Source organism: Silurus aristotelis (assembly GCF_946808225.1).
Source record: "Silurus aristotelis genome assembly, chromosome: 19".
Classification (NCBI taxonomy): Eukaryota; Metazoa; Chordata; class Actinopteri; order Siluriformes; family Siluridae; genus Silurus; species Silurus aristotelis.
This window is the reverse complement of record NC_139592.1, coordinates 20,927,868-20,988,815: the sequence shown is the minus strand read 5'-3', so window position 1 is coordinate 20,988,815 and position 60,948 is coordinate 20,927,868. Positions and strand designations below refer to the sequence as shown.

The following is a 60,948-nucleotide window of genomic DNA, read 5'->3' as shown; positions in this document are numbered from 1 at the left end:
ATTGTGTTATTTTCTTTAACTATATGAGTCCCTGTAAATGAGCTTTTGTTTCAAAAATCTTGAAAAAACCTGATGGTGTCTCACACACACACCTGTTATAACTTTCATGCTACTAGAAATGTTTACAGATCCCCACTACATTGGCAAAAGTATTAGGACACCCAACTATCCCAGCTATATGTGCTTCCTCCCCCAACTGTTATTCTGAAGCTGAACTCGCACGATTGTCTCTCCAGGCCTCCTCATCTCACCTATGTCACTACCTGACTTTACCAACAGGCTGAATGAATCTCCACAAGCACACACCAAAATGTAGTGGAACATCTCCCCAGAAGAGTAAAGAAAGAGCAAATTGGGACTGAAATGTGGAACGCGATGCTCAGACAACACTTAGTACTTCTGAGCAGGTGTCTGCAAACTTTTGGTAGTACAGAGTAGGTCCACGATTTGCATGCAAGTTTGCGATCCGAGCGGTAGATCGATCTTTTACGCAGCTAGCATTCGGAACATTGAGCACTCTGTGTGTAATGTTGAATGAACCAAAACAACAAAAATAAATAAATTATGCATTAATATTTATTGAAGGAAATTTGGTCTCCTTGGTTTAAAAAAAAAAAAAAAAAAAAAAGTGTACAAAAATTGATAAATCCATACATAGTACATGAGCATGAACATTTAAAAGACTACAGAGAAATTTCCACAAAGTCTTCAGAGCCTCTGAAGTTCCTACAGGTGCACGACTGCCAAGACGCTAAGGCTCAGAAACCATTCATGTTGCTTTTGGAATAAAAAAATAACTAAATGACTTGAACTACTTTTTATCCTTGTACTTGTTTTATGGGTTTCTGTAGAGTATGAAATAATTACGGAGGTGCAGAGAAAACTCGCAAGCAGAAGAAGAGTGGAAAAGTTGAACAGTGGTTAATAATACAGCTGTTTTTACCTTCTGCATTTCTAATAGTTCACCAGTGTTCCATGAGTTCACAGTAAGTTGGAGGAAGCGCTAAAGGAAGCGGACGAGTCTTTGTTTTTGTCCCCCGTCATCGATTTGGCTTTTTGCGTTGGAGAAAAGGGGAAGAGGGATTTTTGTTTTTGACATGGAACAAGATCCGGACCTCTTCTAACTAACGTTATAAAAAAAGATGCTATAAAATCGAGAGACATTTAAAAAAAAAAAAAAAAAAAAAACAGACACCGGACATAGATAAAAAGTACCATTTAAAAATAGAACCTTGTGCCACTTTCCCATGTGGAATCTGGATTCACCCCCAGGATTAAAAACCTCAGAGAAAAGGAAAACCATTGGACGAGTCTTCGGAAGTCGGTGGAATGAAAACAGACTTGCGTTTCGTTTCACTCGTTTATTATTATTCGGATCAGTCATCGCTTTCGCCCTCGTCGTCTTCGTAATAACGGTTCTTCCTGATCACGTCCTCGACCGACTCGTCCTGCTCTTCCTCGCCGTCCCAAAATCCGACATCCTGGGAGTGTTTCTGCTCGAACCCGGAGTTGGATTCACCCTCGCTAATAGGGGAGGAAGGAGGCGTGTCCTCCAGGGACGTGCTCTTGCACGTAACCGGCGGTGGCTCGTCTTCTTCAGGCTGATCTTTCTCTTCGGTGACTCCATCACCTTGTACTTCCACTTCCTTTTCTTCTTCCCGTTCAGCCGCTTCGCTTATTTCCTCCTTTTCGATTGGCTGAGTGGGGTGTATCAGAGCAGGTTGATTGACAGCTGAGGCAGGGCTGCTGGCTGAAAACGGGCGACTGCGCTCTTTAAGCGAGGAGCTCCTGCGGATGTCGGAGAGCTCTGCTGGTTTTGTACAAACTGGGCTTGAGTCGCCCTCTGGTGGCCATTTCGGGCGAATGGGACACACTGCGGCCTCCTCAGCCAGCACACCAGACTGACACATAGCTTCCTCAGTGTCTGTTCTCGGAGGCCAGGAGATCTTCAGCCGTCTTGTTTCCAATGGCTTCTCGGTTCTCTCGGACGCATCCTGAGCTTGTGTCTCCAGCGACGCAGCGAGGACGTTCACTTTAACCAGAGGACACTCCTCCATCATAGGGCTGCTGGTGCTTTCCGGGGGATCCTCCTTGTCCCCCTGGTCGTCTGCGTTCTCCTCTCCTCGGGGGTCCCACAGCTCCTTGTGGGGTCGGTGTCCGAAACCTTCGTCGTAATTCCCTTTGGCCTTGAAGAGCTGGGAGAAGTGCGGCTTGCAGTAGACGTTGTTGTGGAGAGAGGCGTAGTTTACGAGGCTGAACGGCGAGGAGGAGAAAATGAGAAAATGATGCAAACGTTAAGGATTGAATTAGAACTACGTTTCTGAAACTCGTTGTACCTCAGCTTTGTGTTGCAGTGAGTGCAGCGGAAGCAGGAGTTGTGATAAGTCTGCTGGTTGGCGACCAGTCGCTCCAGGGGGTACACAGTCTTCGTGCACATCACACAACTCTCACGTGGAGGCAAACTGAACTTCTAAAACACACACACACACACACACACACACACACACACACACAATTAGATTTAAGTATTAAATAAAAGGTTTCTAGACATGGGCAAACTCAGTGGTTGCCTATAGAGCACAAACAGATGGGGGGGCACCAGTGACAGTATCAGTAGTCTAGAAACGCCCTGGTGACGGTGATACAGTATGGGTTATACAGTAACCCAAAAACCTGTCATTTTTGGGTTGTTTTAATTCGTTTTGGATAGTAGTAAGTCTACTGTAGCTTCTGCTGCTATAGATTGAGGATTCCTTTACGAATTCGCCATTAAGATTTATATCTATATAAAAAAAATTAACTGCAGACATTCCAAAATATTGTAAAAAAAAAAAAAAAAAAAAAAAAAAAAAAAAAAAAAAAAAAAAAAACACCTTACCTTAATGGTTTTGTTCGGCCCGTGCTCAGAAACAGGAGTCGTCGAACTGGAGTCTGAAGAAAGAGGAAAATCTATATGAAGCAACATTTGACACACTAAAATATTATATGAGTAACTATAAATGGATAAAATGTACATTTAAATAAAACGTGTTGTGGAGGGATATAGTAGGTAGTGTGTGGTGGCTTACCGCTGTTATCTGTGGCTGGAGATTTCCTGCTGTCAGGCTCAGGGCTGAAGGTCTGCACAACACATTAATAAAGAATGAAGAAAGCAAAATAGTGCCCTCTACAGGCAAAAAAACAATCCATCATCCCCATCATGATCATCAATATAAGTAGTACGTACCATATCCAGCGGGACCGGAGGGACGTTTTCCTTCTGCTTCCCGCTAAAAACACGTGCCTCCATGTCCGATTCGCTCTGGCGCTAAGTGGAGGAAGGGGGGGAAAAAAAAAAAGGTCACAAAGCTGCTTGAACATGGCAGAATGAAGCAGAGCAACATCCTGACCACACTTCAGCACAGGAAGTGTCCTGAACTAATGCTTATGGAAAGGATAAAGCAGGACACTCACACAAGGGGACGAGGACATGTCTAGTTTAGACAGTGCGGCCTGATAGAGGGCCATTCTCTCCCTGAGGGGCGTGGTCTCCACCATTGTCTCAAACGCTCCTGAAACCGAAAAAGAGAAGGAGTAAGGGGCTGTGCAGGACGCAAGGTCAGATGAGGAAAAGGAAACAGACATTTCCACAGCAAATGAGATCGAGATCACTTGGAGTCAGGAATCGGCGCTTTCCTTTTGCTCTGTCGGTTCTGACCCACGTAAAACAAAACAATCGCTTCTACGGAGACCTTTGCGCTCTCTCTTTATTTACCTTTGTTTTCGAATTCCATTTTGTCAGAGCCGCTTCCTGATGTTTGCGCCGACTCTCCAGAAGCCTGCACAAACAAAACACAAGATTAGAGAACGATCCGATTCTCAGCTTTATAAAAGGCCGGCGCTTGGACCGCGTTAGAGAGCTTCAAAATATAGAAGAGGAAAAGATCGTCAGGTTGAAGACACTAGATGGACGAAATTTGGTGGACACCTCACTATAAGATTGGCATGTCCTGCTTTTTCGAATATCCCATTCCACATTTACTTTCCATTTGCTCCTTTAATAATCTCCACTCTACTGGGAAGATGTTCCACTAGATTATGGGCTCATTCAGCCAAGTAATGAAGTCAGGTGCTGATGTAGGTGGGGTGAGGCCTGGGGTTCAGATTTCACATTTATCCCAAAGGTGTTCAACAGCTTAATGAGCTGTATATAATATAATATAATATATAATATAATATAATATAATATAATATAATATAATACAGTGATCAGGTATAACATTATGAGCGGTGAAGTGAAGAACACTGATCATCTCTTCATAGATATTATTGGGCAGCAAGTGAACATTTTGTTCTCAAAGTTGATGTAAAAGCAGAAAAAAAAAAAAAGTGCCTGTGCCATTCTGCCCGCCTTTAATAATCCACTAATGAGCTCAGGATAACGGATGCACTGGCAGACACCACCGTCTAGTCGCTCTAAACACACTGTCCAAAAAAAACCCAGTCTGCCCCTACACCTGGACCTGTTGTGAGAGAACCAGACATCACACAGCTGCTCAAACCCTGTGGGATTAGTCTGAGTGTAGAACAGCAGGAGCACATCTACTGTCCAAGTTCAACACCAGATTCTTCTCATAAACAAAGCACATGACGGGCCGTGGGTCATCATGAGGGCTGTGATGTTTGGTTAAGAGACACGGACGATCAGTCAATCGCACTTTTCCACTACAGATGGACAGCAGACTTGTACATGTTGCTCTGTGGTGCACGTGGGTGAAGAACTTCAGCCACTGCATCAACAGTAATACAATCTATATTCTAATAAATGAATATTTATTAGATAAATAAATTAGATAAAATACACTTTAAAAAATTGCACACTTCTCCATAAAATCTAAACTAACTAAAAAAACTTTTCATATATTTAATGTATAATTTAATATGAATTTATTTTTCAAGCCTGTATATTATACATTTAAACACATTCGTAGGATTTTTCTTTTTGAACATTTATATATTTTTTTTCTTTATAGCATGTCTTTTCAATGTTTTTATATTTATATATATAAATATAAAATCTATAAATAAACCATATTTTTACATTTATATAACTTCAACAGTAGTAATGTATATTCTAACAGGTGAATATTTATTAGATCAATTATCAGTTTAGTTTTTTTTTTTTTGCTTTTCAAAATTGCACAAACTTTTCCATTAAATGATAAAAATCTATATATTATTAATATTAGGAATATTATAATATTATTATATTTAAATACGTCAAAAGGTCCCCTGGTGGTCTAGTGGTTAAGATGCAGCGCTCCCACCGCTGCGACCCGGGTTCGATTCCTGGTCAGGGAACCATCCCCAGCCACTCTTAGTGCCGGTCCCAAACCCGGATAAATTGGGGAGGGTTGCGTTAGGAAGGGCATCCAGCGTAAAACGTGCCAAATCAAACGTGCGGAGGATCCGCTGTGGCGACCCCTAACGGGAGAAGCCGAAAAGGCTTTTTTTTTTGGATTATATTTAAATACATCAATGACCATGCATTTCTTTATTCATGTCGTATATTATACATGTAGACATTTGTAGGATTCTTTTATTTTTAAACATTTATATATAAAGTTGTTTACAGTGCGTCTTAATTGTTTTAAATATTTATATTAAAATATATAAAGTATATTTATACATTTGATATTTACGCATTTGGTAGAAATGCACCTTTTCCTGCTTTATAGCCTTAAAAAACATTATAATTAATTAAGAAAATAAAAAAAAAATCTAAACCAAATGTACACTTATACTATTGGCTGTTTAAAAAAAAAAAAAAAAAAATACAAAAAAGTACTATATCTTAAGCAACAGCACATTTACGATTTTCCTTTTCAGTTCATTCCAGAGGCAACATTCATTCATTCATTCATTCAGTATAAAGGAAATAAATGGGGGAGTGTTGAAAGTAGACTGTAGTGATATTCACTCACCTGACAAGCAAAAGAAGCAAAGCGGTTTCTACCCAGACTTCTACCAGAACCTGTTAGAAAACCCAGCCGTCCCAAGTAAGTCCTGGAGACTTGTGTCTTGTGTCTTACCTACAAAAAGAGGCCTCGGTCTGATTCCTGTTTGTGCGACAGAGCTGTGTGTGTGTGTAACTGACTTGTGTTTTAAACCCAGATTAGAGCTGGCCTGGGTTTTGTTGGCAGGAGTAAGCGGAGAGGAGGAGGAAGGGAAGGAGGATGAAGGGGAGGGCTGAGCAGCTGGTGAAGCTTACAGAGAAAGGGGGGTTTTCGAATCGGTCCTGTTCCTCAGCAGAGAAGCTGCGAGGTGGGAGACTCCAGACTGGGCTTGTGACACCGGGAGAGCAGGAGGCAAGCGAAGCACAAAGAGCACGAACTGAGCGGGGGATCGGAGAAGACAAAAAAGCTCTTACACTAATCCAACGTACAAAAGAAAAGAGCCTGAAGACCTGGGACAGGCCTGAAATTGCTGTTTAAAAAAAGTAAAAAAAAATTAATTAACGAGCCATGAATGCCTTCTGTTTTCTAATGTCAGTATATGAAAATTTTTTATTTTATCTCATGTTTCATCAATAAAAAACCCATTTCCCATCTCCGAAGCTTTCCGCTTTCCTTACACGCTTTCTGTTTGGTCTTCTCAAGTGCTATATTAACAACAACAAAAAAATATTGCTGTGTTAAAATAAACCATGAATTAATACCCCTCACACCCCATTTCCCAGCCCCCACCCCATTCACCACACCCAAGAGTCGAGCAGCAACATATGGCTGAAATTGAATCTGATGCGAAACCCCTTGTTGACCGCCTTCGCTTTCGGCAGCACAGAATTCCTTTTGCAGCGTAATACAGTGTAAAAAGATGACGGTCGGATCTGTTCAAAGGATTCAGCAACACTACGTCTAGGCTCATCAAAACAGATTCGAGATTATCCTACCAAAAGTGGAGCAGAGAAAGACCCGGAAAAACTAGTTTTCTACTCTATATACACACACACTATACGCAAAACATGGAGGTGCATGAAATGTTCCCTTCAATTTAGCTACGAAACCTGTTCCAGCATGACAGTGCCCATGTGCACACACAACCAGCTCCGTGAACATATGCTTTACATGGGCTGGAGTGGAAGATCTCACGTTATAGAACTCCGAACTCAAACCTATTGAACACCTTTGGGATGAATTGAATGAATTTGCTAAAACCCTTATGGCTGAATCAGCACAAATCTTCAGAAAATCTAGAGGAACATCATCTCATCATGAGTATCAGTCAAAGAAGCAAAGCCCATCATTATTCGAACCCTCTGTACTCCAGGGGCGCTGTATCATGGCTGACTGTGCACTCTGACCCCAGCTTCCTAAAATCACTGGGATGTATGCGAAGAAAGTATTTCAATGTACTGTAATATTTCTTTTTTTTTTCCTCTCTGATCTGATGGGTTTTCTCGGTCCACTAAGCATCACAAATACTAAATGATCTAAACACGACAAATTCAGGGTTTCTCAAATACCCACATAATAAATGTATTTTTTTCAGCTTATAATGTGCTGCTAAATGCACATATGGAATGGAAAATTTTGGGCTAAAGGTCTTCACTCAAGCACAACAGAACAATCTGTCCTCAGAACCTCGCTACTGAGAGCAAAATAAAAACTTCAATCTCTGTGCCTCCCACATGATCCGATCCTCCCTCAAGCTAGCACACAAAAAAAAAACCAAATGCCAGGCTTTGATAAGACTCGAGTGAGCGTGTTGTGCTGATAGGATTCCTGATCCCATGACAGAACCCCAGGGAGCAACACTCAGAACCCGAGTCTTCAGTCATGTGACCTCCAGGCTGCATCATAAGTCTGGAAAAGCGGTGTGTTCTTTCAGAGCAGCCATATGGGGAGGATCAAAACTCCTGACCTAATGGTAACTTACACAACAATAATACATAATATGGACAAAAGTATTGGGGCTCTGGCTCATAAACTTTTCCCTTGAATTGAACTAGAAGACACCAATACCTTTAACCACCTTTGGGATGAATGTTAATGCTGACTGCACCCCAGGACTCCACACCTTCCATCAATACCTGACCTAACTAACAACCTTGTGGAAAAAAAGGTCCATAAATTCTAATCTGAAATCTGATTATTCTTAGAGAATATGGGGATTAATTGTGGAACAAGATGTTTAAAAAAACAAACAAACAAAAAAAACACTACTATACGAATCTCACGCTTAAGTGTCCACAAACTTTTGTCCATATAGCGTGTATGCTAACGTGGAAACGGATCTCACGGTGTTCCTTTATTTATACTTCTAGTTTCCTTATTTGATGATTCGATTCCAAAGAGTTGCATGTTTCTCTTATCTCTTCATTCCACCCCCCCCCCCCCCCACACAGGCCAAAAACCCCTGTAGAAGAGACACAAAGCTTTATTGTCTCAGAGTTATGACTCATGTAAACTCCAGAAAAAGGGAAGACTGCACATAAAAGTTTATTTCTGTTTTCCCCCCAATGCCAGTCTGTTCTATATTCTTCGCTCCGGATAAAAGCGTCTCAGGTTAATTTAAGCCTCGAAGACCTGCTGGAGTTCAGGGATGTAACTGGATCCTGGAATGAACAGATAACGTTTCCTAATCACATCTGCATTCTATTCGAAATAAATCATTGTGCTTCAGCATTTTAGTTTTCTAAACAACATTCCTGTTGTTTTTCTCCTTTTCTTCTTTCTTTTTTTCCCCCCAGTCTATATTTCTGTTCTATATTTGCCATGAACAGCCAATAACAGCATTTTACTGCACACTGTACTGTGTATGGTTGTGTATGTAGTTAAAGAAATGTAAATGAGATAAATATCAATTCATTTTTTCCCCCCTAAATTCTTTCCTTCCTTCCTTACTACCCTTTGCCTTCCTTTCTTTCCTTTATTTTTTTTTCCTTTCCTTCTTTCCTATTTCTTTTCTCTTTTCTTTTCTCACTTTCATTTTTTTATTTTCTTTCTTACTTTTCTTTCTTTCTCCCCCCCCCCCCATTTTATTTACCCTCATTTTCTTTCTCTTACTTTTTTAAATTTTCTTCCTTAGTTTATTTCTTCTCTTTTGTTTCCTTTTTTTCCCCTTTTCTTTCCTTTCCTTTCCTTCCTTCCTTTCTTTTCGCCTTCCTTATTTAATTTTTTATTTATTTTTCTTTTCTACCTTTTACAATTTTCTCCCATTGCATTTTTTATTTTCCTACTTTCTTTTTGCCTTTATCACTTTTCTTTCGCCTTCTCTTCCTTTCTATTTTCCTCTCATTTTCCTTTTCTTACTTTTTTCATTTGCTTCCTTACCGTTTTATTTTCTTCCTTTCTCTTTTTACTTCCCTTCCTTTATTTTCTATTTGCTTTCATTTCTTATTGCATTGCTTTCATTCTTATTTATTTCCTCTTGTTTCTCCTTTTCTTTTTCTTTATTTTCTTCCTTTTTATCTCTCACTTTCCTATTCATTTTCTTCCTTTCTTTTTTACTTTCTTCCTTCAGTTCTTTTTTATTTTTTTTCCTTAGGCTTGTTTTTAAAAAAATGTTCCTTTCTGACATTTTCATTTCTCCCTTCTACTCTTCCTTACCTTCCTTTCTGTGAGCGAGTGATAAGATACGAAGTCTGAAAGATAAATAACTGTATAAAAACAATATCCTTCGTAAACCCCACAGTGGGCTCAGATTAGGCATGCAGACTGTTTATGTTATGAAACAGCTGGAAGAACATCGCAGGTTGGTACAAAATGCTCGCCTCTGTTTTGACTTCATGAGAACACAGAGGACATCTTGTATCTGGTAAACTGTATTCATTCGAGTGATTCGTTTCACTATAAATTGAATTCACTTCTGACTGGGTTTTTCCACTGGGTTTAGACGCCACCATGTTAGCAAGAAGAACCGTGTGAGGAGGAATTATAACAGCTGTTCTTCATATTTCCAACTGTAAGAGATGTAATACTATAAAGTCAAAAAATGAGTGGGACAAATGGCTTTTTCATCCACATATGGTTCTTCCTCAGATTGTTACCACAAACTTGGGTGTACACAATTGTATATGAACTTGAACTAGTAGACCCAAACCTGATCCAGCATGATGATGCCCCTGTGCACAACACAAACTCCATAAAGATATGCTTTACATGAGTTGACATGGAAGATCTCACTCCAGGCCTCCTCAACCTGATAAATTAGTATGTTACTTGACTTCAAAATGTAGTGGAACATCTTTCCTGAAGAGTGGACGTTACAATAAGCACAAATTAAGACTCGATGTGGAATGTTCAAAAAGCACATACGAAATTTTGGTTAGGTGTCTACAAACTTTTGTTATATTGTAGCTGAGAAACCGCTGAAATTTCCACGTGTTTTTTCTTTTTTTTTTGTTTTTTTGGTTCTACAGAATTCCAAAATCTGATTTGGAGCACCAAACTGAAACCGATAGAGATACAGATCCAGGCATTTCGTTCCACCCGTAAACATTGTTTTACTGATAGAATCTGAGCAGTGTTGAAGCACGTCCACGTTCACATACTTGTGTTCTTAAAGGCGAGGTTCTGCTGGTGTTTCTCTCACTGGCCCGAGGCACTCACCTTGCCCTCGAACACCGTTTTGAGGCTGCTGAGAGGCACGTTGGGTTTGTCCACGTCCTCTACGTCCCTCTGCGGCGTCTTCTCCATCGCGGACCCCTTCAGATCAGAGAAGGCAGATCTTGGTGGAGTGGATGCTGAGGGGGTGTGTGGACTTTGGTCAGAAGAGATCGGTTGTTCGGTTTCCCAGCGCTTTTTCAGTGCGCTCAGGGAGCCGGGGTGCACGGTGACGCCTTCGACTGCCTGGGGGGGGGGGTCAAAAAAAAAAAAAACAATCATGAGAGTTTGATCAGATTGTTCAGACAATCTAAACAACACTTATGTTCGGTCAATGTGGAAAACATTCAAAAAAATCATGCAAAAACATCAGATTTTTTTTTTCCCTCTAAACGTAAAGTCAAACAAAAAGCCTGAAAGAAAGCAGATGTTGCTCAGGAACTCTCCTTTCTTCAGTCAGTAGTACGTAAAAGAAAAAACTACACAATAATTTATAACAAGAACGCATAATGAGCTGGTGTCACAATGACAGCGAATTCTTTTCCATTTGTTACAAAAGAATGTCAGAAAAGGGTAAAAAACCTGGTGAGTTTTAGAAACAGCTCCCTCAGACCATGTAGGTGGAAGTGAAAGAAGCTGTTCCAGATGGGAAGTGTTAGGAAATCCCAGCATGAAGGAGGGATTCGGCCCCCCTTCTAACGACGGGAGAGAAGAGCCAGTGAAAAATGTTGAGGAGGCGAAAGGGAGAAGCCTAAAAGCAAAACGAGGGAGGAGGAAAAAAAAAAAAGTGGGCGTTGTGTAAAAGCAGAGAAAGAATCAGAAAACAGAAAATGGTTTGAAGGTCCTCCTCAGAAAAGCAGCTACATGACAACGAAGAAAAATGCCAAGCATGCATGTGTTCCCCTTATCTTACAATCTTTAAATTCCAATTACTTTCTTTACAAAAAAAAAACTCCAGCAGACTTTTCAGAAATTAAGAGAATCCTACAAGTCGATCATTTAAAGAATGAAACACTGATACATGCTGTTAGAGAAGTAATCAGTTATATGGTGGCGTGTGGTAAGACTGCGCTTCTGTTTCCATCCAAAGATTCATTCACTAGTGGTCCCAAACCTCCCGGGCCTGATGCCTCGGTCACATGTCTTACCTCCATCCACTACCTTCTTAAAGGGGCTGCTCCGGCCGCTAACACATAATACAATACCGCTAAATTAAAACCCCCAAGCGAGCAAAATGAACAAAAAAAAACACAGTGGACTCACGTTTATTATTATATTTGGAAAATACCAGTCATTATGCCGGTCATATCATTTTATTTTGTTGTATTTATTCACCACACCTCAAAGGCCGGTCCGTGAAAATATTGTCTGACATTAAACCGTTCCGTAGCGCAAAATAGTTTGGGGACCGCTGCACTAGAACACCATTGTCCTAAAGGTTGTTTTTCACCACACTGCTACAGACACTGGAGACTCCTTTCCATAAACATTAAATACATACAATTAATCTGCTTCAGACTGACAGGAAGAGCCGGCATCGAAGGATCAAAATGCGACGTTGCTCTGAGCGCTTGGTCACCACAAGCCAGTTTTCTCTGTGGTAACTTGGACACCTCCTGCTTAACACCCAAAAAGCCAGGAAAATCGTGAGGCCCAAATCAAAAACAAGCAGGCTTTTGCCCTTCTGCCCCTTCCATAAGTACATTAATATCAAAGTGACAAAACTAAATTTATACCCTAATGAGGCAAAACTAAAGCTTGTCTTGCAAACCAAACACTCCCTTCTAAAGACTTTATGGTGGAAAACATACTGTTTCAGCCACACTGACACTGGAGACTCCTTCTAGAAATGTCTCCTCACACACCAACAAACACTTTGCTCAATAACATCCTTGTTTCAATTGGTTTACTTTTCATATGTGGGGTCCCTACAGAAATCCTACTATAAAAAATAAATGCATTAGAATGAGCACATCAATATAAACCTGTGCTTCGGGTTCAAACCTGAATTAAAGTCTGATATCCAACTGGGCTGTGCTTGAATTCTTGCCTCAGGTGACCATCCTAAGCCCTTTTAGACTAATCTTTTAGTTGTAATGAGATGTAACATTGTACAGAAATAAACACTGGACGTTAGTCAGTCAGTCAGTTTGCAATTCTCATCAGCTTCAACACCATCTTCTCAAAAAAGACAAACAGCAGCTCTTTAACGTCATTAACTGCGTTTCCTCTCTGCCGGACCTCTAGCTGTGTTTACTGGCCTGACAGGCTGAACCCGGGCTCACATAATGACCAGAGCTGACACTGTGTGAACCTACAGGTTAATAAACACGGATTAATGTGTCTGGCACACTGACTGCAGTGAGCAGGAAATCAGCATGTGGTCCATGTGTCTTTGCCTACCGCCGTCTCTGTATATATGGGGATATGCTTGTGGTGTCTCTGCATTGTCAAATGCAGAATATTGAACTGCTTTATGATTTTAATTTAAAAAAATTCAAAAAGCAGCTTTTAATAAACAATACAGAACAATTAAATCGAAAAACAACGTCTCTCTGTCCATCTGTTCTGTGTGCCTTTATCTGTGTCAGTCATGTAGATATAAATGCAGTATATCTGACCATGTCTCTTTCTCTTAACTTATCTCCGTCTGCCTTGGTATCCGCCTTACTGTATGTGTATCCGTCAATGTCTGTCTCTATGTCTATCAGTCTGCCTCTATCTCCATCTGTATGCCTGAATGTATTCACCGACTTATCCACACTAAACATAAAAGGAAGAAAAAAAAAAGAAAAAGATAATAGCTTACTTTCTTCTTGTCAATGTTGATCTCTTCGGCTGCTTTCTGGTACCTGCACAGAGGTGATCAGTTCAAATCAGTGAAATAATCAGAATGAAGCCTTAATTAAAACAAAAACATCCATGCGTTTCACATGCTCTTTCCATCATTCCTACATAATTATTTAATAGGAAAATCGGTTTTGATGTATAAATATATTGGGGGAGTGGTGGCTCCAGCGAGTTAAGGCGCTGGGTTGCCGATTGGAAGGTCTGGGGTTCAAACCCCGGTATCGCCAAGCTGCCACTCTTGGGCCCTTGAGCAAGGCCCTTAACCCTCTATGCTACGGGGGTCCCTTACGAGGGAAATATCAAGGTCCGTGACGTGGGGCCACCTTCCCGTGGGCTCACCACCTGCAGGAGGGACCGTTAGGGACGGTGCTGTGAGGATTGGGCAGCAGTCGAAGGCGGGGGCCTGCTTAGACTGCTGCCCGCGCGACCCGAATTACGGATAAGCGGGAAAAAATGAATGAATGAATAAATAAATGTATAAATATGGCCGTTACGAGCCCCAAGCATAGGTAAAAGTAGTTTTTTTTAAATGCACAATGGAATATCTGGCTTTTAATCAAAGTGCTTACAAAACACAAACAGGTCTGTTTTCACACTTGTTGTAATGAGTCTCCTAGTTCAAGTGAAGTGAAGATTTACTGTTTTTTTTTTTATTATTATTATTATTATTATTATTATTATTATTATTTACAATTGTTTTAATAGTTTATTTGGTCCAACACTACGTTCAGATCTTGTGCTTATAATGAGAGTTCCAGCTTCTGTAACCACACATCTCTGATTTGGGGTCGTGTGAGGAGTGAGGACTGAAAGTCACTCATCAGCAGCTGGAAGAGAAAAAGGAAAAAAGAGATGGTGCAGGAAAAACCCTTAGCTTGGATGCTCCTGTAATCGCAGGATGTGGCGCATGGAAAACAAATCCTACATCAGTGTAGAAGACACTTGGATGTGCTGCTGTAGAATAAGAATGCAGTAAGACGCAGAACTGCTCCAAACATGACTGGTTTACTCCATTAGCATGTTCTCAAGTGTTTTATCCTCTTATAAGAGGTTCGCTAACAAATACAATATTTTAAAGGACGTATTTTGAATTCTAATTATAGGTCCGTTTAATGTTGTGGAACATCTGGGCAGCCCGTGTCCTGTTGTCCTGCCAATTTACAGTTTTAAATGAAATGATATTGTAAGTTTGTTCTAGGATGTATTCTAGTATTTTCTTTGAAGTAGTGAGTAGAAAAGCATTTTTAAGTGTATTGCAGTCTATTAATATGTATTTTATGGACATGAAGTGATATTCTAACCAACATAACCCCTAGTCTGGAACAGATCTGGACGTCTAAGAGAACAAACAGCATTGATGTAAGTAAAAGGGGGAAAAAAAGTTTGCGATAAAGCGCGAGCGGATAAAATACGTACTTTGAGAATCGCTCCGCAATGGCGGTGTTTTTCCCCCGTGTTCCGACGATGGAGAGCTCTTTCGCAGTGACGCGGAGAGACTGGGAGGCCCACTGCCTTCTGTTGAACGAGCTGACTGCCATCTCTGCTGCCTCAGTCTGGACTGAAAAACAAACGCACACAAACTTATTTCAGAACAATTACACTGTTCTTAACAAATGTTATATAACCCTTAAGCAACATTAAGTCATTCCAGGAAATGGCAGTCAAAAAGAACACTTTGAGGCTCTCAGGCTCCCTCAGACAGGAAGTGAGCGTCGTCATTAGGAGTCATATCCAATCCACCTGTCGCTCACCTGAGCTTTTAATACACGTGCTCTCACACGTTCTGAGCTTCTACCTAGTAAGGACAGTCAACGCTTCATCACAAACCTCACACTGCATCACTGCACAAACACGAAATCAGATCGAGTGCAGACTTGTACGGACACAAAACACACACAGGTGATTATCGTTGTAAATCAACCCTGTCTGAAAGATCTCGATGATGTAACGTGCAGAAGGCCAGGAAAAAAGAAATCGAATTATTGCTTGAAAAAAATTAAATTCAGATTATGTGCTTTGAAAACCCAAACACAAAATTGTGCGACGATGTTTTTTTTTTCTTTGTAACCTTCCCAAGGCTAACTTCCTGCAAATATTATGTTGTGTGAAGAACTAGTTCAGTGAACACATGGCCGTTTGGAGAAAGGTGTCTAAGTTTGCTAGGCACGAGTGCGTTTCCCTCATTTATTAAAAGTCCTTCTTTGTAAAACAACTACAAGTGATGTTGAACAACTATATGTCTTAAAAAAAACAAACAGGAAAAATCAACTGAAATTGTGACCGATACAGGAGTTACAGGAGTTTCCAGAACTAGAGAGCTAGAATCTGAAAGGGGATCCAGTGGACCAAGCAACCAAAAAACTATTTGAAACCATGGTGTCCTTTTACATTACAGTTTATGAAGCAAGATAAAATGAAGTACTTTCAATCATCCTTGTAAATGTACTGATAATATTCATATCTATAAAAACAAAATATCAGTACTTTGGTCATTCCTCCCATTTTAAATTTCCAGCCAGACCCCGAGCTATACTGGTACCGAGTCACTCAAACTAAATCTCCGCCCTCCTTAAGGTCCAGAATTCCCTGATAATGCAGATTTATCACTTTAGGTGTGTAACTCTGACTGATCCAAAGCAAGCCCTGACATATGTGATTCACATCGCCGACTCTGACCTCATGACTACATCCATCAATCAAAGACATGGTGAGTCAAAGTTCCAAGTTTTTGTAAGCTCTCACCCAGGAACCCGCCCCCTCCTTTCCCCAAACCACCCCCACTTTCACTGCTCTTCAACAGAGATAAAGGGCAGAAATTCCATTTAAAATCCTTAGATAAAGTGAAATTCGTCCTGAGAACAAAGAGCAGGAGCATGACCAAGGTAGTCCAAGTCAATTAAATGTAACACCTTAAAATACAAATATGATCAGATTAGGTCCTTTTTTTTTTTTTTTTTTTTAACAACCTGTTCCACATTCAGTCCCCATTAATATTATAAAAACCTTCACTCTTCTTGAAAGATGTTCCTCTAGAGTTTGGAGAGTTAACATGTGGAGATTTGTGCTCATTTCAACCACAAGGGTGTTGGTAAAGTCAGGTACTGATGTAGGTGAGAAGGTGAGGAGGTCTGGGGTGCAGTCAGTGTTCCAGTTCATCCCAAAGGTGTTTAACAGGGTTGGGGTCAGAGCTCTATAGCAGGAGATCTTCCACTCTAACCCATGTAAAGCATATCTTCATGAAACTGGCTTTGAAGGTATAATTTGCATATGGTTGCAACATCTAATGCTCCCACTACAAAGATGTCTTAGAATTGTGCCTTTGTGGTAACAGTTTGGAGAACCACAGACAGCTGAAAAAGTCCCAATAATTTTGTCCATATAGAGTATATCAGAAGACAATAGAAGAACGACAGGCTCAAAAAAAGATCACATGACTGTCACATGGAGAGTACAGAAGTGAAAAAAAGTGCACTTTTAGATTCATGATTCCATATTTCAAGACTTCCAAACAAAGATCCACACAAAGATAATGAATAAATTGTTTTACACTTGGAAAAAAGGTTTCATTTACAATATTTCGAGTGGGAGGAATAATCTGTGGAAAAATAACGAGTTGGTTCACAGGATATGATTCAGCCCTTTCACCATTCCAAATCCATTCCCACAAACCACTGGCAGGTCAGAGGCCAGAGTCTCTAAACCATCCAGTTAAACCCGGGGGTTTTCCCCCAGAGGAAACGTCCCCTTAAACGCTTAAACAGGACGACTCAACAACTTGTACTTGTTTCGTGGAAGGAAATGGAACACAATGAACCCGAGAGCAAAACTTTCACCTTGGATGGATGGGTGATGAAACGTTTCTCGAGTAATACGACAAGTTCGGTCTCGTTGACCTCAGCCTTACCTCAGCGCTGCAGCATGCTAAAACAGGCCCCTCCTGATCTCCCTGAGGTCTTTTTTTTTATTTCTCTATTCCAATTCTAAAGCGAGACAGCTGCGATGGACATATTCAACACGACAAACCCTTACAACCTTTTGTCTGTCCTGTAATATTCACTGTTACAAGATTTAATCAGGATTGAGAAGAAAATTGAATAGAAATAAATACATGGCTTCCATCTGATTCATTGTTTATATGCACAACCTTCAGCAGCTTTTAGATTTTTTTTTTAAAGAAAACATGCATCCTTAGATGTCTTAAGAGACAAAAGTTCACCATGAGCATAGAAACAAGTTGATGCCATGTCAAAATCAAAACTAAGCAATAAAAAAAATATATATAAAAAATTCATTCCTATCAGAACATTCAAGGTACCTACACAAAGCTTCTAGACAAATGAATCTCAAGTTACCTTTATTGCAAAACAAGGATTTTTTTTTTCCTAAAGAAAGAAAGTAATTACCTACGATGAGGAAGGAGACTGTGTGGCCGAGTTAATCCTCGTCAAAATTTGATAAAGTCTGAAGCTTTCAGATTGTTTCAGCTGTTACTGCCTTCCTAGGGAGTGTGCTTGCTCTCTCTGAACTCTGCAGGCTCTTTAAGTTTGTGTGTGTGTGTGTGTGTGTGTGTGTGTGTGTGTGTGTGGGAGGGTGAGCACTTTTGTCTCCTCTTAGCCAATGAGTACACAGCCCCCTTCTTCCACCTAGCAGGTAAATCCCAGACATTCAGAGCACAAATCATTGCCCCATTTGCCGTGACTCAGTCACTCTGGGAATATTCACAGACAATTCCAGGAAGTCTCCACCCATTTCCAAATGAGGTCATCTATCCGAGCCCAATCTGATATCACAGTTCTAGAGTAACTGACTGGAAACAATCAGCCATCCAACAGAAATCTTGATTGTGATTGGTCCGAAGTGGTCTTTTTGTTTTCAGCTTGAAGAGCAATTCCATATCCTGCAAGGCAAAGTCTTATATCAATGCCCTCGTTTTAATATGTTTAAGATGTTACCTGTTTCTGTAGTGCGCAAAAACTAGTGTCTAAACAACAAGCAGATTAAAGAAGTGTTGTTCATCTGACAAATAAAAATAAGAGGACTGTCGTTTATTTTATGGAACGGAAATCCAGTGCCAGTAGGTTTTTCTCCACAGGAAAATCTTCAGCACAGAGGCGTTTGTGCTTTCTGGTTTTCACAGTGAAATGAAAAGATGCGTTTGTCGTCTTAACTTCAAGGAAACTAAAACAAGAGGGGAGTGTCGAGGAAACAACTGTTATACTATATTTAATCATCACTGTACGATTTTTATAGTCCTTTGCGATCGTTGCTTGACACAGTGTACGAACGTGTCACACTGTAGGACCTCAGTTGTCATGATGTCAGACTCTAAGACAGTCACAAACTGACGCACAGTAGAAAAAGACTCGTCCATCATCCATCTGTGACACGTTCCTACGTGTTCTCTTGCTACCGGTAGCTAGCAGCAAACAAAAATATCTGTAGCGTTAATTGTTTGAGACACGCCTCGATAATAAAATCATCATCCAAACACTTCTTGTCCCTCTATGACTCAATAAGTTTCTCTTCTCACTGTACTGTCCACCTGACTGCCAGAATTTCTACGGAGGAAACAAATGATCGCAGCGGCCCTTAATCGGCTTTTGGTGAACAAACTAGTGATCAAAGATTATAGGAATCTTTTAGGATTTTCAAAATGTGTCTCAGACGAACTAATCGTGGTCAAAATCGTAGTAACAGCAACTTTTACAGCAGCATGTAACAAAGAGATAAAAAGCACAATGTGTTGTATTGGTTGTAGTTGCTGTCAAATCACTGTGGCATCATAAGAGCAAAAAAAAAAGACTTTAGGGAATGACGTTATTGGAAAATAGAGAAAATGGAGTTAAACATGCTCCTGAGGTTCCAGTGACCACTGTTCCTGCCCATCTCCCCTCCGTGGATCTTCCCACTTCGTCCAGGCCTGCATCTGAATAGAGTTCTCTTCAAATGGAGGCCACTTTGTGAAGCTTGGGACGGTTTCTTATCAACGCCTTGGGTGGTTCCATGAAATTCCGGAGTAAGAACGGGCGCTTTGAGAATGGATTTGGACTGTAGTTAATGTCAACAGTCTGCTACAATGACTCACGACTACTTTTCGCTTCTAATCGTCATCACTGCACCCCACAACATCGTATATCTTCTATAAATGGACATTCGGTGCAACCCAGATGAGGATGGGTTCCCTCTTGAGTCTGGTTCCTCTCAAGGTTTCTTCCTTTTACCATCTCGGGGAGTTTTTCCTTCACCACAGTCGCCACCCAGCGGGGCTCATCAGGGACAAACTTACTTTTAAAACAACATTATTAATTAATACTTATATTAATCACCACATTATCTGTGTAAAGCTGCTTTGAGACAATGTTCATTGTTAAAAGCGCTATACAAATAAAAATGAATTGAATTGAAAATACAACTAAGAGACTCAAACCTGTTCCAGCATGACAATGCGCCTGTGCACAAAGCCAGATTCATGAATATATGCTTTACATGGGTTCCAGTGGAAGGTCTCCTGCTATAGAGAAGGAAACCCTATTGAACATCTTTGGGATGAATATGAATGGTGACTCCACCCCAGGCCTCCTCACCGAACCCACATCAGTACCTGACTTTACTAAAACCTTTGTGGCTGAATGAATCCCCGCAAACACTCTCCAAAAACCAGTGGAACAACTTCCCAGAAGAGTGAAGGTTACTATAACATCAAATGGGGACTAAATGTGGAATGAGATATTCATGAAGCAGCCATGAATTCCTCAAATTGTTTCCTCAGGCACTCATTTACCTCATGCATTCAAACAGACAAATATTTACAAGGCTGTAATTTTTTTTTTTTCATGGCTTCAGACTTCCCATGGCGATTAGTTTCCAAACCCAGAGCTCTATGAACCTACATTGCTCTACAAACAGGCACTTGTAGCAGTTACTTGTAAAACATTTATTCCTTGTCGAACATGTTGCACATATGGAGCACACTAGCTTTATTTTAGGTGCCTTAACCCACAAAGATGCCATTGAGTCTATACTCAATGACCAGGAATGAATTCCCATCACTCTTTTTACACAGCAGGCAGTGATCTGTGAAATCTGTTCAGGAAACAGAGTTCTCCGATACGGAAATGGATGCAAAAGGGGAAAAATGAGAGGATGTTTGGACTTGTTGATGCAGATCTCCTACTAGAATTGATCGCTGCTCCCATTTCTGGTGCCTTTCAACGTATCAACTTTCGAAGGTTTGGTTTATTCAATAGGTTTTTGTTTGTCAGTCGTTTCATATTCATGCTCATGGTTTCAACCAGAGATCCAATCTAACAGTCACATCTGACATAACCCTCAATGAGAAACTGAGCCTCAGTGCAAAATAATGAAATGTTTTTACTTCCCCAATGTACTTAAAGTATTTGTACATTAATGACACATTTTTCCTTCGCTGCATTTTAATGTCAGATGTTTACCATACCACTTTTCAGAAAAACAGTGTTCCTCACTACTTTGAGGTGAATACTTAAATTGCGTGAAATGAGAAGCTGTTATGAGACCATGAGAGAAACCTGTACGATCCTCATCGAGGGGTTGTGTGGCGTGAGGGTTCTCTCACTGTGTGTGTAATAATTCCATCTTAAAAAGCTGATAATGCACAGGAGAATGGAGCCCTGAATTGCAGAATTCATTCAAATCCACAATATAAGTACAAAAGTTTGTGAACAACAGACCATAAGATCCATATGTCCTTTATGGACATACTATTCCACATTTAGTCTGCATTACAATAACCACTTATCTGGGAAGATGTTCCACTAGATTGTGTACGTGGACATTCATATTCATATCAATCAGAAACAAGGGCTTTAGTCAAGTTAGGTATATGGTCAAGTTAAGTATATGTTCATGAAGCTGGCTTTGTACACAGGGGCAGTCATGCTGGGAATTTTCATTTCACTGCATCCAAAGACACCATATACAATTGTGTGGCTCCAATTTTGTTTGGGGAAGAACCACATATGGCTGGAAACCCAATACTTTCAGTTTCAGATCAGTACTTTAACTTTTGTTTCTTCAGTCCTTTCTAAAGCAAGAACTTTAATTGTAGCTATATTTTAACAGGATTTTTGTACTTCTCTAGCACTAGCTCTTATCCTTCTCCTAAAGGCAGTGTGACGTATCTCAGAAGCTACCGTTAAAAAAACTAACTTGTCTGATCCTGAAGAAGCTTCTACAGCTTGGAAAAAACACCTGTTTTCACAGTACTGCCCTCCAGGTTGTCTTTCCAGAATGTTCTGAGTCATGCATGTTTTTTTCCACCCTACTACTTCCTTCTGTATATTATCCAAAATTTGATCAATAGGTGCCAAAGCATCACATGACCACCTGAGAGGTTAGTAACTAAACACTTTTAGAATCATTTGTATAAAGAAATGCCAAAAATACATGAAAAGATAAAAGCACTGAACTTACTCTTTTCTCTGTAGTGTACTGGTGTTTTAATCAAGTCCTTGATAACGGTTTGGAAATCAGACACAGCCCAATCAGATCAGCACAATTTCTCTCAACCCTGTATGATAAACAAATAAACATGTGTAAATCGTGTCCTGACTGTGGGACAGAGGTCTTTATGGTGATTTGCTGGTTGTTTTTAATCATCTGTGGCCACAAATAAATAAAGGCCCCATCAAGGCCACACGTTACGCATCAGTGAAGACTCAAGAGACCTTTTTAATTCGACTAAAAAGGCCGAAATTTAGAAATCTATGAATGTAAAGATGATATAATAATTAATATTAAAATTCTGTTTTGGGTTTGTTACATGGATAAAACATTAGCTTGTGTTTGGAAAAAACACTTAAGGCAATATTATTAACAGCAAATAAAGTCATGGCCACATTGCAATCACTTGAAATGATCTCTCACCCATGCCTACACTTAACACCACCAACAAATGAGATAACCAGGAAAGCAGGTAAAGTTAACCAGTACTCCTTCTGGGTCACATTTTGTGCAGCAAATCCCAATTTCTGTTGTATTCCTCACATTATAACATCACAGACTTGAAATCAGAACATACCTTTGAGAGTCCACATCAGTGTGAATATATTTTGTAATGCAACATTGAGCAAGACACCCAACCACATACCTACTCACCTCCAACACCACCAGCAACAACACCACACAGTGCACATGTACACTACACCTTAACTACAACTACTCTCAAACAACCGCCACGGTAGCGTGTGACGTCACCCGCTATTTAACATATTCATGAACCACCTGTTTTCATGCTCAATGGTGGAAATTTTTATTATTATTATTATTATTATTTTAAAAAGCTACATTAGTTGATATTACTTGTAACACACATGCACACATAAACTACTTAGGTTTATATATCTTCACGTTTAAATTGTAGATCCTATAGGTATATATTATATTATATTATATTATATTATATTATATTATATTATATTATATTATATTATATTATATTATATTATATTATATTATATTGATACTTTCTTTTCAATTCCATTTCTCATTTTTAGATTTAATACCTACTTAGGTTACTTTATTTAAAGATGATTAGAGCCATAAAAATGGCAATTAAAAAAATTTTTGCTTTTATGCACCAAAATAAAACATCTGGAACAAGTTTACCAATCATCATGTGGCACAGATGTTTAGCTTAAAACATTTACCTTTTCGGTTTATTTAGTCAATTCCATTTTTATTAGATTTAATTATTATTAATAATTGTTATTTATTATTTCCTGGAGAATTTACACCACATTTCTTTTCCCACGTTTCCCACACATATAATTCTATTTTCCCACACATCGAATATTTGCACATTTATACATTTGTATGCTATTATATTGATTGGTGGTCATTATATAATTTTTTGATCATTATATTGATTGTTGTTTATTTATTTCTTTATTTTTAAGTTCGCAATGTAAAACATTTGAATGATTGAAATTTATTTCCGGATGTATAGAAGGTGCACTGTTATTTTCCTGCCTGCAGGTGGCAGTAGAGATACCTGTATATTAGTTATACTACAGGAAAGAAAAAGAAAACAAGAGAGCCGGAAAAAGACAACACACAACATTAGAGTGGTAACAAAGAGCTCAGAAAAACCTATAATAAACACATTTACTTTTGTGACTATGAATATTAGATATGATCATGTTCATCATGAAAAAAATGAATGGAAGATGAGCTGAAAGTTTGAGACTTTAAAGAGAGACAGCTCCTGGCAGGTAAACAATGTGTTCCCACGATGGGATTTAAGATTTATAATAAATAACATGCACTTATTATTAATGTTATTGACTTTTAAGACGCTGCATGTTAATTGAGCAGTTTTATTTTTATACTAAAGGAAATCACATATATATATATATATATATATATATATATATATATATATATATATATATATATATATATATATATATATATATATGGGGGATTGGGGTAGGATTTGGTCAGAGAAGTATGTGAGGGTGGTGCAGGACATGTATGAGGACAGTGTGACGGCAGTAAAGTGTGCAGTAGGTACGACAGACTGGTTCAGGGTGAAGGTTGGACTGCATCAAGGATCGGCCCTGAGCCCTTTCCTGTTTGCAGTGGTGATGGACAGGTTGACGGACGAGGTCAGACAGGAGTCTCCCTGGACTATGATGTTTGCAGATGATATTGTGATTTGTGGTGAGAGTAGAGAACAGGTTGAGAAGAGCCTGGAGAGGTGGAGATATGCGCTGGAGAGAAGGGGAATGAAAGTCAGTAGGAGTAAGACAGAGTACATGTGTGTGAATGAGAGGGAGGGCAGTGGAGTGATGCGGTTGCAGGGAGAAGAGGTGGAGAAGGTGGAGGAGTTCAGGTACCTGGGGTCAACAGTGCAAAGTAATGGAGAGTGTGTTAGGGAAGTAAAGAAAAGAGTGCAGGCAGGGTGGAGTGGGTGGAGAAGAGTGACAGGAGTGATTTGTGATAGAAGAGTATCTGCAAGAATGAAAGGGAAAGTTTATAGGACTGTGGTGAGACCTGCGATGTTGTATGGATTAGAGACAGTGGCATTGAGTAAAAGACAGGAGGTGGAGCTGGAGGTAGCAGAGCTGAAGATGTTGAGGTTTTCGTTGGGAGTGACGAGGATGGACAAGATTAGAAATGAGTTTATTAGAGGGACAGCCCATGTAGGATGTTTTGGTGACAAGGTGAGGGAGGCGAGATTGAGATGGTTTGGACATGTGCAGAGAAGGGACATGAATTATATTGGTAGAAAAATGCTGAAGATGGAGCCACCAGGTAGGAGGAAAAGAGGAAGGCCAAGGAGGAGGTTCATGGATGTGGTGAGGGAAGACATGCAGGTAGTTGGTGTAAAAGAGGCAGATATAGAGGACAGGGTGGTATGGAGACGGATGATCCGCTGTGGCGACCCCTAATGGGAGAAGCCGAAAGAAGAAGAAGAAGAAGGGGTAGGATTTGGCAACCTGGATAACGAAAAGGAGGAAATAAACAGCGACCTCTACTGTCTGAAATAAAATAAAATAAAAAAATCTTTAAAAAATGCTTTCCAATGTATTCCTCATAGTTATTGCGGTTCATAATTTAATTTAATAACTCATTTGGTCAACAAGCTATAAAATATTTCTGTGAGTATTTTAATGCTGTGTTTTACCCTCCCCCTCATCAGGTGGAACATTTAAGAGCATCATTTAATAAAGAATGGACATGGAGCTGAAGGTTGAGGCTCGACTCATCCAGAAGTTTAAACCGCAGCTGATAGATGCTCTATCTGGAGACCCTGACTTTCTGCTCCAGCACTGCCATGCATCCCAGTTACTGACCCAGAAAGAATACAGCCACGTCAAATCGTCTGTAGTGCCGTGGGATAAAACGCGGGACATCCTGGACTATGTGATGAACAAAGACGGAAAAGGTCTTCAGATCTTCCTAAAACTTTTAAAGAAGAAAGAGATAAAGGAGGCATTTCCTAAACTGGCGTTTCTCGACGAGGTGGAATGGGCCAAATCACTCACTATAGGTAAAAAAAAATAATAATAATAATAATAATAATGCTGGGTATTAAAACTGGATTAATAATAGCTGAATTGGAATGAATTTTCACCTTGTAGGGAACAAGAGGAACCAAAACAATCAAGAAAAGCAAGCAGCAGACGACATTCCCAGAAAGCAGATGTGCAAATTTAATAGAGGTAAATATTCCCAGATTCCTATTCAGTCAATTCGTTCATTCATTCGTCTTTAGACTTCCAGCCCCCACGTTCCTGACGTTCTGGGCATCTCAGTGACATTATTCACTTCCTCACCAGGCAACAGGATGGTGACGGAGAAGCAGCTCATGCTGGTGGCCCGCAACATCGGCGTCACCTGGAAGGAGGTGGGCCGAGTGGCGCTGGAGATCCCCAGCATCAGGCTGGAGCAGATTGTAGCGGAGAACCCACACAGCCACAGAGAGCAGGTGTTCTGCATGCTGCGTCTCTGGAGCATGCGAGAGAAGGAGAAGGCCTCGGCCTTTCGCCTGCACTCGCTTCTCACGCAGGAGGACTTCGGCGTGTCGCCCGGGAGCATCGACTTCCTGCTGGAGGAGAACTCGAGTCCACCTTCCTGAGCTCTGTAATGATTTTAAGCTTCTGTACATATCATATAGTTAAAGAATTTTAATACAAGCAAAAACTTTCAAGTATAAATATATACACACACACACACACACACAACAAATAGAACAAATATCGAATGTTTGAGGAATCATGCTACGTTAAGGATAAAAAATTACGGCCATCAAATTTAAAATGAACTCAATTTTTCCTTCAAATGGTTTTCTCACTTTGAACATTTGATGTTTTCTATGTTCTATTCTGACTAAAATATTATGTCTATGTATATATATTTTACATTCCAAAGTATCTTTACATTTTTTTTTTTTTATTATATGTTATATTTGTACTTTTGTAATGTTTCACAAAAAAATAAATTTTTTGCTCTCAATTTTATGCTCTCAGTTTTTCTCCTTTTTCCTTTTGGCTTATGTGCAAGAATTTTAGCTTCAGTATCAACAGAGTAGGAAATTGTGTCCTCGTGTGAACTGAGCAGCTCTAAGTTAGATTTTCTTTATTAGTTGATCTACAATCAGTTTGCATAAAAAAAGGAAAAGGAGGAACTGCCATCTTATGCCAAACTAACCGAGTCTTGAATTATACTGTAAATAATTATGGGGGGGTGCATAAAACAATGAATAAAATGTGTTGTTTATAGAGTAGGTACAATCAAGGATAACAAGTCAAACTAGAATATGTAAAAAAAAAAAAAAAGGAAGCAGACAATAAAAAGGAGTCAAAAACATCAAATGCATACGTAAGCAAAATAAAAAATGCATCAGATTCAAAGGTTTTTGAGTTTTTCCTCATAGATTTTTTTGATTATTATTAAATCTACTTAACTGACCGGGCTCCATGTCTGCATTTATAATTGTTTGTTTGTTTTTTTATTTATTTATTGCTGTACTTAAACTCATTGTGGAGTCTGCATTAGTTGAGCCTTTTACATTAAGAACTTTTTTTTTCTTTTTTCTCCAACCTAAAACAGTTTATCTCTTGCTTCCAAGGTGAACTTTGTCCTCTCTGCAAGTATCACGTTGTTTCACCCTGATGGGTTTTCACCCGGGTTTTTCACCCTTGTTCACCCTTGTACTGTGTGCCAAGTAATCAGATAGGAGGAGGAGCTACGGTTCCATTGCATCACCAGTCAGACTGCATGGAATATTTCTCTCCCAAAGCTATAAAAGTGACTTCCCCCCCATCATGACAGATTTGAGGTTATGTAAAGAAATGTACACTTTAATATTAGCATCATTGTAGTTATTCTCATCACTAGACTTTTTTTTATTATTATTTGTTCACTTGATGGTCTTTTTTATAGGTTTGGGTCCTTGGGTCCATTTTAGGTAAATAGTAAAAAAAAATAAAAAAATTATGAGGTTAATTATTAACGTAGTGGTGAAAAGTACTGAAAGTTAATGAGTAACTGTGTTATCCGGGTTTATAATGTAATTTAGATTTTTTTAACTGATTTATAATTTGGGCTCTATTACAGGTTGATTATGGTCTGATGTGTGATGTGCAGGTGCAAAAGTGTGGCCTGAACCACTTTGCTTTGAATGCAGGATTTATGGGCTAAATATTAAATTGTCAGTGTTGAAACTCGGTTTGATTCCTGGTGCTACATTGGTTTTGGGGTGTGAATTCTGTAGAGCTTCAACTTTAGCATGTACTTCTCTTAGAAAAGTTATGTTGTAATGTCTTGTCTTCTTTTCTGGAGAAGTCTGAATCTTACTGTGCAGCTTTCTGTTGTTTCTGTAAGTAAGTATCACCATTACTGTAAGGTTTCGTGCACATCTGATTTGTTTGTTCGTTTGTTCGTTCAGAAGTGCTTTTGGACACGTCACATGTGTTTCACATGTAGTTTTTTAGTCTTACACATGACTTTTACTCAGATTTTGCACTTTTTTCATTTATTAATCCATTATTTATATATACTATTCTATCCATAGAATCCACATGCTCATGAGTTTACTTTGGTCATACATATACAAACACACACACACACACACACACACACACACACACACACACACACATATAGATACACACGTCAAGCACAGGTAAAATACGTGGGATCACGTTATCACTGACCTTTACGCCGTCCAGTTTTTAGAAACTGGTCGCTGATTGGCTAATACGAATCTTATGCAAATGAGGCAAATTTCATTTTATTTAATCATTTAATTTGAGTTGGGGTTTTTTTTATAATGATTTCAATGTGATGAGGTGATAAATGTTATCGTGATAAATACTGTGGACTGGTTACTGGTACATTACTGGTTATGGACTGGTTACTGTACATACACATACCACCATGCTGTTCCTCCCTGTTGGGATATAAATGAACGTTCAGGGTTAAAAACGTCTCAGACTGTTCATTCTGTACTATTTTTGGTTCACTACCTTTCCCAGTTGTTGCTTCAGGGAGGTTTATGCAAGCAGAAGAAGTCCAGCCTCTCTGGACCAATGGCGTGACAATGCGTCTTCTCTGCCCGCTTCTCATTGGTCAGCTATTCTGCTTAAATTAGACTTTATGTCGGATTACATATAGGTTTAGTCGCGCCTGCAGAGCACGCTGAAGACTACAGAGATGAGTTCAACCATTACTATTGGTGAGGGGAACAACAAAACAATCCTTTTAACAAAAGGAGAAAACAATGAATTATGAAATAAAACTGTTGCATGTGTTTTAAATTGCTAATGCTTTCCAAATAAAAGTAATATTTCCGTTGATAAAACAGATAACAGAAAGGAAGGATGTTTGTATGTTACTAGAAACTGCAATGAACTGAATCCTAAGTTCCAACAAGCAAAAAAAAAAAAAAAAAAAAGATCTAGTTGTTTGTTTGTTTTTCAGTTTCCTTAAATACAGTAAACAAAAGAAATTCTAATATATATTTGCCTAATGTTTTTTCTTCTTAACAAGGGACAATCCATCAATCTGAATTTAGAAATAGACGATTCATGGTTTTTTTCCTCTTTTTTAATTTTACAAATGAAATCAACTCTTCTGCTCTTTAATGAATCTGTGTTTTTGTCAGTAAATTAATTCATGTGCAAGATTTAGTCTTCTATCTACCAGTGGATCAGTGTTGGGATTTGGAACTTTCATTTATGACCAAGAACAGGGAAATGTTTCGGGGGCTCCATCACTGATTTACAGAAAAAAGGAAGAAAGAGAGATAAAGAGAGAGAGGGAGAAATGAATTGTGGTTATCTCTGTCTTTTTAGGGGATTATTGTTTGAGTTAGTAAGTATTTTCATCATGACTATATTTGACTTCTCTGCTCTTTTTGCAGACCAGTGTTTAACTCTTTAAGCCCTAAAGAGCCACTCAGTTGAGCACTAAACTTACAGAAAAATAGTAAAAAAAATAAATAATCAAACCTTGAATCTGTGAATCAATTCTTATTTAAGATTTACTTCCCTTTTGTGTAGGGAATTAATGTTTGAGTCAGCATTTGCTGTTTTAGTTTAGATTAAGATAAATTCCAGTTTCAGTTGTGGATGTAGCATTGGAGAGTTCTGGCATTTTTGTTTCCCTCATGCTTATCTTATCAAATAACTGGATACAGTTAGAGTCAGATATTTATTGCTGAGATACATATCTATGATTTTATGTGTTACATAGCTAGTTATTTGTGTTGATGTACTAATTGTGTAATCTAGACTAACTGTTAGATGGAAACTCTCAACAAAAATGTCGCTCACATGCTTTTGTTTTGACATTGGACCTCCTGGAGTGTTTAAAGGCTCTGTCATGGAGAAGCTGGTGTTGGATCTGTGATGAGCTATATTATGAGTTGCTCAGTAGCTCCTAGTTTTATAACCATAATGACTGTAGAAGGCTCTAGAAAGAACATTACTTATAATCTTACACTCCAGTGCTCATGTTAGTTCTCACTCTCCAGTGTTCTGTATTGCTTTAAGACTATGATCACACTCTTGATGTCACCCAAATGAGGATGGGTTCCCCTTTTGAGTCTGGTTCCTCTCAAGGTTTCTTCCTCATAACATCTAAGGGAGTTCTTCCTTGCCACAGTCGCTACGGATGCTTATCAGGGATAAATACACACCATTCACCTTAACTGTTGATTTCTGTAAAGCTGCTTTGAGACAATGTCTGTTGTGAAAAGCGCTATGGAAATAAACTTGACTTGACTTGACTTGACTTGACTTGACTTTTGTGGATGTCTTTAGAGTGTACTAGGAGCAAGGCTACAAATGGCCACACTGATGAGGATGAAGTGGACCTGGACCGTTCGTTAGGCGAGCACTTCCTCTCTGAGGCTGTCAAGTTGATCCTCGAGGAGGCGGTTCATAAAGCTACAGATGTGAAGGAAAAGGTCATACGCGCAATCACGCCGAGCGTTAAGTCGCACACAAAGAGTTTGAATGTTAACAAAGCATGCCCGGACATTTACAGGTGTGTGAGTGGAAGGATCCCGACCAATTAAGGGATCTTTTGGACTTGGAGCTGAGGGAAAATGGGGAATCTCATGAAAAGCTGCTGCAGAGAGTACACAACATCGCCAAATACAGTGTAAAAACCAGTAAGTCGTCTGAATGTTCAATAGAAATGATTTGAGGCCTAAAAGAAATCTGCAGCTGTACACTTTTTTTCATTCTAGGTCACCCTCGTTTTTTCAATCAGCTCTTCGCTGGAGTGGACTACCATGCCCTGACTGGGCGCCTCCTCACTGAGACACTCAACACCAGTCAGTAAGTGTGGCCCAGTTGGCACAGGTGTGCGTCCTTGGAAAAAAGATAATGAGTATTACTACTGTCGCTACTAGATGATACAGCTGCTAAATAACCTCAATAAACATCACGTTATATAAACGATAATTCGACTAGTGCTCTAACTCTTTCAGAGCAATGCAGCACAAATGTCATCGTGAGATAGACTGTGGACCAGGGGTGGACAGTATCAAAGTAAATGAAATTTATTACTGTACTTAAGTAGCTTTTTCACGCATCATTTACAAGCAGAAGGTTTTGAGAGGAATAAATGATGGAAGAAACTCCTGACTCTGACTTCCCACAACACCTGTGGCCAATTTGAAAATAATCTTTTAGGCTCATAATCATTTAAATGGATATAAATCAGTGTTTGACTCATTAATATTATTCATCTATTAATATCATTTCAGTCTTTTCACATAAACTGAGTTGATTAGGCAAAGAGTCTTATGACAAAAATGATCATAGGGACATTATAGCCATAATAAATCATAGCAATTTGGATACTTAAGTACATTTGAAGGCAAAATCTTTTGCACTTTTACTCAAGTGAAAGTTCAAAGGGACACTTTTACTTTTACTGGAGTCATATTTTACCTACTGTATCTCTACTTTTACTCAAGTACACGTTTTTGTCTACTTCGTCCACGACTCCCTCATGCAGTCAACGATTTACCAGTACATCAAAGCAAAGTGCTTCATCCTTGTGTTGAGGCAGCAGTAAAACTGGAGTCAAAGAATAACCAATCATGTTTACTGCATGATTGAGTGAGGAATGATACACAAAGGGGGCGTTTATAGGAAACCAATGCATGATGGGTTGGTGTGATGGGTGTGACTAGTTAGGTTCCTGTTATCAAGATTGTTTGTCCCATGGTGACAATCTGACACCTTCAGTGCTGCTGTATTCTCAGTTGTGATTGTTTAGTTTTCATTTGCAACACCAGGCCTGTACTTGTTGGCATACTGAGTGGATGACTTGCTCAGAATCTGCAAAACATCCAACCAAAATGGTTTATCCTACAGGTACACCTACGAGGTGGCTCCGGTCTTTGTTCTGATGGAAGAAGTGGTCCTCCGCAGTCTGCGCTCCCGAGTAGGCTGGTCTGAGGGGGATGGTATATTCTGCCCAGGAGGCTCCATTTCTAACATGTATGCCATGAATGTGGCTCGATATTGGGCGTTTCCACAGGTGAAGATGCAAGGCATGTGGTCTGTCCCACGTCTGGCTGTGTTCACATCGCAGGAGGTAAAAAAGAAGAAGAATTTTCGTTCCAATTAAAAAACAATCACTTTGTTCTCGTATTCCTTGCAAGGGGAGGGTCAAGTGAAGGGAAACTGGACTTAAGTAGAAGTATGGCTAATACCGGTTTAAAGTTGAATTATGGAGGCAGAACCTACCTAAATGAAAGTCAGAAAGTACATTAACTACCACTACTCAACTACTCAACCGTCAAACAGAAAAAATGTAACTGATTCACAAGCCCATCATGTCTACTCCTGCAAGTCTAGCTAGTTTTCTTAACAATAGTCATTATGAAAATATTCTGCTAATTCAGTTACACATAGCTAATGTTTAGATGATATCTAATAACCCTTATAGATCCCTTGTAAATTATAAATTACAGTATATTAGCAATGACTACCAAGTTAGTAACTTTAACAAACCGATTTACAAAAGTGACTAGCTTGTTTATTTATCTAGCTAGCTTATTTAAACGGCCAAATGACAAAAGCTAACTAGCTAGCTAAACTAGGTTAACTAGTTAAACTGCAAACTTTACTGGATAATTTTACTAACCTAAAGTAAGCTGAACATAGTGAAGGCCAACATTTCACTTTATGTGTGAGGCAAGCAGGACATGAACTCCAGAATGTGTTTGTGGATCAAACTGAAAATGTGAGGTACTCTCTGAAATGTATTTGAGTAAAAGTACAATTTAAATTCCACGCTTGTCTCTTTACAGAGCCACTATTCCATGAAAAAGTCAGCTGCTTTCCTTGGCATCGGGACAGAGAACATTTACAATGTGAAAGTAGATGAAAGGTACACTTGTTAATGCAAAGTCTTTGCTTTGTCTTCTTCTGAATACGCCTTGTCACCTGGAGTCTACTTCAATCTTCTTTAACCTCTCTGTACCCACAGTGGCAGAATGATCCCAGAAGATCTCGAGGCTAAAATTGTTCATGCCAAATCACAAGTATATGCATTACTCTTTCAACAAACTTTTATTTCATCACATTTTATGAAAAACGTAATGGAAATTTTGGTGGTTGCCATCTGATTAGCCTTTTCTCGTTACTACAGGGCGCTTACCCGTTCTTCGTGAATGCCACAGCTGGCTCCACTGTTCAAGGAGCCTTCGACCCACTGGACCGCATAGCTGACGTCAGTGAGAGGAACGGAATGTGGATGCATGTCGATGTACGTCGTGTCCTCCTTATCAGCTGTCGTGTTAGATAAAATCATATGGGAACATTAAAACATAGTATATTTCCTTGATGCAAAACACCTTCGGAGTATTATGCAAACCTGAAATTCCATTAGCTCTAAGAAAATATTAGGTAATGTCTCAGCTAGCTTAAGTCAGCTAAGTCATCTTAAAGACAGATAAGTAGCCTTTTTCCATTATTTGTTCCACAGGCTGCTTGGGGAGGAAGTGTCCTGTTTTCCAAAAAGCACAAACATCTAATCGCAGGAATCGAAAGGTATATACACTTATCATTTTGGCATTATTTCAACTGAAGCGTACTCTATGTCACCATTCATGAAAGAGTACCAAGAGTACCAAACAGATAGAATTCTACTCAACTGAAAGTCATATCACATTTTAACATATGCAACTAGTAATGAATATATATATATATATTACTTATACACTCATTTATCATATTATTGTAAATAGGCCACTTATACACTTGACACTGACAACTGGTTTGCTAATACTTTTCGACTGAACTCCAGTACAGAATATGAATTGGAATCCTAACTTAACCAACTGGTTAATTTAACAAGCTAAATTACAGAAGTAAACTATACGCTAATTTAGCTCGCTAGCTCGTTTACATGGTTCAGTGACAAAACTTATCTAGCTAGCTAACTTAGCTAGCTTAATTCTAAAATGTTACAAGATAGATAGATAGATAGATAGATAGATAGATAGATAGATAGATAGATAGATAGATAGATAGATAGATAGATAGATAGATAGATAGTCAAAGCCATGTCAGTTTTGTTAACTGACATGACTTTTCACATAAAACAAGTTCAAGTTCAGAATAAGGAGTAAATCTAAGACGAAAGCATTTTAACCTCTTTTTGTTCACATTAATGTTGCTCAGTTCAGAGTGCAATAAGTTCCTTGCGCAATGCCAGTAAACTTTCAATAAACCTTTGTTAATCGTGACATCTACAAAAAGTATGGGGTAACTTCCTCTTTCTTCATTCTGTTGCATTTCCTCTTTCTGTTATTTTCAGGGCAAACTCTGTAACCTGGAATCCACATAAAATGCTGATGACTGGCCTTCAGTGCTCCGTCATTCTGCTGAGAGACACGACGGTATGATCCTGTGGGATGGTTTGTCAAAAAATACTCAGTGTTTAGTATCATGTCATGGAGAGAGATATTTGTAAAAACCCCATCCCACATTTAGTCTCCATTTCATGTTATAATAACCTCCACTCTTCTGGGAAGATCTTCCACTAGATTTTAGTGTTCATGTGTAGATCTGTGCCACAAGGGTGTTAGTAAAGTCAAGTACTGATAAAGGATGAGGAGGCCTGGGGTACAGTCAACATTTTAGTTCATCCAAAAGGTGTTTAATAGGGTTGAGGTCAGAGCTTTATTGCAGGCCAATCCATGCAAATCATATCTTCATGGAGCTGGCTTTGTGAGACAATTTCATACCACATCCAAAGACAACTGTGCGGCTCCAAGTTTGTTGTAACACTTTGGGAAAGCACTACATATAGCTGGGAAAGTGTATACTGTCTATATTGTGAATTCTGTTTCTTTGTTTGGAAAAAACATTTATTTTCGAAACCAGAATCTTCTGATGCACTGCCACTGCGCCAACGCCACCTACTTGTTCCAGCAAGACAAGTTCTATGACACACGTTTGGACACCGGGGACAAGTCCATCCAATGTGGACGCAAAGTGGATTGTCTGAAACTGTGGCTGATGTGGAAGGCAACAGGCTCGCAGGGCCTCGCTGACCGGATCGACAAGGCTTTCGCCAATACAAAGTAAAAAAAAATCAATGCAAATTCATTTCTCATTTTAACAGTATTAGTTGATAAATTTTGTCTGGTCTGCTAAACATTTCATATATTTTGATACGAGTCGGTGTGGTTATAGATTACTAGCTTCTCGTTTGCTTTAGGTATCTTGTTGAGGAGATGAAGAAAAGAGCAGGTTTTCAGCTGGTCTCTGAGGTACAACTACACATTTAAAGGTGCAATTATGTAAGATGAGTAGAAATTCGGTCACAGAAAAGTAATTATTAATGGAGTTTATTAGGATTTAAAAGATTATTTATGCTTATTGAGTTCTCCGCCATATCAACCCATGTACACTATCCCCTAAAACATACAGAAGTTAAACTAGAGTTAGTATTAGCATAGGACTGTCATGATATCTCGTTTAAGCCGAGTTACAACTCTATAAATAAGTAACTGTTTATAATGATTTTGAGGGAGGTTATATTAGATGATTGAAAAGAGGCCAATCCAATTAGAAACAAACATTCTGGATTTAAAGGCAGTTAAAAAAAAAAAAACGTTTCACCAACTTAATACATATGAAGAAAAACAACCTATCAAGTTTAAACTATTAATTTTGACCAGTTTTTCATGAAAATATATTAGTAAGAAATACAAATTGTTGATCATTGAACCTTTAAAACTCTACTTCCACTAATTAGAAACAATATGTGAGGTAAAAAAAAAAAAAGGTAATTAGTCCCGATGTAAACCCACACAAACACTCACAGGGTACACACACACACACACACACACACACACACACACACACATACACACACACACACACACACACACGTGTTATATACAAGTGTTAGCGTTCAGTCAACTCCAAAAATGCTGGGACACTCGGTAAAATGGAAACTGGGTAAATCCATTTTCTATTCACAATAAAACAAAAATTTGGCTGCAACAAGGTCTCTTCTGTCTCCTATACATCTGGAAACTGAGGAGACTAGTTGCTAGGAAGTTTACATCCTAAAGTGTCCTATCTTTTTGGAATTGGTGATGTAAAAACGATTCAACTTTACACAGTAAAATTATTCAACCTGCAACCACGCTGTTCAATATGACTTTCTCCACAGCCGCAGTTTGTGAACGTGTGCTTCTGGTTTGTGCCACCCAGCCTGAGAGGAAAAGAGAATGACACCGTTTACCAGGAAAAATTAGCCAAGGTTAGCCTATAGAGAATATCTGAATATACACTATATGGACAAAAGTTTGTAGACACCTTACCATAAGATTCCTATATATTTTTTGAACATCACATTCCACTTTTAATCCCCATTTGCTCTTATAATAACCTCCACTCTTCTGGGAAAATATTCTACTAGATTTTGGAGCGTGTTTGTGGAAATTTGTGCTTATTTAGCCCCGTAATGTTAATAATGATGGTGAGGGAGGTCTGGGGTCATCCCAAAGGTGTTCATTAGGGTTGAGGTCAGAGCTCTATTGCAGGTCACTAAAGATCTTCTAATCCAACCCATGTAAAGCAGATCTTCATTGAGCAGTGCTGAAACAAGGTTTGTGTCTCCTGGTCAAAGTTAAAAGAAAAGGATGTGTTTACAGTTTAGGGAAGAACCACATATGGTTGGAAAAGTCAGGTGTCCCAATACTTTTGCCATATATTATATTTTTTTAACTGAATATGCGCTGTTTTGTTGTTCAAAGGATATAATGTTGTACCTTGTCCACCAGGTGGCACCACTCATCAAGGAACGCATGATGAAACGTGGCTCTATGATGGTGGGTTATCAGCCACTGGATGGTCGGGTAAATTTTTTCCGCATGGTCATCCTTTCTCCCCAGCTGCGACACAGCGACTTGGACTTCTTCCTCGACGAGATTGAGAGGCTGGGGAAAGATCTGTAAATGAGCTCCGGGTGCCGTTGATCATTCGTTCTTTAGTCATTGTCCATCATTGTTCTTTCCAGAGGCACCCTTTAAGGTGGCCCTCGATCACCTTTAGATTTTCTTAGACAAGCAGTGGGTTTCATAAATCAGTTTGTAATTTAGCCGGAACAGGAGCGGCGCTTGGCTGATAAGATTCAGGACCACTGACTTAGAACGAAGTTTTTAAGAAACATTGCTGGTGCTTCTTTTATTCATCACTTCCTGTTCGACCTTCTTTCATTCTTCTACTCTGGCTGTGGACTTTGTCTTCCAGGATCTCACCACTGACTTTTAAAACAGACCTCCCCTTGTGTTTGTTCTATCTTTTTCTCACTCTCTCGCTCTCTGTCTCACTGTCTTTCCTTCCCCAGTTCCTCAAAATCCTTCTTTAAATGTCTTAGAAAAATTGCTGGAGCTTCTTTAATTCACTTCCTGTTCAGCCTTTTTCTATTCTTCTTCTATGGACTTTGTCTTCCACTTTCTTCCAACTTTTCCAATTAAACAAAACATTTAATGTAGGTCAATTTCATACTTTTTTTTATAATAATGGGAAAAAGGCACCGTTTCTTATAGTCAATAACCTCCTGACAATGATCCTGAAGTTTTCTGAGACAGATCAGGTCTGAGCAGTTTATTAGGTATCCGTGCACTTTATAGAGATAAAATCATATAGACAGAGAGAAGTTGTTCACAGCAACTGGGCTACGAGGAGGAATTGTTCACCTCTATGGTATTTGTCCCTGAAAAATGTAGATAAAACTGGCCGTAATAAACTGACAACTAAATGTATATTAATGCAAAGAGACTTCAATAGAAAAATCGGGGTTTGGAATAAATTGGCGACAGAACGTAATGAATTAGTTATAGCTGTTTTTTTGTTTGTTTTGGGGGTAAACATTAACTTTTGATACTTAAGTGCATTTGCATACTTCTACATTTTCTTCTTTTTTTTTTTTTTTTTTTTTTTAAGAAAAAAAAGCATCTTGAATGTTTAACCGCCGTTTCAAGTGTATTAAATATGGCTAATTAATGTCAATTGGTTGTATAAGACTTGTTTAATCTGATATATATCCTGTTATAACTATATATCCCCTGACATATTACTGTATTAAATATTTCTAAAAATTATGCCTGAGACAGAGTCAATGAAAGAGTTCATATTTGGTGTAACAGACCCTTGCTTTAAAAACAGATATATATCAAAATATAAAACCATGAAATTCATCCAGTTTGTGTTGTTTTAGAAGGTCATTGGCTGCCGTGGCTTTTCTGGAGACTGTGACTTTGCACTTACTTGTTTGCTGCTGCAAAACCCAGCCGTCCTCATTGTCCTTAAATAGGAAGGAACATTGTGAACATTTTCAGGATTTTTACAGGAACATTTTGAATGTGCCAAAAACGAGAGTAATGTAGTGCATAATAGACCGGTTTGTTTTTGACAATTCAGCCAATCATCCAATCATGTGGAAGAAGTGCATCATCATATTATGCTGAAACAGGTCCAGCGTTATCATGGGACGAAAACTCTGATCATGACCTGATGTCTGTTTTAGAGTATTTCAGAAATTGCTGAACTCCTTTTCTCACACATCAGCTCGTGTTGTTTGTCTATAACTGGTGACACAAAGTCTGCAGTAGCTTAAATAAGATTCATGTGTACAGGAAACATTCTTACCCCATACAGTGAGAACTGTTTCTGCAAATCCACACAGAATTCTCTGACATTGGTTAGGTGGAACCTCAGGATAAACACAAGATATTCAGAATTAAAATTTTCACTGTTACAACAACACACAACAGGTCAATCCTGGATTGGCTACAATAACAGAAGGGATGCTGGGTTCAGGAATCAATCTTTCTTTCCTTCGTTTTTTTTTTTTTTTTTTTGTCAATTTTTTACCCCTCTTTCTATTCCCAGTAATCATGCTTTACAACTGTGGTGAGTAGAAAACCATCTCAGAACAATCCTTGATGTGGATGGGCTACAATAACAGACAGGAACATTGGGTTCATGACTATCTCTCTCTCTTTCTCTTTCTCTCTCTCATTCCCCACTATCTATCTATCTATCTATCTATCTATCTATCTATCTATCTATCTATCTATCTATCTATCTATCTATATATCTATCTATCTATCTATCTATCTTTCTATCTATCTATAAACTGGGTTTGGGAATCATTCTACCAATCTATTTTTCTATCTATTTATCTATCCACTTTTTTTTTTACACATACACTCTTAATCTCTTTTACACTCTTTCAATTACCAGTAATATTCATTATTTACAACTTTTCTTACTTTCGTTTATCTTTCTCTTCTTTCTTTTTTTTTTACTCTCTTTCTTTTCCCAGTACTTTGAGCAGAAAACCATACAATAACAGAAGGAAACACTGTGTTCAGAAATCTCTCTCTCTCTCTCTCTCTCTCTCTCTCTCTCTCTCTCTCTCTCTCTCTCTCTCTCTCTTTTTTTTTTTTTTTTTTCTCTGGGTTCACCCAAAAACAGCTGTTTTCCATTGTTACAATTAGATTTGTAATTATTATAATTATTATAAATATTAATTCAGGACACGAAACCATACAACTGTATTTTCACTTTATTTTTGGACATTCCTGATTTTCGAGCGCCCTCTATTGCACCGGAAGACACTCAACTGGGCTCTTGGTCACGTGCTCGGCTCTCCCCCGAGAGCACTTCCGGTGGTGTTTCCTGTGTTTGTAAACTGGGGGAAAAAAATAATAGGAACTCCGACGAGAAATATTGCTCGCCAAGAAACGAAAGGTAAATCAAAATAAAAAGAAATGAACGTGTTCTCGACAGCGGATTGCTATAAATGCTCGGTAAAGGGAGGGGTTTGTTTGATAAGACGCTCTGCAAACACGTTAAAGTGAGGAAGGCGAAATAATCACACGCCCTGGTCTGGTCTGGTGTTGTGTTGTGTTGTTATGGACGGAGGGTTTTGGTGGTTGATCCGGCGGCCGGATCCCAAAAACATCTCCACTGGATTTATAGGGCACTACGCAAAGCCGTTGGTTGTTATACAGTAAATAGATCGGTTGGGGTTGAGATTTTCAGCTCATTGTTGGGTCTGGTTCAGTTGGGCTTCAGTGGACTTGTATTTTAACTGCAGATCCCCTGCATCTTATACAATCCCATTTTTATTATTATTATTTTTTTTTTTTGAGGGAAAAAAAAATCTATGCTCATCATTCTGTCTATTCTGCACTATTACGTCACTATGACTTTCCCCTCCTCCATTGCCGTCATTACACCGTTTTTGTGTATGCATGGAAGGCTTTCTGCAGTTGTGACGTCATACGTTTGCATACACCATACACCAGAATCTGCAAAATCTCAATAAAATGATTTTATTTTAGCTATTTCACATAACAGATCTTTACAAATCGTCCACAAGTCACAATAATTTACACTGTGTCTTGGTTTTTAATGCTGTGTGTGATGTTTTCTGGACGATAAGCGACTGTATTTGTGTATTGATGGCCGTGCGTTAGTTTCTTGTTCGTACCAAACTGTTAAGGTGGTTGTATAGTGGTTAAGACATTAGACTATGGATCGTAAGGGGATGAGTTCAAATTCCAGCACCACCAAGCTAATGCTACTGGGCCCATGAGCAAGGCCCTTAACACAAATGGCAGAAATGTAAATGTAAAATGTGTGTTCTTCTTTTTCTTGAAGGACTGCTCATGGACCCATCTTGATCATTAAATTGATCATTTAGGTTTTAAGAATAAATAATGTTAACTTAAAAAACTAAACAAATATCGATCAACATGTTGCAGATTCTGCAAGGTGAATGTAAACTGAATAATCTCAGCTGTACCTGTATGGAGCTTTTCAGAGTGATTGATGACTCGGGATTAGAGGTCAATGGATTTTACCGATACGCAATAGCTAGGTTGGATTGTACTTGCTGCTAGCCGATTAATGTTCAGATAGTTTACAAAATGGACCTGTATTGAAAAACAACCATATCACTAAAATAGTCCTGAACCTTATTATATATATATATAAAAAAAAAAAAAGTGCTCAATCATGTAAATGTGCTAAATGAAATAAATATTAATATATTTGTTATATCAATAAATATTGAGGAAAATAAAAGACATGCATTCAAACTAAAACAAGTAGTAATACTCCAAATAAATAAAAGCAGTTACATCCAACATGAATTAGGACACTTAAAATAAACAAAACGTAGTGTCAGTGATTTGCCTCTAGAGGCCGCCCTCGTCCTGTTTAACTCAACCCGGAAAAACTATCGGTATGGATTTTTGCAGATAGTTCCAGCAATCAACTACTAGCAATGATTCATCCGCAAAACCAATCACTCGGTCGACTTCTCGCCTGGGGATTTCTTTTCTTATCACATGATCTTTGATTAGTTCTTTATTGTCATCTTGCCTCTGAAATCTTTAATTCACTGTCAAGATTGGGTCAAATCTGAAACCCTGCTGTGTTCTTCATTCTAGTCTGCAAACTATTGGATTTGTGTTTAACCAACTTTTCTACACTCTTAAGAAATTAAGGTACCAAGCTGTACCCTTTGTACCCTTGTTGCTAGGGTAATACCAATCCTGGTAGATCTTTTGTACCTTTAGTGCACCTTTAATCGTGGAACGTAGATGTCATAATCCCGATTTCAAGTATGTTTGGTGCTACCCAAGTGACAAGTCTGGTACTTTTTTATTTCTGAGCATATACAGAGGCAGGTTCTGCAGTTCTATTTGTGGTGCGCTGGAACCCAGTACCATCCGCTGATCTTCAAGGAGTTAGCGAACCTTTTCGTAGATATTTCCTTGGCTCACGCCCCTGCTGACTGTGTGTTACCTATCTATTCTGTGTGCCCAGTACGACGCTTTCGCTCTCTCTCACCCCTCCAACACACGCACACACACCACTGCGATGTCACAGCTTACCAACAACCCAGTCCGAGATCACATGAAATGGGTCAGTGCTTTTCTTCCCATGTTACTTTTGCATTTTGTACTGTTTCATGTCACATGCCAGCGCTTGTCAATCCTGCAGTGTCATAACATGCTTTTTTCCCCCCCAAGCATTTAGTCTTGGTCTGTCTTCATCTGCAAACATTGCTTTGTAGGAAGGAGAACAAGCATGAAGTGTGATATAGACTGTCCTTTATGTGTGTATTTGTGTGTGTGTTTGTGGCAGGCTGGATTGCTGGGCTGTGAGGCAGTGCTCTCCAGCATGGCTCTGATGCAGGCAAGTTCTCCACACAGCCATAAGAAGATGGCATCGGCACTGAACCACAACCACAGTCACAACCAGGAAGCCCATAATCACCACAGTCACATGGTGCTGCCATCCGGGGTCAGCTGTTCACCCATGGTAAGACTCGACAGCAAATCAGAAAACACAAAAAAAACCAGCAAATCAGAAAAAAACAACAACAAAAACAGCAAATCAGAAAAAAAAATAAATAATGCAAATCAGAAAATAAAAAACAAAAATAAACTCAACAGCAAATCTGAAAATACAAAACAAAAATGCAAATCAGAAAAAAGCAAATCTGAAAATGATCTAAAAAACGCCCAACTGAAAACCAAAAAAACACCAAATTAGAAAATACAAAAAAAAAACCAGCAAATCAGAAAATACAAAACAAAAATAAACTCAAAAGCAAATCAGAAAATAATAAACAAAAAAACACACATCTGCTAATTAGAAAATACAAAACAAAAATAACAGCAAATTAGAAAATCCAAAAAAAAACAAACAAAAAAAAAAACACAACTGCAAATCAAAAAATGTGACTACACTGCAGGGCTTGAATGTGCTCCTCTTGTCGCTCGTAGCTCATTAATAAGGACAGAGAGTTCCACTCGTCTCGGCTGCTGGAGGAGAAGGACATGCAGTCGAGCCAGAACGTGCAGTCAAAGAAGAAACACAGGAAGTCAGGCACACCGAGCAAAGTGAGAGAAAAAGTGCAGGCAAGTACACGATCTGTACCACAATCATTTGGATGATGAATATTATGTTTTCTAACCAAATACACTATGGACAAACTTTTGTGGACACCTGGTTCGTATTTACTTTTTGAACATCCCATTTCATATTTAGTCCCCATTCGCTGTTAGAATAACCTCCACTCTTCTGGGAAGATGTTCAGTGGAGATTTATGTGAGATTCAATCAGGAACAAGGGTGTTAGTAAAGTCAGGTAATGATGTAGATGAGGTGAGGAGGCCTTGAGGAGCGTTCACATTCATCACGTTCAACAGGGTTTAGCAGCTCTATAGCAGGAGATCCTTCGTTACAACTCATGTAAAGCATATCTTCATGGAGCTGGCTTTGGGAATTTTGTTTCTCTGCTGTATATGTAGATGTAGAAATTAATACACTTATCTGTGCTTGTGTGTGTGTGTGTGTGTGTGTGTGTGTGTGTGTGTGTGTGTGTGTGCATGGAAGCACAGGTGGAGATGCCCGAGTCACCAAGTGATGACGGTTCTCTGAACTCCCAGGTGCAGAAGAACTTCATCTGCGAGCACTGTTACGGAGCGTTCCGCAGCAGTTACCACCTCAAGCGGCACATCCTCACTCATACGGGTGAGCTTCGTGTCACTTCCTGTTTAAACGCTGCACTTCCTGTAAAAGCCGTTTAACTTGATTAAGTTCTCGATGGTCAGAATGGGTCTGGTTGGTCAGAAGGTGTGGATATGTTGAGGAGAGATTTCCTTTAGTATTTATTAAGAGTCTCCAGTGTCAGGGCTCTTTATCTCCTGACTAGCAACATTCCGTGAATTTTTAAGAATGGAAAATTTCCATTAGAATATCTGGGAATTAACTGGGAATTTACAGAATTGCAGGTTAGCCTCTAACTGGGAAATTAAATGTAGTTTTGCAGGATATTTTTGGTTAAAAAAACAGGGTTACTGAGGCCACGCCCCCTACATGCACTGTGCATTCGTCCTGCACAAAAAATAATGTCAATGTCCATTTGGTGAGTTTGGTGTAAATTACATACATATATGTTTAAAACCTCCTTGTGCTGTGTGTAAGCTCCTATGCAATAAAATTATACTAACAAATAAACCAATCAAAAATGTTTGTTTTTTAATCTGTATTAGTTTGCATAAATGTCATCTTATGACCAAACAAAATGTTTGTTTTTTATTTGAGTACATTATATATATATATATATATATATATATATATATATATTTATTCCCATTAATTCTATGTAAATTTCCCATTTTCCCAAATCCAGATTCTGTGTATTAAATTTTTTTTGCACGTGCTCGTTGTCTATGCCACAAGACGCCTGTTTTTTTTTTCTTTTTTTTTACTTGTTTAATCCCGACTCAGATTTTCATTCAGGATTTTTTTCTTCAGGCTTCACACACATACTACAAGAAGGCTCTGGGATGTTTTGCCATACGTTCACATGTATATTTGATTTCTCTTAATTCGAAATGGTTATATCCATCAGATATAAAGCTTGTGTGTGTGTGTGTGTGTGTGTGTGTGTGTGTGTGTGTGTGTGTGTGTGTGTGTGTGTGTGTGTGTGTGTGTAGGTGAGAAGCCGTTTGGGTGCGACATGTGCGACATGCGGTTTATTCAGCGCTATCACTTGGAGAGACACAAACGCGTGCACAGTGGAGAGAAGCCTTATCAGTGTGACCGCTGTCAGCAGGTGAGACACACACACACACACACACACACACACGCACATATGCAAGAAATGCAGACGATTGTATTGGGACACCAGGCTTTTCCAGCTATATGTGGTTCTTCCCTAAACTGTAGGCTAAGGCTTCCAGTCCGCTGTCGTTACGAGAGCAGCCTCTAGAGGCGAATAACTGGCACTGTGTGGTGTTTGTTTTTACATGTGAGACTGCATGCTGCATGGAGAGCGCTGTTATATTTATTATTTATCAATTATACAATTTATATTTATGAATTACTATATTCATATTTATTTTATATTTAGCACGTTTTCTTGATTCAGTACTGTTTTTAATGTTTGTGATAAATTTTAGTACTATTACGTGTTTGTTTTTTTATCCAGTTTCCATGTAATCGGTTGATTAATTGGTTATCGGCAAGTAAGATCCAACCCAGCTATCGGTATCGGTAAAATCCAGTCGAGCTCTATATTAAAGCCAGCTGTGAGGTATTGTGTTCGTTTATGATCATACAGAATTCCTGACCATCTAGTTTTCTTTTTAACCCCCACAGAACTTCTCCAGGACAGACCGGCTCTTGCGGCACCGCCGCATGTGTGTCGTCGGCATCCCCAAGGAGGAGAACACATCGTGCTGCGAGGGACGTTCGTATTCGCAGGAACCTGCGCAGCAGTCGTGGAGCCCCCTACAGGCCAACAACAGCAGCAGCCGACTCACAGCGTGACGGCTTCGAGGCGCCTCCGGTCAGCTCTGTGAGAGCAGGGTGGACACACCGCAGCCACTCGGGGACACGTTACTGCATCAGACCGATCCCAGAAACTCTGATCAAAAGACTCGGTCTGCTGCTGAACTTCAGCTGGGTCATCCTCAGCTATTTTTTAAGCTGATTTGACTGAAGGGATGTTTTTGTAGTATTTTCTATAGATGATATCGACCCCCTGGGAGGGTCGGCGTAGTTTTTTTTTTATACTGCACAGGCAATAATGAGTCATGTAGAGGACCAAGGAGTGGGTTAATCCTTTGTTTTCTTAGTTACAGTGGATGACGATTAGTTTACACACACACCCACACGAGTGTTAAGCTTGTTAGAAAAAAAAAATCGTAAGCAACTGTTCAGCCGCTGTCACACGTTGCCTTTTGATTTCTCTACCATTCTTCAGTCGTGTCAGGATAACCCAGGATCTGGTGTCCTCAACTGCATGACCCTGTGTTCATATTAGCAAGAGATTTATCGTTTGTGTTGTTTGTAGTTTGTCTCTAATCCGGGCGTCACTCGAGGGTCGCGAGAGAAACTAGGTTAATTTAATTAACAACGATGGACACTGCGTGCAAATATTCTTGGAGAGGTAATTCAGACAAGCCACGTTGAAATGGACATTGTACGTTACTTTAGTCTTTTCTTGGACAAAATTTCTGATCTGTCTTCCTCCTGTAAACAAACTGGGGTTTCAGATCACACTGTGCCACTCTTGATCATTATCGAGCACTAAGACTAATCAGTTTCCCTATTCCAGTTAGTGTTTTACATACCAGCCTTCTGGATTTTCCACGTTAATTATGAACGGAAGGTCGGAGTTTTCAATTTCGAGACACGGATCGTAAGAACAATCACGACAGCGGCTACAAGTCTGTAAGAGAAACGGCTGGTCAGCATGTTTAACGTCGCAGTGCATGAAATCACGATCCGTTTTACAGTTCGACTTGAAACCCCGATGGATTGCGATGTCTGTTTTCTTAGAATAAAGTGGATCCACAGTTAAAGGGGGCATCAAACAGTAAACTAAAGATTGCGAGCGAGGAAGGAGAAGAAGGGCCAGGCCACTGATGGAGAAATCGCTTGAGTTAATCGTTTAAATTTGGTGCTTATAATTCATTCAAATCGTGGCTCTGGAAAAGGTTGTGGTGCACAGAGCCTAGAACGCCTTTAGTGCTCTCTTGGCTATAAAAATGAAATATTATTTCCTAATAAATCTGTTTTATTTCAGGACAATTTCAGAATATTAGGCTTTTAATGCTATAGGATGTAGGAGTTTTACATTTTAGCCATGCAGGTTCATTACGTCTCATTGAAAATTGTTCTCTCTCGTTAATTCTAAAGATTTTGTATTATTATTTGAAGAAGAAACATTGCAAGTCTCATGGGTCTAGGATTTATCCAGACTGACATAGAAATATCGGTCCACCATGGCTCAGGTCCTCATTGAAATGCATTTCATTTATGTGCATAAAACTGTTTCTCTTGAGTCCAGTTTAGAAAAGTGTGAAAAGTTTGTGTGTGTGTGTGTGTGTGTGTGTGTGTGTGTCCCCCACACACACTGCCGTTTATCGAGTATAATTTCCTGCACTAAAACACTGGATCTGAACCAGTAGTTCTATATAAACCCAGGTACGACAAACTTTAAACACTGAACACAGATTACATGTAGATTTCATATGTTAAATGCTATCTTTTTTTTTTCTTTTTATGTAGATCTTTAGACTGCTACAGGTGTTTAAACTAGTAGCTGTGACTTTCTAATAAGTAGATTGTCCCTCCAGAACAGTTCCTCCAACATCTTGTGTTGTGTTTTGTTAAAGAAAGGAAAAACTGTAATATTTTTTTCTTCCGAGTTTCGTTTTTTTAGGCACAAAACATGCACAAAAATCTTTCGTACCCAGCTAGGCACTGCGTAGTGAGTGGAAATTTAGGTTCTCCCCAAACAATAAATGAATTTCTTTTTTCAGATATGTATGATTTGTTTTTATGATATCATTTTTAACCTTTTATGTTAAATTTTTTCTTGGTTGATGTAGTTATTCTATTTGCCAGCAGGTGGCACCACACCCCTTATTCAAAGTGCTATCAAAAGTGCTACTACAACTACAAATGTTTGACTTTTTAACCTCTAAAAAGGGTTCCATGGTCCTGGGATGATTTGCTGCCCATTAGGACGCATCCCATGACCTGGTGCATTGGTTTCCAGGTCTCCAAAAGGGTCGTGAGTTCATTTCAAGGTAGCTTGAGACGGCGGAGGGCGATTCGCTACTGAGTGAAGTCACATCTATGTGTCTGCTGATGCTGACGTTAATAAGGGGACGATTCTTGATACTAATCACTGAAGCAATTAAGTCTTTGGCTCAGTTGGCTCAATATAATGTCCTGTTGGAACATCAACGTTGACGTTCGGTACAGATGGTAGTTAATGAGGTGTATAGTACGGACATGAAGGCTGAAAAGCTGGATAAATGAATGTACTGTAATGAGTGGCCTGGCTTTGGGATCGCAGAGAGCTTTATGGATCCTTTCTCTCTCACTCTGATTTACAGTGTGTGTGGAAGGGGAGCAATTACTGCAGTGTCTTTTTTATGACGAGTACAGGGATGGGACAGAAAGAACAGGGGGCTGGGAAGGTTCCTACAGTACACACAACCCAAACAATCATCTAATGCAGGAGTGACTGATGCATACCTCAGCACTGTAGGGTTTAATGTAACCTTATCCGAACCCCGTTAGGTTCTAATGTGTCCATCACATTGCTGTCTCCTGACTAATAAGATGTATACATCCCTTTTAGAGCAGATTTGATAGACTGGATAGTCTATATCAAGGATGTCTCATTCTTCCACTGGGCAATAGCTTGAGCTCAGCTCGGTTCAGTCTTTTATTCTCTACATGGGGAATTTGCTTTGCAACATGGCTCTACAGGAGACAAAATGCATATGAAATTTATGAAACACAATTTCAGTGGTTTCCATTCTGACAGGTTAGTAGATGATGAAAGGAAAGCGCTTTATACTTGTTACAGCACAGTGAAATTCTTTCTTCGCATATCCCAGCCAGCTTAGGAGCTTGGGTCAGAGTGCAAGGTCAGCCATGGTACAGCACCCCTGGAGCACTGAGGCTTGAAGGGCTTTGCTCAGGGGCCTTGAGGGTGGCAGCATAGCAATATTGGGGCTTGAACCCCCAACCTTCTGTGCAGTTACCCAGAGCCTTAACCACCGAGCTACCACCTCCACAACAGCAGTATTTTTTAGCTGCAAGGTTTGTGTGCTTGTTCTGATATCATTTCTATAGCAACAACTAACACTAGTATTTCTACATCTGACACACTATATACAGATTTGGGAATGCTGACATGACGATTTATGGAAGGAGTCTTTATCCTCAGACGGATGCAACGATCAGAGATAAAGTTTTGTAACCTTTGAAAGTCTTTAGGATGATGAATTTCTTGGTAAACCCCCTCATGCTCCAAAGTTTAGCAGACAGTTAGGAAAGAAACAAATGTTTTACAGCTGCTGTAACAAAAGCGATAACAAGAACTTTTTTTTTTTTTTGTCTCACAACATTAAACAACTATTACTAAATGAAGATATATGCCATGTTCTTTTTACATCCTAATCCAAAAAGCTGGAATTATTGGCAATTTGCTGAGGAATAAGGGGAATAAAATGAGAACCAGCTAGCTATTGTAGGTGTGTATATGAGGTGTAATATTAGCTTGTGCTAACCGTATAGCTTAACCCTTGCCAAACTCTTTATCTAGGTTGATTGTGCGAGAATCAATTCTTTCTTTCTTTTTAAAAGTTGTAGGTAATTTTGCAGCTTTGTGTGGGAAAATTAGGAATTTTAAAGGGAATTTACCTCAGAAACATAAATGTTGCTCTTTTATCAGAGGCTGCTAGCTTTAAAGGTATTTTTCAAAGAAAAAAGAATTGTTGCGGGTTTTCTAGTTTGCTATTTCTTGTTGTAAGTGTAACAACCTATATTGTTATAACCAATGTGTAATTGTAATAACCTTTATTTCGTTTTCTAACTAATCATTTGAAAGTCGTCATTCGGTCGTTGTGTAAGAGCTAACAAGGGTTTCCTCCATGGCATGTGGGTTTCAGCTAGTTAGTAGCTAGTAGTGGATATGAAAATATTTACCACATCTAACATTTGGGCATGAAGGTAAGTAAGAAAAAAAAAAAAAAAAAATAACAAAAAATAACAAAATTTAGTGACGTCCTATCCTGCAGTGTTCCACAGACAGTACTTCAGATTGTACTTCCTCCTTTTGCATTCTTGCCATGAACAAGGAGCGTCGAGCCACGACCATCTGTCACTTTTCCCGCCAGCGCAGGCTCGTGTTAATTATCGGAGGTGTTGGCACGTGCCAGCTCTTTGCTCATTAAGATTTCACTCTCGTCCGCCGTCTCAGGACGCAGCTGCACACTAAGCACTAACGCAGTCAGGCACCAAAATGATGGAAATGAAATATTAATAAAACGTCTGCTTTTTTTTTTCCCCCTTATGAAAGCTCCAGGCTCGGCATAACAAGTAATTTGGTTCCATTTGAGAGACATTTCATATTCATATTGTAATTATCACTGAGAGTGTAGGTCTACCGAAATTCCTTATTGCAGTAATTACACGAGAAAGGCAAAGATATTTCCTCTGTTTAATGAATGAAAACTTTTTTAAACTATCAGATAAATTAATCAAATTCATGCCACCTTCTCACAAAAAGGCCTCCAAATTCTTCTTCAGTTTTCAAGCCTGGCTCAGGCTGCATACTTTAAACTACTGTATGTGGATTTTGGGGCTTGGGATTTGATCGAGAAAAAAATTCTGTCATTCAGAAACAAGTTAGCAATAAATTCAGGGGAAGATTAATTAGCTAGCCGGAATTCTCTCCTGACCGAGATGAGTCCTGTCACCAACACTGCATGGGACACTGGGGAATTAGAAACAGATCCTGCAACCCACACCCAAACTTATGCAAATAATTCATACATATTCATGCAAAAATAAACAATTAAAATATACACTTCCGTTTGCATCAGCAGAGTTTTGCAGTGACTGAGCCCTCACACAGTGTTAAAAATAAATAAATATATATATATATATATATATATATATATATATATATATATATATATATATATATATATATATATATAAAAAAGAAAAACCTCTGAAACGGTAAATGACACCCTCATTCTGTCATGTAAAAAATGTTCTGTTTGAGAAATATGATTGATTCAGCTTATATAAAGGCGTCTTTTTCCAAACATAACAAAACATTTAGGCCAAGAAAAAGACGTATGTACATAATCGTCGAGAATCGACATGGCCGAGTGGACGCTGCGTTGGCTCGGCAGATCGTTTATGTCACGCTAGAGCTCTTTTTGCAGAAACTTTATTCCGAAAAGCCTTTACGTTTAAGTCTCGTCCATCTGGATGGTTGTCTCGAGCTATATTTGGCCTCCGAGGTGGAAACCCGAAGCGTCGAGCCGACTCGAGCTGACCGGCATCTCGTCGCAAAGATTTATCTCACTCATGAGCCATCCACATTCTCTGTGACAGGACAAACACCCCGGCGCCCTGCCAACAGTGTAAAAATCACTTTCCGAAAGAGGCATTTAGCCTCGACAGATACATTAACAGGCGGCGGTCCCGTGTCACCCCATCAATCTGGGGCTCGTTGGGGACCCGGCGCAATCCCAGGGCCGCACACTGATTGCTATGCCCAGTAAGGCACGGCTCTCCCATGGGTTACGCCCCGAATCCTGCTCCACTCCTTTGCTACTAGGTCATGACTTCTCATGAAAGCCGAAGGGGGCTTTGGGTTTCATTTCCGAGGCCCTGCAGAAGACCACTCTAAGGACACTGTGAAAAAGGTAAAACCAAAATGGTGTCAGGGGTGTGTTGGTGTAATGAAACATATTTGAGATTTATCAATCGGCACTAAAATAGAGCCTTTTGTAAACTAAATGGAAAGCCGATGGTTTTGTTTCATTGTGTCTGATAGTCCATAAAAAAACACAAAAAATGTAACACAAAACATATGGAAAACCATAAGATTGGTATGTGCTTTCTGGACATCCCATTCCACATGTTGTCCCCATTTCCTCTGTTAATATCCTCCACTCTTCTAGAAAGATGTTGCACTAGATTTTGGAGCATGGAGATTTGTGGAGATTCATTCAGCCACAAGGGTTTTAGTAAAGTCAGGTACTGGGTGAGGTGAGGAGGGCTGGAGTGTTGTCAGCATTCCTACTCATACCAAAGGTGTTCATTAGGGTTGGACCTCTATAGCAGAAGCTCTTCAACTCCCAACTATTTAAACCATATCTCCATTTAGCTGGCTTTGTGCAAAGGGGCATTGTCACGATGGAGCAGGTTTGGGTCTCCTGTTGAAGTTGAGGGAAATTTTTATTCTACTACATTTTATACAATTGTGTGCCCCCAATTTTGTGGTTTTGGGAAGAAACACATATGGCTGGAAAGTTTAAGTGCCCCAATAATTTTGTGCATATATAGTATACAAAGAAACCCACTAGATAGCTATGGATTAAGAGGGCAAAACCGTGCTGCTACTGGGACACAGGCCGGGGACTGATCAACTGCGGCTGGGTCGCCTGGATGAGGGTGTCTGATGTTGAAAGATCCGAAACACCCAATGACCCCAGGATACATCACAGATGATGTGTCAAAGTGCATCTGCATGATGTATTTTGTATTATTATACTTTTAGGTTGGTAGTTAGGAAGTTGGACTTCTGGATGAAAGGTTGTGAGTTCAAATCACATCATTGCCAAAGCAAGGACCTCAACCCACAGTTGCTCAGTTGTATGGATAAAGTAAATGTAAGTTGTTCTGTATAGGAAGCATTTTTCCTCGATCAGGGTTATATTTGATACTTTGGAGTTTAAATTCAGCAGGTTAAATGTTAAACTGAATGCAAACTATATAACAGTGAAACCTGTAATCTCCCCTATCCTAAAGACCTCTAGCTGCAGTCCCCAACCTTTTTTGCGCTACGGACCGGTTTAATGTCAGACAATATTTTAATGGACCGGCCTTTAAGGTGTGGCAGATCAATACAACAAAATGTAGGTAAGACATGTGACCGAGGCGAGCATCTTGACCTGCATCAAGAGTGAGTCATAGACATATGTGGAGGAGAGTATCCGGTCATTTTCCAAAATAAAACATTGTTCACAATCAGATAATAAATAAAATGGAAATAATGTAAGTTATTTATTCTTCCTGTGTGGCCTGGTACCAATTGACCCACGGACCGGTGCCGGGGTTAGGGGACCACTGCTCTAGAGGATCATTGCAAACAATGCTACAATTTGAATTCAACTGTCCAGAGGGTTCATAATTCTATGGGAGTTATAGAGCTATTGACTTTTTTATTTCTTAACTTTAAACTTAAGATATTATTTTGGTTTTTGAGTCACTGAGGTTTAAATTTACCTAATATAATTCAAACGACCCTAAGGAACCAAGTTGACTAAGTAATGCAGACCCCATGTGGATTCTTCATGGATACCATTTGAGAAGCGTTGCTTAAAAGTATACTGTACACACCAACCTTCTTATAGTCAAATACAAACAACGAAGCAGTTTTCCTCCAAACATGTACAAGTTATGAATATTTCATTACTTGTTTGCCTAATTACTTTTGTTCTAAATTACACACCATCCAAATTATACACTGGGTGTTTTGCCTAAATTTGGGGGTATGTGTGTGTGAGTGTGTCATGACTTTAACAACATTATTAACCCAAGAATGATTTCAGGTCCCAAATTGTGAGCTGCTTATAGGGTTGTTTTTCCTGGGACAGAGCCGAACGCTAATAAAACTAATTAAAGCAACAACATTTTCGGCTTTCCCCGAACCTTCTATAAGCACCTGGTGAGCAACAAACGCGCTCTTCTGTTTGTTGATCGTTTCCACAAAAGCGCGATTTGTTTGCAAGAACGCGGCGTGACGCGAGGAGCAACTATGCAATCTACCTCCGACAGAGAGAAAGATGCAGGGGCAGGGAGGTTCACGTGGCGACCTGGATGGTGATGCGCGTCTCTAGACACTGTATGATTATTATTTTGACAAAGTGCTGAGGGTGGGGGTGGGGGTTTGGAGGGCTTGGTATGTCTTTTCGCCTTGTCTTGGAGTCTCACCAAGAGCAATTTTCCACATGAGCAGGCCAAGAGTGGAGCAAGGCGAAATCCTTGGGCCTTGATAAAGAGCAGCCGCCTTGCTGTTTAGCCCGAGTCGTTTTGATGGGTCACAGTCACGACAAGAGTTCACGCAGGCTGCTGACGAGCTCTTGAGAGATGAGCTGTCAGCCCTCGTGTGCTAATGGACAGATAAGAACTCGGAGCAGGTAGGCTCCACCAGGACCCACATGGACCCTAGTCAGAAGTGACTTTGGCAGTTGGCCGCTGCTGATCAGCTCGACGATACGCTGATTTATAAGCGGCCTCTTGCATCGCTTTGAAGAGATATGAGGCATATGTTAGGGGCAACGCCAGGGCAGGAGGGATAAACAGTGTTTCTGGATTCTCGTTCGTAAAAAACGACAGGAAAAAATCTCTCAGTAGGGGTACTAATCAGGTTCTTCCTGGGTTTTATCTGGGATCTGAGGCTCCCCGATCAGCACATGCTTTTATGAATTCCAGGCTTGATGTATTCTGAAGATCTGTTTAAGATCTCTTAATTTAAAGCTTCAAGGAGTTTTTCGCCACACATCATAGATACCTACTGAACATCTAAGCGCTGAGAACAAACGGCAAAGAAATGGACTCCACGTTGTAGCTTCATTTCCAAAGATTCCTTTAAAAAGCGGTCATATTTCAAATTAAATTGCGGTGCAGTTAGATGCACTCCACTCGCTCTGCTAAGGCACATCCACACACACACACACTCTGATAGGGAGATATTGTGAAGATTTATGTGACAGTCGACTAATTGCGTGCTGCCATTTGTCTTGAGGAACAGTCACCTGCTCTCCATTCTAGGAAGCAGCTCAAAAAATGAAACCACAAGACAGACACACCAAATATAAACATTTAGCACAGTAACAGTATAAACATGCTTTTTTTTTTTACCCAAGGTTACAAATCTAGTTTGGGTGTGTTACAAATAAAGGATAGTCAAGTAGATTGATGTTGAAAGCAGTAGTGCAGTAGTTGTCGCAAATTATCTTTTTTTTTTCAAATCAGCTAAATAATGCCTGAAGAGTGCCTGAGGAAAATATGATGATGGGGTAAATAAAGAGTCTGATGAATGGCTTTCCTCCAATAAAGAATCATGTCAGAGTATTTCTTTAGTAAAATCAATGACCATCTCGGGTGTTTTTTTTATATGCTTAGCCTAGTTTTTCGTATCAGAAGCACACTAAAGCATTCAAATCAACTGCAGTGCTGAGCCGAGAAGTATACAATAGGAGCACAATAAAAGTATTTATCACTGTTTATCCTGGTATTTTATTAAGTACTTTATTGTTGCATTCTAATACTCTATACAAAACTTTATTGTGTCAGTATACTTCATTTGGTATGTGTTGCTTGTATTAACTGAATTGTCTGGCATTTTGTGTTGTTTATCTGCATTTTGATTATTAGTGTCATGTTGTGTGTAAGTGATTAGTTACAATCAATCTATCTATCTATCTATCTATCTATCTATCTATCTATCTATCTATCTATCTATCTATCTATCTATCTATACAGACAGACAGACAGACAGACAGACAGACAGACAGACAGACAGACAGATAGATAGATAGATAGATAGATAGATAGATAGATAGATAGATAGATAGATAGATAGATAGATAGATTACAATGATTCTTTCAAGATCAATTGACAATGGTTGTTCTTTGGATTTTATATAACCGTATATTTGTGAATGTTGTGTAATTGTAAAAGCCTAAATATCTTTTTATTAGATATGTGTGATATTTTTATATTAATAAATATATTTTCTTCTTCTTCCTTTTTTCTTCTACTTCTTCATATTCATATTATTATTATTATGAAGCTTTATGGTAGTGTCATGTGTGTATTCAGATGCAAATATCCGGTCAATAAACCCCTAATGTCAGACATTTTGTATAAGTGGAAATAATGTCCACAGCATCCACAAAATAAATCACATGTATGTGTATGCACATGTGTCCAGATGTATTCAGAAGAACACATCCAGAGGTCCTTCCCAGCTATTTTTCCAAGCACACAGGGAGTCCCGCATGATGTTTTCTTTTCGTTTGGGTGCTGGAAAAAAATGTTTAGCTTTTTTTCTTCCAAAAAGTAAATGTGCAAAAGTGCAAAGAGGCAAAAAAAAAAAAAAAAACTCCTGGTTTAATTCATCCAAACACTTCTCTTTTTTTTTTTTTTTGCTTTACACCGCCCCCCCCAAACCACCCCACCCCTTACATCCCTGCCTCTCTCTCTCATTGCTTCTCTCATGAGATCAGGAATGTAGTGCACGCCCTGCACCTTCCCTCAGGGAGAAGGCTTTTTAACGATTGAAACCTGACACCATTTCTGCGTCCCATAAGCAACTGTGCTGTAACTCACATCAAAGGCACCCGGCGTCAAATCACAACTCAGCTGTAAATCCACCTGTCACTCGCCGGCCAATCAGGAAGGGGCATTAAATCAGCCCTGTCATGCTGGCGGCCAATGGCAGAGCAGCGGCGGTAAATCTGTCAGGCCAGGGTCTGTTAACGGGCACCGTGGTGCAGACGGGGGAATCCATAGGGAGGGAGGGAGGGTAGGAGGAGTGAGAGAATATGAGAGAAAGAGAGATAGAGAGAGAGAGAGAGGTATGGGGGATGGTGGGGGAAAAAAAGAAAAATGGAGGAAGGTAGAAGGACATAAAAGAGGCAGTGAGGTGTACCACCAAAATGCAAATCCCTTCTTTTCTCTATACATTTTATTTGCATTGAAATAAAATAAAAACCAAAAAGGAGAGCTTGTACTGTATGTGGGAACGGGAGCACATGTCCGTCTCTGGGCTGCTTCCTGAATACATAGCAGCCTGTGTAAAAAAAAAAAAAAAAAAAAAAAAAAAAAATAGAGTCATAAAGCTTTATTGCTACCACTGCTATCTGGTGTCATGTGTCCAGCGTTATGGGAACGCTTCCCATTAGACTTTCATCGCTAGAATTCGATCTGTATCGAGAGCTCGGATATAGAGTAACTCGCTAAGCTACTTGTTGCGAGAGCTATTCATTTGATAGGAGCATGAATGATACGATAATTTCCAGGCTTTATTGGTTTGAAGGCCAAGAGTTTGGCGTGTAAACCCTGAAAACCAATCTCCTTCTCGAAAGTGCACGCTCGCATGCTTCAGAGCGAATGTGTAAGAGTGGCAACCAGATGTTCTCACGCACATATGCGGACGTGGCCCAGGACAAGCAGCGTGTCTATATAGCACAGCAGGACAGTCTCTAGGATCTCTGTTTCATCCTAAATCATACAGGGCTGGGGGTTTTATTTAATAGGAGGCTCCTTTCATCAGCGGTTAGCAGAACCAGAGTTTGCGCCGCTGCTTGTTTTCAATAGGGAGTCCACGGTGAAAGCTGGTGACTAATAGCACAAGCGGAATCGAAAAATAGAAATATCCAAAGACGTTTTTTTTTTAGTTGGACATGTGCACCAGCCAGGCTGATGGATGTGCCGTACCTTTGGTTTAGATTTATGTGCTTTTTTTTTTCGCCTAAAAAGACCCCTTGCTGTAGATCCTTTTGCTGAAATCTTTCCTAAAAAATGACTTTCAGAACCATGGTGTGTTGGACGGAAATATTTTGGTAAGACGCAGTGATTTTTAGTCATTTAAGGAAAAAAATACATGAAAAAAATAAGCCATTCCTGCCCTTCGTATTACACAGTAAAAATGTGGACGTACTCATCTGTAAGGAGGGGAAAAAAATCCTGTACTGATTTTAATTGCTATTGGTTTCACAATGAAATAAAAACCAAGGCTGTTGTGTAGAGAGAAAAAAGGCTTTGTAAGTTATAGTTGAAGCAGCGGTACGGCTTGTTGTTTTTGGGCTCCTCAACCTCCGAGCTGAAATGATTTTTTTTTTATTCGATAGAAATCCGTAAATGGGCCCGGTGAGGGTGTGTGCTGCCGTAAAACATGTCAGGTTGTACAAGGCTCAACGTGTGTGTGTGTGTGTGTGTGTGTGTGTGTGTGGGGCTCAGCAGTGAGACATGTGAAACAGCCTCTGGCATCTTATCTCATTCAGGCCTTGTGCACATCCACAGCCTGACTTCCCTTTCAATCCAAGCCGGTTCCTGATCTATTTCCTCGCACTAAATTTGCTTAGAGCAAAAAAGGCATGATGTAATCTGCTACCATTTATCGTAGCCATGCTGTTTGCACAGCTTCACCCAAACAACGCTGATGTTTTGTCTCTGTGAGGTCTCGATTAGGCCGATCTCTCATGCTATTCTGGATGTTCCTTTGACGCGAATCAGGCTTTTTGAAAAATACACGGGCGCAGACACACACACACACCTAAACGGCGCTTTTAAGCGGGCTCATAATTGTAATCTATTGACCGTTACTCACTTATGTAGCCGCCAGAAACACAACACGGCCAAACACACACATTCTCTGCGCATCTATCAATTCCAGGCCACGGGCCTACACGTGCCTGACAACTTTATGGCGCGTTATGTATAATGTGTCAAGCTGCTGTGTTTTATTCTATTATACCCGTTACCCCATAATTAATCTAAATTGGCTTTTTTTTTTTGCTATGGCTTTTTTTTATGGCACTGCCCCTGTAATTAGGAGATGAAAACGAAATGCCTGCAGGTGCCATCAGGTGCTCCAACCAAATCCAAATCCAGTTCCTTCTTTCTCACCCATGAATTCCACCCCTTTTTCCTTCATTATTGAGGCTCCAGTCTGTTTTTTTTTTTTTTTTTTAGATTGATTGATTTGTGGGAGAAGAAACATCAGTGGTAATGGTATCAACACACACACACAGACACACAAAAAATGTGTTCATTTGAATTTAAACTGACCATTGCTATTTGAATAAACCTCAAATAAAAATCACACACTGGTTCATGCAAATCATACAGACATAATGCATCAATATTAACCAAAGTAATTCAAATCACTGTAGTGGATTTTTTTTACCTTCAAATGTTAGAAACCGTAGCGAACGGTTTGTGCAGCCATTTTTGCCGAAGGATAAATCATTCTATTTGGCAACAACCTACAAAAAAAAACTTGGTTCCAGAGGCAATTAGGCTGTACAACTCCTTGGTGTGTCCTTCTCGCTATAATAATCCTGGAATGCTAGTGCATTAATATTATTATACCACAGATCATGATTAACGTTGTGTAACAGCAGCTCAGACAGTAGCTCCAGCCCTAATTCAAAGCATATGCTTATTAAAATGTAGCTTTATTATATTGGTTTTTTTTTTCTAAGAACAACCACAGGAAGACAATATATACGACTGGACAATGTACAGCACACTAAATTAAAACGAGAAACGAAACAGAGGAAAAAAACGTGCATTATTGTCAATTCAACGATGAGATTCGACGTTTTATTTCGCATTTATGGAAGGAGTCTCCAGTGTCAGTGAGTGAGGGATGTGTGTATAGTGTGTATAAGTGTTGGGATTAAGCACTAACAGGAACAGTCTTGTTATATGGATGTACAATGTAACTTAAACAGAATAAATTAATACTATTGGCAAGTTGCTGACATGCAGTAATCGGAGAGTAATCAGCTTCAGGGTGGGAACATCATTACCACTTCGGGTCAGGCTCCATTTCAGTGCCTCTTTGTGGATTTTGTTTCTTAGCAGCATGCATGTAAAGTGCAATGTTCATTTCTTATACACAAAAACCCACAATCAGTAATTGATATGTAAAAAAAAAGTGAAAATGTGGTCGGTAGTGAATTGTACGCCCACCCAGTACCCCGTACTTAAGATCTCCTATACAGCTGGCCCTAAATCACCTCCTGATGAAGGAGCTACTTCACTTTAACGGTGGAGGAAATGCAGTCCTGTTTGAAATTAAGCTCTGTTTCCTCTGCGAAAACCTTCAGACGCCTCCGGACTTCACTTCCAGCCAAGATGAAAGGTGGCGAGCACCTCTTTCACATGATTTCCAGATGATTATTAAAAAGAGAGATGCCAAGGATGAGTGTAAAAAAAAAACAGAACATAGACTTCATGCTTGAACATGCTGAAGATTCTCTCATGACAACGATCAGTTACAATACAGAGCTGCTCCAGGATCAGGCTGAACATCTTTCAGCGTATATGAGAGAGAGGAGAGACGGCTCGTCGAAGGCTCATCGGTCTGAGAACAGATGCCACAGGCCTCTCGTATCAAGTCACGTGTCCTATACAAGGTCTTTAATGGGATCGAGTACATCAGCACGAGTGGTCTTATGTCACATCCAATCACCAGGTATACATCATGGCTGCATATCCATAACACACTGCCACGGCTTTGGTGTTACTCCAGGGACAAGCTCTCATTTGCATAAAGAAAAGAGGGAGAGAGGGAGGGAGGCTAAATTTTCAACCTTCACAGCTGGTGTTCTGCGACACAACAAAATGTAGAACGGATACCCACGAGATATCAGCACAGAAGAAATATATTCAACTGTCAGAGTGGTGGTTTTTTTGCCCCTAGAATATATATGCAAATATGCCCAGATATTCACCTACGTGTTTACAGTGAATAAAGCTAGTTATTAAAAGAGGCCTTGTGATTTAGTAAGGCACATGTACAAGAATCTTTAGTCTCTTATTATTTAACCATGGTTTATAATAATAATAATAATAATAATAATAATAATAATGTTTTGCCAAAAAACACTTTTTTTGGCAAAAATCCACAAAAACGAGACATAATTCATATTTTAAAATATACCAAATATTTAATTTTGCCAAACTTAAGCCAACATATAAACAACTTTAAAGCTTGAAACGTGTAAACAAACAGAAATTATATATTTTATTTGATTCACAGTAATCTCATGGTTTATTTTGCCCTCACGTTCAATCTATTTTCTATTGCTACAATATTTTTTTTTTTTACTGTGGAGAGAATAAACCCCAGAGCTGTACCTCTGACCTCTCACCAGAAGATGGCGCTCTTATCCAGCTTGTGAACTCTCGCGAGTGAGCGTGTGTGTGTGTTGTATAAGTTGCTCCTGTTTTCAATCTATAGAAAGCTAGACTTAAACGATATGACACACACACACACACACACACACACACACACACACACACACACAATATGTATATATACACCCACCAGGCAAAACTTTATGGCCACCGATCAGGTATAACATTATTATATTATAACATTATGAGTGGTGAAGTGAAGAACACTGATTATCTCTTCATCATGGCACCTGTTAATGTGTGGGATATTATTAGGCAGCAAGTAAATATTTTGTCCTCAAAGTTGACTTGTCAGAAGCAGATAAAATGTACAAGCGTAAGGAGTTGAGTTTGAAAGGTCAAATTGTGATGTCTAGACGACTGGGTCAGAGCATCCCAAAAACTGCAGCTTGTGT

General features: G+C 39.4%; 4 protein-coding genes across 9 annotated transcripts; 3 read left to right on the top strand and 1 right to left on the bottom strand.

The window, feature by feature from the left end:
- Positions 1-558: 558 nt before the first annotated feature.
- lima1a (LIM domain and actin binding 1a) lies at positions 559-22,657 on the bottom strand. Of its 4 annotated transcripts, XM_083569653.1 has the most exons (12): positions 22,564-22,657; positions 21,888-21,984; positions 14,853-14,994; positions 13,396-13,438; positions 10,593-10,832; positions 3,755-3,818; positions 3,454-3,551; positions 3,227-3,307; positions 3,069-3,120; positions 2,879-2,931; positions 2,337-2,470; positions 559-2,253 (listed from the first exon to the last, which is right to left on the bottom strand). In XM_083569653.1, the coding sequence occupies exons 3-12, from the start codon at positions 14,972-14,974 to the stop codon at positions 1,377-1,379; spliced, it is 1,764 nt and encodes a 587-aa protein (XP_083425779.1). In that variant the 5' UTR covers positions 14,975-14,994; positions 21,888-21,984; positions 22,564-22,657; the 3' UTR covers positions 559-1,376. The 4 variants fall into 4 exon arrangements, with proteins under 4 accessions (XP_083425779.1, XP_083425777.1, XP_083425778.1 ...); XM_083569651.1 differs by lacking the exons at positions 21,888-21,984; positions 22,564-22,657 and adding an exon at positions 17,840-18,118; XM_083569652.1 differs by lacking the exons at positions 21,888-21,984; positions 22,564-22,657 and adding an exon at positions 17,844-18,017.
- Positions 22,658-23,481: 824 nt separating this feature from the next.
- Positions 23,482-26,392, top strand: LOC310715266 (uncharacterized protein). Its single transcript, XM_083521603.1, has 4 exons — positions 23,482-23,686; positions 25,120-25,470; positions 25,562-25,642; positions 25,760-26,392. Exons 2-4 carry the CDS (start codon positions 25,152-25,154, stop codon positions 26,056-26,058), a joined length of 699 nt encoding a protein of 232 aa, XP_083377729.1. The 5' UTR covers positions 23,482-23,686; positions 25,120-25,151; the 3' UTR covers positions 26,059-26,392.
- A 2,186-nt stretch (positions 26,393-28,578) lies between these two features.
- Positions 28,579-38,070, top strand: csad (cysteine sulfinic acid decarboxylase). Its single transcript, XM_083569603.1, has 14 exons — positions 28,579-28,659; positions 30,248-30,393; positions 30,474-30,600; positions 30,679-30,769; positions 31,817-32,039; positions 32,758-32,837; positions 32,937-32,991; positions 33,099-33,215; positions 33,435-33,499; positions 34,269-34,350; positions 34,838-35,037; positions 35,175-35,226; positions 36,138-36,227; positions 36,751-38,070. The coding sequence occupies exons 1-14, from the start codon at positions 28,638-28,640 to the stop codon at positions 36,922-36,924; spliced, it is 1,524 nt and encodes a 507-aa protein (XP_083425729.1). The 5' UTR covers positions 28,579-28,637; the 3' UTR covers positions 36,925-38,070.
- A 1,508-nt stretch (positions 38,071-39,578) lies between these two features.
- Positions 39,579-47,334, top strand: znf740b (zinc finger protein 740b). Of its 3 annotated transcripts, none has more exons than XM_083521675.1 (7): positions 39,579-39,727; positions 41,662-41,914; positions 42,137-42,313; positions 42,781-42,915; positions 43,398-43,530; positions 44,499-44,617; positions 45,163-47,334. In XM_083521675.1, exons 2-7 carry the CDS (start codon positions 41,870-41,872, stop codon positions 45,331-45,333), a joined length of 780 nt encoding a protein of 259 aa, XP_083377801.1. In that variant the 5' UTR covers positions 39,579-39,727; positions 41,662-41,869; the 3' UTR covers positions 45,334-47,334. The 3 variants fall into 3 exon arrangements, with proteins under 3 accessions (XP_083377801.1, XP_083377802.1, XP_083377800.1); XM_083521674.1 differs by having other exon boundaries at positions 39,589-39,727; positions 41,816-41,914; XM_083521676.1 differs by lacking the exon at positions 41,662-41,914.
- The last annotated feature ends 13,614 nt before the right edge of the window (positions 47,335-60,948 follow it).

What these genes read in the sequence shown, in the direction of transcription:
- znf740b (XM_083521675.1), top strand. Translation starts at nt 41,870, where the DNA reads ATGTCACAGCTTACCAACAACCCAGTCCGAGATCACATGAAATGG. An exon ending in TCCGAGATCACATGAAATGG is followed by an intron (nt 41,915 to 42,136) that starts GTCAGTGCTTTT and finishes TGTTTGTGGCAG; the next exon opens with GCTGGATTGCTGGGCTGTGA. An exon ending in GGGTCAGCTGTTCACCCATG is followed by an intron (nt 42,314 to 42,780) that starts GTAAGACTCGAC and finishes TGTCGCTCGTAG; the next exon opens with CTCATTAATAAGGACAGAGA.
- lima1a (XM_083569650.1), bottom strand. An exon ending in TCCAGCCACAGATAACAGCG is followed by an intron (nt 2,932 to 3,068) that starts GTAAGCCACCAC and finishes CTCTTTCTTCAG; the next exon opens with ACTCCAGTTCGACGACTCCT. An exon ending in CACTGCAACACAAAGCTGAG is followed by an intron (nt 2,254 to 2,336) that starts GTACAACGAGTT and finishes CTCGCCGTTCAG; the next exon opens with CCTCGTAAACTACGCCTCTC.
- csad (XM_083569603.1), top strand. Translation starts at nt 28,638, where the DNA reads ATGAGTTCAACCATTACTATTG. An exon ending in AATGTGAAAGTAGATGAAAG is followed by an intron (nt 32,838 to 32,936) that starts GTACACTTGTTA and finishes CTGTACCCACAG; the next exon opens with TGGCAGAATGATCCCAGAAG. An exon ending in TTCTGCTGAGAGACACGACG is followed by an intron (nt 34,351 to 34,837) that starts GTATGATCCTGT and finishes TTTCGAAACCAG; the next exon opens with AATCTTCTGATGCACTGCCA.
- LOC310715266 (XM_083521603.1), top strand. Translation starts at nt 25,152, where the DNA reads ATGGACATGGAGCTGAAGGTTGAGGCTCGACTCATCCAGAAGTTTAAA. An exon ending in GGCCAAATCACTCACTATAG is followed by an intron (nt 25,471 to 25,561) that starts GTAAAAAAAAAT and finishes TTCACCTTGTAG; the next exon opens with GGAACAAGAGGAACCAAAAC. An exon ending in GATGTGCAAATTTAATAGAG is followed by an intron (nt 25,643 to 25,759) that starts GTAAATATTCCC and finishes CTTCCTCACCAG; the next exon opens with GCAACAGGATGGTGACGGAG.